This window comes from Lactuca saligna, chromosome 5, assembly GCF_052625555.1.
Source record: "Lactuca saligna cultivar CGN05327 chromosome 5, ASM5262555v1, whole genome shotgun sequence".
Taxonomy (NCBI): domain Eukaryota; kingdom Viridiplantae; phylum Streptophyta; class Magnoliopsida; order Asterales; family Asteraceae; genus Lactuca; species Lactuca saligna.
Window position 1 is genome coordinate 196890656 of NC_136421.1, and position 72089 is coordinate 196962744.

Sequence of the window (72089 nt, forward strand, 5' to 3'; positions counted from 1 at the left end):
GAACCTGATCAATAATCGTAGCTTTCAAAAGCCGCTGTCAACTCTGATCTTATCAGATACGCGTGTCCTTTAGATAAGGGATCATATATTCCTCCATTTTAGATATCGTATAGACTGAGACATGGATTTTAATTATTCTCTGTATATTGTTTCCCAACATCCGATTTATGAAGACTGACAACAAACTACAATTGAACACATCAACTTAGTCCCGACTTGGCCATGTGCTTAGGTGTCATCACTAAATCATTGATGGGCCCACAAATATTGCTTTTATCCCACTTTAGGTAAAAGGAATGGATAAACTTTGACTCAAATGCTTGCTTTCTCTTACTCATCAAATCACACAAAACAATCTGTTTTATAACACCAAGTTACTAGTGCGTTTACATATTATCAATGTGCAACCGAATTGTAATTACAACTCACACATCTCGGTTTCAAGAATATACAATATTATCGTCTTACAATCACTCGTGATAAAAACCATGAATTGATTCAAGTGAGTGTGGGTTTAATCCAATACTCTAATCTTATCAAAGCACTCATGAACTCTGCAGCAAACTTGTGCTATGTCTAAACACTCTAGACAATCTACAGACAAATTCATGACAGTCTTGCTTCATACTTACTTCCAATGTATGACCGACTGTGGAGGTTCGAATAACCCAGTTATTCTGGAAGTCAAAACATGCAAAGTGAAACACAACAATGATACTTAGTCCTATATGGCCTCAAAACTTTTTAGGGTAAATAAAACACCTTTTTATCTAAACACCATATTGATTACTCATTATTGATTGTTTAGTGTTTCATATAATCAACTTGACCCTTGAATTTCAACAATAGTTTTCCCATGCACCAGGCTTGCACACTATGTTTCCTATGGTCCATGCTTTGTGAAATAGATCAATTGAAAACTTTTCCAATGATGCTCATTTCATAATTCCTAATCCTCATTATTAGTGTAAGAATACAAAATTCTTGCCAATATCAGAATACGTTAGATTCTAACATTTTATGCAACGATCCTTTCGTAATGTCATAGCACGAAGTCACCAATACTTGGCTAATGAAATTACAAGGTTCACTATCAAAAATTGTTACAAAACAATACTATAGATGTGATGTCTCTCACTCAAAGTACATTCCTTTGAACATCCTTTTTGCATAAAATTTTCTAATCTATATATAAATTCTTAATTTCCAACTTCCAAATATGGAAACATTCCATATTTTCCATATGACAATAGAATCTTATCTATTCATAAAAATGTCGATATAATTCATCCAATACTATACTTCCAACTACTCACAAGCGACCAATCCTTAGCGAATTTTGGATCGTTCTTTGATAGTTGTTTATTTATTTTAGTCAAAACCGTTTCTAGTCCCTTTTCCCTCTTAATGTGCTAGGCATTTGGAAAATTTTAGAATGGTCAAATATTATAGTATATGCAATCGATCCTATACCCGATGCATAATGTCTCACATAAAGACGTGATACTTTATCATCCTTCTGCCATAATATTTTATGTGCTATGTTCTCACAATTAGAACTATGAAGATGGATGTCGTAATCATAATCGAATTTTGAGAATGCACTATGTATCCTTGACTAAATTTATTAATATTTCTCGATCTAAGCTTTAGATTTTTTGAAATGAAGTATAATATTCTCTCCCTTAATTATAGCAAAACAACTTTTCAACCCTTGCAACTTAGCAAATTGAATCTTTGTTTTTCTATAATTAATATTGCTAACTTGGAATACTTAAAATAATAATCATGCTCCCATTAACACAATTATTATTTCCTTATTAGCATAACACCTATGCTCCCACTAGATTTGACATGTATTCAGGAAAACAATTGAACTTCCAGAAGATAATGTTTATTGAATTCCTTAAGTTTATATTTCTAATACCTGATGCTTTGATAAACCTTTATCTAAGCTTCTTAAACTCACACACCTTGTCTTAGAAAGCTCACATGTGTGTCTAAACAAATTCAGAACTTATGTTACTAAGTCCCAAATGTTCAAACTAATTGCCAAATCTCACAATTCGAACTATGAAGAGGGATGCCGTAATCATAATCGAAATTAAGAATACAATTTACACAACTGCTATCTCCTTAATATCTCTATTAGTGAAAGCATTTCCTCACAATCATTTTTATGAAGGAGGAAAACCTTATGTCACTTACATTTTATAGTGTATGTGTTCCTATCCATATGAATTTTGCTAAAACCAAGGTTTGCGACAAATTCAAGCTCATATGAATTGAACTTGTTCAATTTTGATTCCTTGCCTCATGGTAGCATGAGTTCCCACCATGTCTTCCAAGAAACTCACCCTTACATATCAATTTACTTTCCATTGATCAAGGTGCATTGTCTTTATGCATTCAAATGAGAACTCATAAAACTTATATGCATAATTAAGTCAACTGGAATGGCACAGAAATAAGAGTATGCCGGGTTATAAACCTCAAGTCACGTGCTAATGATGATCAACTAGGTTTAATCTTAATTTGTTCCTGAACCTTTTCAAGACCATTAAGAAATTCCCACTGACCTCTTAACATATAAGATTCTATTGTCAAGAAACATTCCTTGACAAAACTAATATTCAAGGGTTAGTGTAGTTCATATCAAGACAAAACACTTTACATAATTGGTTCTAGTTGGTCTTTGTCTTATCCAAGACATCACAACTTACCAATTTCAAATTTACAATAATAATAAACTTTCAAACTCCACATTTGATAAGTGTTATAAACCTACTAAAAACATGTCACTCAATTCACAATCTTGGAGTATAAATTTAAGACTCGATATTGGAACGAAGTATGATTGACTTCTTGATTTAACCATTTCCACAATTCTTGATTCCTCTTCTTAGACATACAAATGCACTAAGACTCACTTAGAGTATCAATCGTGATATGGTTCTCAATCATTAAGATGATCATAAAACATAATAAAAGGTACTCTCCTTTCTTCTTAGAATAGAGAAACTTTTATCATTCTGCATACTTGATTCTTCTTATTCGTTCTACTATTCATTGAAACTCTTCCAATCAACTCAGAATTACACTTATTATTATAAGTATAATCATATTTACTAAACTTCAGTAAATCATGACGAATATCTTTATCATTCTTGTGGTGAACTTGATCAATGCACAACCAAGTCTACTTGATCTCCTAGTCCTTCACTTGACACTTTGTCAAAGAATTAGTCTAATTTCCAAATATGAAAGTTTTTCATTCATCATACAATACATGTTGCATGATTCCAAGTTTTTGTCCAATTGAAACTTGGGCGATGAGAATCTTTCCTTATTTGGTAAATTCTCGACATTTCCACAAATAGCAAAAACAAGAATCATATCCAAATCAACATTGCTAAAATACAAACATCCCTTTTCACACATGCCATTGCAAGGATAAATAAATAAGATAAAACTTAAAATTTATTTTATTGCGGAAAAACTTGTCCTTACAATGCAATTCAACTGAAAACTATGCTATTACACATTCCTAAGCAATTTATTCTAACTCTAAAGTAGCAACTCAAAAATCTGATCTTTGAATCTATGCGATTGAAATCCATTTCTTCATGATCAGATTTAGTACACTTCTTTCTTAAGCTTCCTTTCTTTTCTTCGATCCTGCAAAACATCAAAATGTAGTATTATCACATCATGTATTATGAATCTAGAATACGAACTTAAAAGGAGCTAGATACTGGATTTTACCTAAAGTAGAGCCATACGTCTTGACTCTCCCATCTCTTAGATTTTTCAGGTAAATAGGTCACCTTCCCTTCCAATGCCCATTCTCTTTGCAATAAAAGCTAATTGATCCTTTTGGAACAACACACGACACTACTTCAAACCTTCCCGTTCTCTTATGGTCAAACATTTTGATCATGGCATGCCTTTCGTTGCCATTACCTATTTCCATGGAGTTTTGGAAGGCAGATTTACCAATCAACTTTGCTTCTCCAGTGCGCCAAATCATTGCTGATTCAACAACAATAAGCAAATAGGTGAGATCGAAGAGGGACATGTCATGCTCCATCATATAATACTCTCTAACAAACTTACTATATGATTCAGGAAGTGACTTTAGAACCCAGTCTACAACCTGCTCCTTGGGGATGACAGCACCCAACATATCCAACCGGTCAATGTGTGACTTCATCTCTAAGACGTGTGCACACACAAACTTTCCATCTTCGTGCTTACTTGCCAATAAGGCTTGAGTGAGCTTGAACTTTTCAAGCCTTTGAACTTGTGTGTTAGGGAGAACAATAGGAGGAGGTGGAGGAAGTGAAGCATGACCTCGAGTACCTCGATCGTATCACGGAATGTCATCTTCATTTGGAAAGCTTGTTCGATGGAATTTGGGAAGACCATTTTAAGATTCAAACATCTACAAAACCGAGAGAAAATTCAAGATAATTGATAAGTATCCTTGATGTAACACCCAAATGAAACATCAAGGCTAGGATCCAACACAATACTCTACAACCTAGAAGGGGGATGTTGTAATCTAGTTGCAAAATATTTGAAGGTAGGTAAATGACAATTTACCAATTTCCACCATGAAAAACAAAAATGAAGTTTAAGTTTTAAATGAATTGAAACTCCTAGATCTTTTGAGATTCATTGAACTTTTCAATGGCATGTTTAACCTCGATTATGCCCTTCAAGTTTGTGAATGGGATGCTGAGGATCACAAACAAGGTGTGAATAACCATACGAATCTACGTGGTGCACTTAATGCTACTATCACCTAATCAATGTGCCGGTTAGCCACACACGCTCCGTTGATCTTCGATAAACATCGAGTCCTTTCGCCACCAATGCCAAACCCAAATTAGTGTGTCGGTTAACCACACACGCTCCACTAATGTCTCGGGAAGGGTACAAAGTGTCATTCCATGGATTAGCATACAATTTCACATTTTGCCTAATTAACTATGATTTGGGAATTTGAAAAACATTTAGTTACTTTGTACTTCATTATACTTATAATGGAAGGTTTTGTCCTATCCTACCGGTTCGGCTAACAACCCTCCACTTTTTTTCTTTGAATTTACCACCTTCTTTGTCCTATCCTATACTATGGAGCTCTTTGGAATTATTCACTTCTTTGATAATTTGATCTTGATTTCTTTGAATTTACCACCTTCTTTGATTTTTGGTATCTTCACTTTTTTTCTGTAGAATTTTGATCTTTTGATCTTTACTTTGATTGCTCCAAAATTCTTCAAAATTTTCTTGTAATTCTCTCTCTTTTTTTTCACATGTAACTCACTTTTTTTCACTCAAAACCTACATGCTTAAGCAGGGGTGCTCAACTTCAACCTTTATTGGTTCAAGATAAAAATTTCCTGGATACATTTCTGGTACACGATGCTAAACAAATTGCATCACTCAAACTAAGTGAGGTTGTATTTTTGTCCCATGATTTCACTAGAATAAGGGAGGCCACAAATGCATTATAACGTATAAGCTTAACTAAAAATTTGAGTCTTCAAAGAATCATCGAACATAATACTAGCATGAACCTAAATTGCTTTTACCAACATTTCTAGTTTATCCCTAGAAATTTTTATGTAAAATTTTCTAAATTTTCAAAATTTAACTAAAATTTTAACTAATGTAACCACCCCTATCCCACACTTAATTTATGCAATGTCCCCATTGCATATTGCGCATGATAAAAAAACATAAAATTAAAGAGAGAATTGGAACAAACTCCCCTGGGATAGTAGTCACGAGGTTGATATTCTTCATGTAAAGCTCCAACTTTAGCTGACTTTGGCATGGGAACAACGCATCCATGCCTTGGGCGTCAAATCTCGTGTGGTTGACAAATCTAAATATGTGGGAAAAAGCATCTTGGAATCGCCTAGAAATGGTCTTAAAAAATATAGCCAATTGCCACCTTGAATTGAATCAAATCGTCGACTCAAAGATAAAAGAATGAGAAACTCGTCGAGTTTTATGTGGAGACTCGTCGAGTTGAATCGTCATATAGGCATAAATCGTGAATTTTCACTGGAACTCGTCGAGTTATGAAGTTAGTCCTTAATAAGACACCCAAATGTAATATTAATGCTAGCATCCAACACAATATTCTATAACTTAGAAGAGGGATGCCATAATCCAAGCTATAAAATATTTGAAGGTAGGTGAATGAAGATTCACTAATTTCTACCATGAAAAACGAAATAAATTATTACGTTTTAATTAGTTTTTTTGAAACTCCTAGATTCTTTTGAGATTCATTGAACTTTTCAATGTCATGTTTGAATCTTGAGTGTTCCCTTTAAGTTTTGTGACTGGGATGCCGAGGATCACAAAACAAGGTGTGAAGTAACCATGCAAATTACTTGGTACTCTTAATGTTTATCACCTAACCGATGTGATGGTTAACCACATGCGCTCCACTGATCTATGATAAACCTTAAGCCACCCTTTGCCTACCTTGTTAAGTCCAGGTTACTGTACCGTGTAACCACACACGCTCCACTAACGGATTAAGCAAAGTGCAAAGTGTAATTTCATGGGTTAGCACTATATTCACATTTTCCTAAAGTAACTAAGATTGAGAATTTATTAAAACATTTAGTTAATTTACAATCATCATACTTTTAATGAGGATTAAATTCATTGTCCTACCCGTTCGGCTAACGACCCTCCACAAGTCAAGGATGTGGTGAGTGAGAGTGGACATGTTTTGTGAATGAGGTCTACTAATGGTAAAACGAATTGTTCTTTTATATATATATATATATATATATATATATATATATATATATATATATATATATATATATATATATATATATATATATATATATAACTTATAATATTATAAAGTATAAGGGTTGAATTTCAACTATTAATATTCTAGGGGTTAGAACTTAAAGTTCTCTAAAGTGACTTTGCATGTTCCAAAACTTGAGGACATGTTTTGTAACTTTCAAAACTTTTCAACTTCATAACTTATGAGTTAATGGTTTATTAAAATGAAAGACTTTTCATTTTTTGTAACCTATGTTTTTATTAATGGATTTTAAAAGAAAGACTTTTGGTAATCCATAACTTGAGAACAAATTATGGATTCCATTAAAACGCATCAAGATCAAGAATTAAACTAACAAACTATTTTCAAATAATTCCTATGATCTTCTAAACCGATAAGTTCATGAACATTCATATCAACAATTTCAAGAATCATAAATAACACATACAAAACTTGAAATTTTGATAATAGTCATTGTAATTGGATTAGCATAACCATTACACCATCTAAAGTAAGTTTTATAAGACCAAAACAGTTTAGGGTAATGTTTCTAGTCCATTTCCAGCAGCAAAACTCGAAAACCTGCATTCATGGCCTCCTACTCGTCGAGTGCAAGATCATACTCGATGAGTAGGATGAATTAACACATGGACTCATCGAGTCCCCTCATGGACTTGGCGAGTTCACTCAACAGATTGCAGTTTTTTGAGTTTTTTCATCAAGTTTGCATCAAGTATCAAGAAAACAAGCCTAGGCTCTGATACCACTGATGGGATTTGAGCATTCTAACACTCCTAAGGTGCACATGCAACCCTAGAAATCTTGGATCTATGTTTTACTAAGATACATGAAAATTTGATTTTCCAAGGTTCTTTACCTAACTAGCATGACATGGGGAACTTTGAAACATAATAGCTAGTAGAAGAACATACATTTTTGTTTCTTGGATTCCTTGAGAACCTTGTGAGCCTAACACCTCAAGTGTAATGCCTAAAATGTCTCATACAACACCACAACCCTTGGAATAACTTTGAGAGAAGTTTACTAACATTCAAAATCGGCTAGCCCTCTTGTTCTTTTCTTAGTGGCCTATTTTGCTAGCCATGGAGCTTCTTATATAGTGTGCCACATGTAGGGTTACTTCATGTAAACCCTAATGTGCATGATTTTTCATATTCCATGATCCGTGGGTTATAACCTCCATGGAATATCCATGGAGCACCTTATAGGTTTTATCCCACTACATTAAACCATGGATCATTAGCCCACTATACAAGAATGGATGATTTACACAATCAACCCCATATATTTATTTAGTCTCCTTTTGATCACTTAATTAATACCAAATTAATTCTTGGTCAATACTAATTAAATATTATTATTAATATATTAGAACTTATAATATATTAATAAACCTTAAGTGTCCTTTCTCTCATTTAGTCTATCCAAGTGTTGGAATGCCATGCAACCCAAATGGACCATGCCAACCGGGTAAAGTACATTCCAGAAATAGTTATGAACCTAGACACCTAATCCAACAACATTTACACATTCATCTCTGTAATTAACATTTTACATCATTAAAATCATCAAGGAAGGTGATCATTATCACCTCTCAAGGTTTTGCACTAGAGATCCTAGCAAGGATCAAAGGTTTTTCTTGTAAACCATTATATCACATTGTCTACCATTTCAGATTTGTTTTACCTCAAACATCATAGACTCTCATACAAATTGGTTGATTGTTGATTGTTCATCTTTTGATCAAAACAACTATGTAGCATACACTAAGTAAATAGTAAGGATAGATTCAATCTCACAAGAAAAAAAAATCATAGGCTAAGGAATCACAAATCAAGCAACTTTACCACACTATTCCTAAAAGATTCTTTAGCTTATCACTAACTAGGATGCAATTCTATCAGCTCATAGTATAGATGTATCTGCAATGCACCACTCATAATATAAATTACAGAATTTTGGGAAACTACTGCTCGAGCGCTGGTAGATTATACACAATGCTTCTCTGGTTTTTACCCCTATAGAAATCTTCATTCCTTGTTAAGTTCTTCAAAATTTTCAGATCCTTATTTTGATTTTGGAATCACCCAAAGGTTCATCCAAATCCCTCAAACTAGGGCTCTGATACTAAATTGTAACACCTTAAAATTTAGACCAAATTTTCACTAAAATAAGAGTTTCAGAACCCAGTTATCAATTACATAATTATCCCAAATTTGTAGTTCACCAAAATCAGAGTTTCAGAACCAAGTTATCAATTACATAATAATCCCAAAACAACCAGTATCATAAATATCAAAGTTCATAAACATGTCCCAGTAGTAAATCTCCCAGCACATGTGTACAATTAGACCTTTGCCTTCCCGCGGTCCTCGGAAGTTGCTGCCACATATAAATCAACAACTGTAAGCACGAAGCTTAGTGAGTTCCCCAAGATACTACATATAACATATCACACGTAAAAGCTATGGGTTATTAACAACCCTGATGACTATCAGCAATCCCAATGAGCTAACATCACACCCGATGGATTATCAACAACCCTGGTTGGCTATCAGCAGCCTCAGTTACATATTAGTAACATAACATAACCATAACAGCTAGACCCAACTGGTCATCATAAATACAAATATCCTAGCATACAAGTAAGAGTAAGTGTGGAGACTCACCTGATACTGACGATACAAAAACCTAGCACCTGAAATGCCGTATCTAGACTCTGCCTAGTCAACAAAATAATTAATGCTAATTAATAATTAAGCTCCAAAAGCTCACTTGCAAGTCCAAATCCCTTGGCTAAGCATACTAAGGGCAAAAGAACCTTTTTCCCTTATCATGATCCAAAAACCCTAAATCTTAACCAAGGGTCAAAGTCAACAAAAGTCAACGGGGCCAGTGAACTCAATCTTGAACCCCTGTTTAGCTTTCTCTTTAGCCTATGAGGTTTGATGACAGACCGTGGTAACTTCAGAAGCTGAAGAGGAGATGACCTTAGAAGATTCTATTAGAAGTAGGAAAGCCTGAGCACAGCTCACGATATAAAGGAGAGTCTCTCTAGATTCCTGACACCGAAGGAGTGCTTTCAGATTGCAAAACTGTGCTTTGAGTTCTGCACTCAACTACTAGTCTAGTCTAGTAGTCGTCTTTTTCTATTAGTTGCGATGCAAACAGGCCCATAATGACCGGCGAGTCGGAACATGTATGAATATAACCACGCGGAGCGCCGTACCGGCCTATCGAACGAAGCGAAGAAAGAGATCATTGAGCCTATTTAGCTGAGCGGAACCCTTTTCAAATAATATATATATATATATATATATATATATATATATATATATATATATATATATATATATATATATATATATATATAAAATAATAAGCTAAGGGGGCTGGGAATCGCAAGAATGCTCAACGAATTCACTGAGCGTACCAATCTTTATAATGGGCGTACTCCGAAGCCAACTTTCATTGAGGAAGGATCAAGGTACACTGCGTGTAGCCACAAGTATGCTTAACGTACTTCATCTGCCTCTACTTCCACCAAGTTAGTGTCGTAATCCTTTAAGACAACTAACCCAACCACAAATCTGACTAATCTAAGATGTCTTAATCCATAAAGTCGCTGGCTTTATGCCTTTGCATGGCTAGGAAAGACCCAATGCAACAATATTTAGCTTCTAATGCACTCTAAGCTACTTTACTCATGCATGAACCAAAGGGAATGATCAAGGAACCATTTTTATGAATCTAAAGGTCCTAAAATGCATGAAAGGACAATTACAATTCCCTGGAGTGCTCCAAACTCATAAAGGTGCAATCTTGTGGACAAAAGTTCATAGAACTTCAACCATGAAGATCATAGAAAGGCTTGCCAATGTATAAATTTTATACTTGAAAATGATTCTTAAAGAGGAGAGGTTTCTAGTTCTACAAGCTTGCTAGCACCCACTCCTTCCACTCAAGCTTCATTCTTCCAATACAAGCACTAAGAAGACTTAAAAACTTGCAAAAGCTCTCACAAGCAACATAACTCGGGATTAGGGTTATAGAGAGGGTTTGGAGGCTGATAAGGATGCTCAAAATGAAAACATAAAGTTCTTTAAATAGGGGAAACCCTTAGAATTAGGGTTTAACATTTGGGGTGGTACGTCCAATGTACCACACGTACGCACAACATACTAGTTGGCCATCCATGATCATGTGCACTGCATGAGTACGCGGCGTACTCATACGTATACCCTACATATGACCAATTATAATAGCCTTTTTCTTTAAGTGACCAAATGTGCCACTTTGGATAAAGATTCAAGAGATAATTAAATATACCTGATTTTGGGATGTTACACCTTAATCGGGGATATGAGCATTTCCTCGCTCAATAAGGTGATTCTCTAACCCAAACCTTTAACAGATTTAACTCTTTGGTAAATGATATGCGCAGGTTGGAAATTGTCAAGCATTCTTTTCAGTTGGTTCTGAAGTTTCTTGATTCCCTTGGAAAAAGCTGGAAACATCACGTTGATGTTCTTAAAAATTATGAGAAAATTAATCTCATGGATCTCAACTTGCTATTTTGAAATATGAGAAATTACAATGAGACCAAACCTCTTCATAAAGAAATCATGAGAGACTCAAGCAAAAAAATTATATAGCTTTGGTTTCTCTAAAGAAATCAATGAAGCTTATAAATGACTCAGGTAACTCGGATCAGGGTGAAGCGAGTAGTGAAGAAATTTCTGATGAGCTTATTGCCAGTACTGCACTTATCATCAAACGTTATGAAGAAAGCAAATCAAATGGAGTCCGAAGAGCTCAGCTTAGGGGAGGCAATTCAGCAAGGAGATCCACTTCAGAGAAGAGAAACTCAGGTAACTGTTTTAACTACGGAAGGCCTGACCATTTTGCCAAGGACTACAAAAGATAAGAAAGAAGCTCAAAGCCCAAAGAATCATGAAGTCTTGTACAAGAAGCTGTTGGCCCACATAAAGAAGGAGAACATCTCTTTGCCAAAACCTTTCATTGTAAAACAAGAGAATTGTGAAGAGTAGGTGGAATATAAGGAAACAAATGAAGATGAGGGGCTAAATGATAAGGGTCTTATTGCTCTTATCAGTGACTCCCTTGGTGGTGATCTTAACATCTGTGATGCTGATATCACTCAAGCTGTCCAAGAATTAAGTCAGAAACCATAGCATACTTGGTACCTTGATAGTGGATTCTCTAGAAACATGTGTAACATACACGTTTTAAAATCGTGTTTTGTAACGAATAAAACTCTGAAATATTATGTAAAATTGAGTGTTGAGTTCTAACAGATGGTTTTTACTAGAAATGAAGTAAAAACTATGTTTAGAATCACTCAGAAAATAGATTCCAATTAAAAGCCAAATAGTGAAATTTAGCGAAAATATGAAATTTTAAATAAGTAAAATTTTATTATTTGATGATGTAGAGAATCTCGTTAGAAATTTGTAGGCGAAAACCTCGTTAAAATCCGAGTTATAACGAAGAAGTTATGACCAACCGAAGATCCGCAACAAAACCCGCACGGCGCCGAATGACGTAAAAAGTGAGTTTTTGATAAAATACTTTTTAGCCTTATTAATATAAATGAAAGTCGTAGTATTTGTTAAACCAAGAAATTCGATAAAAAGAACGCCAAAATCTGACTTTGTATGAGGAAGTTATGATTTTTCGAAGTTTCAACTTAGCAGTAGACAGCTAAAAACTCGAATTTTAGAGCGAGCGATATTTTACCGATACATCCTAAACGAGAATCGAAGGTCTCATCATATGTAGTACAACGGTAAAAAGTCTGACGAAAACGGATGTCGGATGAAGAAGTTATGAATTTTTTACGGATTTTCCTGTCCCGGTCTGTTAAAAATAATAATATTAAAATTAAAGTCAAAATTAGCTAACAATGTCTAAACGAAAGTTGTAGAGCGTAATTCTAGCTACGCGTGCATATAAAGAACGTTAAAAACGGAGCTCGTATGCAAAAGTTATGGATTTTAGAAGTTCGGGCACGAAAATCGGAAATATTCGCATGAATAGTAACCGGCCACGTCACCTCGCACGAAGTAGGTGCATCACCGGAGACGTGGCCCGGACCGAACGACCTCATTGCATTCTTCCGGAAGTTCGACGCGTGCCGCTCTGCTATTCGACTGAAGTGTGAGCCTATCGAATTCCGACGCGCCTCGCCCTCGTGTCCGAGCCTCACCCCTCCACGTCCCTCGCCTTCGCCACCGATGCTCGCACGAAGAAACCACGTCCGAGCCACCGAGCTGCTTCCGGACCGAACTTCACAGGTGCGACGTGGACTCCTCCCAGCCGTAGACTTCCGAACCTCGGCCCTATATAAAGAGGACCTGCGAACTTTGCCGACTAACTTTGAAAATTTGACACTTTTAGCCCCTCTTTCCATATTTTCTTCATATTAAATTTCCTCAAAGCCCCGAAATCAATTTTAGCACCCGAAACATGTCCCAAGACCCCCGAGAAGCCCGGGAAATTTTATCTTTTCGGTTTTGAAGCCCTAGCTTCGCAGAGCCCGGTTTTCAAACAAACTCCCGGTTTTCAACATAAAAAGGCATATTTAAAGCCGAAGTGCTGTCCAAATTACTATTTTAACCCCCGGTTAACTTATGGTGAGTTCAATATATAAGAACAATTGTATGTTATATGTTATATGTTCTATGTGCTTTTCAGTATTATCATTCTGAGTTATTTTCTCGTGTTATTCGCTATGTTTATAGCAATTGTAATACCTTTGACCATGTGATCAGTGAAAGGACTTAGATTCACATTGGTACTGGTACGTAGCCTCTGGCCATGTAGACCATGTCTCCGTAAGAGAATGACTTCTATTCCATGGCATTGGCAAATGGTTAGACAGGACTATAAGCCTGAAATCTAACAAGATGTTAATCAGAAATTGCATGTCTTCTATGCCAATTGGGCCAAAGCTTTATTGATGTATATCAATAATTGAAAAGAATATCTTTGAATAATGTCTTTGATTGATATGAACGCTTGTCACATGATCTCACATACTTCTTGTTGTTTCTCTTTGCTTTTGCCACATTGAAGTATATATATATGGCATAACATTATATTGTATATTTTTTTGAACTCACTAAGCGTCACCGCTTACCCTATCAATGTTTAACAATTGCAGGTGATAAATAAATAGTATGTTTACATACTATTGAAAGATGTAGAATAGTTTGTAATAGTACTTTTGTACTACTTTTTATGTTTGTATAAATTACAATATCCTGGGTAGTTATGTAATATATATATATATATATATATATATATATATAACACTTTGTCATAGAAGGTTTGTATCCAATAGTTTGTAAATACTTTATATCAATGCAAAATATTGCTTTTATGAATATGCAAATAGCATGTTTTGGAGTAATGATAATGTGAAATATGAAAGTTTGGGTCTTTCAAAAATACGAAAGTTGGGGCCTTTCAACATGACTGGTCTTAAATCCCTCTAAACATGTTGTATGGAGAAAGATGGTCTGATGGTGGGTTTTGGTAACAATAATGAAGAAGCTATCACTGGCATTGGAACATTTTATTGCATGGCGTTCAAGCTGAAGAATGTGTTCTATGTCAAGGGTCTAAAAGGCAATCTTATCTTTATCACTCAACTTTGTGATGCTGCTTACAAGGTTCTCTTTTATTGCACTCTTATTTATAGTCTGAATTCCTGATGGACTCGCCGATTTGCCTCACTGACTCGCCAATTCAGTGCCACTTGTCAGCTTTCTGGTGGCAAAACGTGTGTGGCCTAAATTGTGCCACATCACCCCTTTTGCAGCAGCACCCTGCCGACTTCTAAACCCTGTAACTTTCTCATACGAGCTTTGTGTTTGACGGTCTTTATATCCACGCATATTTAAAAACAAGATCTACAACTTTCATTTTGACTCTGTCGGCTAATTCTCAACCGATCTTAAATTTAACAGTAGGAGGAGATTAGACTGTTAAATGTCCGCGTAAAATTCATAACTTCTACATACAGACTCTGTTTTCATCTGTATTTTTATCGTTAATTTCATATTACTGAGATCTTCAACTCTCATTTAGGTCGCCTAGGCCAAAAACCGCTCGAACTAAAATTCGAGTTTTGGGTCGTGCTCTGCTATGCCAAATCTTATAAAATTCATAACCTCCTCATACAAAGTTAGATTTGAGTGTTCTTTTTATAGACACTCTCGGTTTAATGTATACTAAAAATTTTTGTTTTGATCACTAGGGCTAAAAAGTCCTTTATCAAAAATTAACTATTTACGTCTCGCGGTGCTATTCCGGTTTTGCCGAAAAACTTCGACGCACCATAACTTCTTCGTTATAACTCGGATATTGACTTTCTTTATATGTATGGAACCCTTGAGACACATTATAGAACTTGGTTAAGATTATTTATTCTCAATACTCTTTTGTCGAAAAGTCGTTTTCGACCCCTATTATCTCTAAATTGACTAGTCTGGATCTAAGGGTGTTACAATTATCTCCTCCTTAGGATGATTACATCCCAGAATCATCAACGAAACAGGGCTCATATGATGACTCCATCCGTTATCTCTTCATCCTAAGTAATAACCGTAATTTTTATGTTTCTTCAAAAGAGTATCTAACTCTAAGACTTCTTGACTGTAGGCGGTGCCCAATCTTGGACCCGCTCTCTATCTCATGTTAGAATTCCAATCATGATCTTCATGTCACGATATCGATCTTTATTAGAGACTAATTCTTTAACAAACTTGAGATAAGTTTCTTCCTTCTATTATCATAATAGGCTGATGAGTCATGTTCTAATGACCTCTCATCCTATGATGCATTACTTGGAATCAGGTCTTTTAGAGTTAAATTCTAGAACAAACTATACCTTCCTTCATGTTCTAATCACATCTTAAAAGGTAGCATTTCTAGCTACAAGCAACTATCATGATACCTCTACCGATCGCTTTGATTATCTATTATTTCAATCTTCCGGCTTAAGTTAGATGCTACATCAAACTTGGCTCTCTGACCCACGTAACATACTCATCGTGGTCGAAATCAATTCGATATGACCACTAGGTTCGGAATACCAATCATCTTCTTAGTCATTACCGAAACGATGGTAACGATACACTTGAATAAAATGGTATCAATTACTAGCTTCTTGGTAACCTTATGACTTTCCCTGATCCAAGTGTGAGTCTTGTGCTTCCGGTAGTATAGGCCTCTACTACCATTCAAACCTACTCATACTCATCCCAAGTATTGTCTCGTAGTTTTCCAAATCACCATACAAGAAAATCACATAGCAACTTAACACACCAGATAACAAAAAAACGGTTTTATATTATTCCTTGAAATGATTACATAGGTGTTCAAGTTCACCCTAAACTATGCCTCTAATAGGTTACACCATGCGATACTATCCTCACGGCTATTGCATAACCTGATGAAATCCTCATCCTCGATTCCTCGTGTTGTTTTCTGCTTCATCGAGAATCATGTGGAACGCCCTTGGCCTTGGTGGTGGGTTAGGCCTTGCTGCTTCATTCCTCTTTGGGCAATTCTTTGAAAGATGCCCCCCCTTCTTTACATTCATAACACACACCCTCTTGTTGGGTGTACACTCATTGGCAGAATGCCCAGACTTTCCACACTTGAAACATGTCACCTCATCGCCACATTTTCCAAAGTGTTTCTTCTTGCATTTATTACACCATCTTGCTTCACCTTCTTATCCTCCAAACTTTGGGAATTTTCTCTCCTTGTTGGACCTTGAAGAACCTTCATGCTTCCTTTTCTCTCCAACTTCAGCTCTCTCCAGACCCTTCTCTGTTATCTGGGTCTCCACATTCTTAGCAGCCCAGATGGTGACTTTCAGAGTGGTTGCTTGCTTGACCATTGGACCAAAGTCTGTTGGTAATCCGTGGGCAAACTTGTTGACCTTGGAGAGCTCAGCTGGAACTAGATAAGGAACGAGCTTCATCTTCTCCGTAAAACTTGCAGCATACTCGATGACACTCATCCTCCCCTTCTTCAGATTCTGGAATTCATTGTTGATCTCCAGAAGATCCTGCTCAGAGCAGTAGTGCATCTTTAATTACACTAGGAAATATTCACAACTCATCATGCTTGCTTCTCCCTTGGGCATCGTGTTAGCTAGTAGCTTCCACCAGTTTAGTAATCCAGACTTTAACAGAGGGACCACAAGGGCGGTCTTCTGTTTGTTGCTACACTCGCAACTCTCAAACACTGTCTTCATCTCGGAGATCCAGTCCATAACTTCCACCAGTGGTGGGCTTCTAGAAATATTCGGAGGTTTGGATGCCATGAAATCCCTATACTTGCATCCACGCCCATCATTTCCTCCATCCTGATTGTTTCGTCTAACTATCAGTGGGTTGGCTTGACCAATCGTCCAACTGTAGTTCCCTCTTTCTGACTGCCCATCATTCAGCCCGGGCTGTTCAATAGGCATCGTAAGTTCCTCTCGATTTTGTTGAAGTAAACACCTTGTTTCCTCCGTTTGACAATCCAACATCATTTGGATCATCGCTTGTACCCCGGCCAGTGTGATTGGCTCAAGTGCAGTTACTACAACATATATTTGTTCAATCACAGAGGGTTGTTGATTCCTATTTCCATTTGTGTTCCCGACACCACTTCGGATTCTTGCCATTTCGATCTATACACCAAATCAGACGGTCGGTGTGTAATGATAAGAATTAAGATAGGAAAGATTTTATCTATGATTGACGTATAAATCCCCTTATCTCTCCGAAAAGTTATATGCCACTTCTAATACCATAATTAAACGTTTAGAAACCTGAACACATAAAGTTTCCAGATCCGGTCGGCAATAGACCATAGATCCGATCATATAATGCATATCATAAATCATTTAGCACATAAAAGTATGTTAGATATTTTTCTCTAAATAAGCTAGCGCTTGTGTCTATTCATGTGTATTACCTAAGACACACTCCTCACAATCATTTCTTAGCATTCTAAGTTTAAGTCTAGTAATAAATCCATATTCCTAGTTCGCTTAAACTAATGCTCTGATACCAACTATGACATCCCCATTTTCACGACAAGAAAATACCGATTTTATTTATGCTTTATAAAAATCAGAGTACCTCTTTTAATAAAAATGTTGCAGAATTTGTTCCCATTAAAACATGATAAATACGTTATCAAGGCATTTCCGAAGAAAAGTATTTTTATTCATTTTAAAAAATTTGGGATGTCATTGTCAATACAGAAACATAAGCATAAATAGAACTTACATTCATTATCATTAGTGATTTATATCCCAGTGTAATGTGACTTCATATCAACACCTGTGATATAAATAAACTGAGTGGGTCAGGTATGGAAACATGGTGAGTACATAGGGTTTTCAACCAACAATAATATAATTATTATGTTTAATCTTCAAACAATTAATCAACCCAATTACCCATCCCAATTATCTTCTTTACACTTAAGGATCTACCGTAAGAATCAGCTACTCCTCGTTCATTTATTCCTAAGGATTATCCTAAGGAATAGGTATGAAGTCCATGGTTACCAAGGTTTATAGATTACAACTAGTGAACACGTAGTCCAAAACATCTAGTAAACACTTAGTTCACAAATATCTAGTGAACACACTTAGTTAAAAAATGCCTAGTGAACACACTCAGTTCAAAATATCTAGTGAACACACTCAGTTCAAAATACCTAGTGAACACACACTTAGTTCAAAAATATCTAGTGACCACACTCATTTCAAAAATACATAGTGAACACACTCAGTTCAAAATACCTAATGAGTACCTAGTTCAAAAACACCTACAAGTTACGAGCCTGCTAGCGTTCTACTGGACTGTCTAGTATCGTCTGTGGTCGTCATCTATACTCTACTAGATGACTGGATCACTGTCAACATTGATGTCTTTCATCGTGTTATCACACAACAACTATTTCATCTACCCATGTTTTACCCAACACATTTTGTAGATATAAAATACATATACAGTTTAAATCATTTAAAACATGTATAAAAATCTTTCATCCAGCATAGAGAGCAAGTATTCAGACAATATGCACATATAACATGTAATTTATATTAAAATACTTCATATCTATGTGTAAGATAAAAGGAACTATGCACTCACCTGAGAAGGTGGTGACTCGGCACTCGAACAACACTTCATTACTCTCAACACAATTTTCCTCGGACAAAACCTAGTATCATTACCATTAGAGTTTAGTCGAATATTCACCGAGACTAATTAATAGTCTGGCTATTATTACTATTATATAAGCATTAAACAATAATTATCTAACCCATAATAATACCCCAAGTACTTATTATAAGTTTCTAATAACGTTACTATACTTATATAAAAGCTATATTAAAAATAGCATAGGCGTAACTCACTTACAACAGGTTTTATAGAAAACCGGGCTTTGCTTGGAGTAGCGTTGCCGAGCCGAAAGACCCTTTTTCTCAAGACTCCGGTAGCCTCAGGGCTTCCTTCGGGTGCTAGGGGTTTACCTAGACTTTAGGGGGTTAAGGAGCTTAGAGAGAGAGTATAAAGAGAGAAAGAAGAGGGTTGAGGGGTGAGGAAATGAGGAAACCCGGCACTCTTATTTATAGGCTAAATTCCTGACGGACTCGCCGATTCGGTTCACTAACTCGTTGAGTCGGTGCCACTTGTCAGCTTTCTGGTGGCAAAATGTGTGTGGCCTACATTGTGCCACGTCACCCTTTTTGCAGCAGCATCTTGCCGACTTCTAAGTTTCGTAACTTTCGCATACGAGCTTCGTTTTTGATTTTATTTATATCCACACATAGATAAAAACAAGATCTACAACTTTCATTCTGACTCCATCGGCTAATTCTCGACCGATCTTAAATTTAACAGTAGGAGGAGATTAGACTGTTAAATGTCCGCGTAAAATTCATAACTTCTACATATGGACTCCGTTTTCATCTGTATTTATATCATTGATTTCATATTAATGAGATCTTCAACTCTCATTTATGTCGTGTACGCGAAAATTGCTTGAACTAAAATTCGAGTTTTGGACCGTGCACTACTATGCCAAATCTTAGAAAATTCATAATTTCCTCATGCAAAGTCAGATTTTGGCATTCTTTTTATGGACGCTATCGGTTTAACGTATACTACAACTTTTTTTTTTTTATCACTAAGGCTAAAAATTTCTTTATCAAAAATTCACTATTTACGTCTCCCGGTGTCGTGCCGGTTTTGCCGTAAAACTTCGACGGACCATAACTTCTTCGTTATAACTTGGATTCCGACATTCTTTATATGTACAGAACCCTTGAGACATATTCTACATCATGGTTAATATTATTTATTCTAAATACTCTTTTGTCGAAAAAGTTGTTTTCGACCCCTATTATCTCTAAATTGACTAGCCCGGATCTACGGGCGTTACACTAAAAGTGTTATTTTGGGCACATATATCTTCCTTCCTTGAAAACCTATTTTAGTTGTAGTGGGATGAAGTGAATCTAGGTGACGCAACACGTCTAATTTCCATAGACGTTGTCATTGCTACAACGATTCCCATCTGAGATCCATAAACCTCTACAATAAGACAGTGCTCCTCAGCGCTTCTATCATGGATCACAATGCATGGAACCTTCGAGTTTTGTCTTGGTGACTCTGATAATTCGAAGGTTACAAAGATTGGTTCGTGTTCTTCTATTATTCTTGGTGAACATGAGGCTTGGAATTAATCTACAATACTTCAACTATTAAAGGCATTTTCTCTCTTTGGTTCTATGAATCGTGTTTTAGTTTGATATATTTGATCTTGTTTGCTTATTCTTTTATAGACTGTGTTGAGGGACATATATCTCGAAAAAAAAAGGAAGTTCATTTATGGTCCTTCAGCTTAAAAGATTTTATGAATTGGGTCTTTATCCTATTTTTGAAAAAGCTACACAAAGATTTATTATTTTATCTTGTTTTTATTATTATATTATTTATTATTTTTTCTTGTACCCTTTTTAAAGATTTAACGGTGGAATTTCATAAGCCAAGTATGTAACTATTGACAAACCATTGTACGTAGAATCATGCTGTTGTATGTGCCTAAATCTCTCTTAGTATCTCATCAGCGACACCATCTATTGAGATGATATTGAGTCACCCCCTCATGCTGATTGTCCAGCATCGTCTAAACTTTCAAAGTGGGTTTGCCTAGTTAAATTAAAAATTATAGAAGGGCGTGGGTGTTTACTTTTGGTTAATCGTCTCTTACATAACTCTATCCTTGGAAGCATGCTTGCCATATGCACCAAGTCTCATGTTCTACTAAAACATCGAGAAAAACCAAGAGGCTTACCTTGATTGCATAGTCATCAGTGTAAGAGATACTTGTTTGGTCCTTAAATGACAAAGGGTTATTCATGTCCTTGACCTATAGTTTGAGGTTTAACATGGTACCATTAAATGAACTGACGGTGAACTTCAAAGTTCTAGATTGTAACTCAATTTATGATAGGAAAGTTGAACCACTTCTTGTTGAAGAGCTGCCATTGTTTATGATTCATGTTGATTCCATCTCGGCATGATGGAAACACTCTATGAGTCTATATGATTCATCTGTTCATTGGCTTCAAGAATGTATATAGCATAATGTAAAGCATCAATTTGTTCATTCAGACGTTTATTATCAAAAAATAAATCGTTTCTTTTGGAATAAGTCATTTCACATTTGTCTTTAAGAATGATACATTCATCTTGTGACATTACAATTTCATGTTCTAAAGACCCTATTTTAAGCTTCCTATCCTCGAAACGTAACTTAAGATGACTCAGTTCTCTTTCCATCTTCTCACTGACTTCAATGGCAGACTCGTAGGCTTTATAGATGATGTTTATATCTGATTGGATTTGGTTTAGAAATGGTTTACAAAGAGATAAATCAAAATTGTTATCAGTAAACATAGATTTTACATGTTGAATGTTGCTTCGACCCGGTGGATCATTAGTAGCCACGTAGCAGTAGTTTGGCTCAACATCTTCATCATCTCCTTCTAATCCAGATGACCAGTAGCCTTTATCGCATTTGATTGTTTGTCTAACCATAAGACACATGTTTCTACCAGCACTCACATCATCTTCATCTCCAGATGACCAATATCCTTCGACATCTCTTGATACAGTGGTAACGGATACTTTCTCACTAGCAACCATTTACTGGGCTCGACGTGCATAGTATGCAGAGTCCTTGATTTTGGATTTTTTGGTCCTTAAGCCAAGAAGTCTTTGGCATGGTGATTTGAATGACCACACTTGTGGCAAATGATCTTTGGTTTGTCTAACTTCGAAATCTCGTGGGATTCCGAGGGATGTTTTGGTGTAGAGAATTTGGGTTTATAAGCAGGTGGATTTTCTGACGGTTTGGGAAATTTTGGGGATTACTTTGATAAGGAGCTTGAAAATAGTTGTGATATGGTTTGTGAGTGGGGTTGAAAGGTCACTTATATTTTATGGAAAGTAAAGAAAACTCTTTTTGAAAGCGAAGTTCGGAGTCCATTACTTCAGGGTCGAGGTCCTCATTAAACAAATAGTTTGAACAAGCAGGAGCAGGTAAAGTAGGTGGAGTGGGTTGAACAAGTGGGATAGTTGGGATAACAACTTTGAATAGTTCCGAAATAGATGGGTTTGAAATGTGAGGATCAAAGGAACTAACAAGAGCAAGAGGACCTCCAGAGAGTTCTCTCAATGTTTGAGCAACATTTGATTCATGTCCTCGAAGTTCATCAAACAGTTGGTAAAGCTTTAGCTTTTTTAGAGATCCATTACTCTGAAAACATGATTTCACATATCCCCATCCTTTACTAAGACTATTGATGAACTTGAGATTGTATTCCGGTGGAGTTCGGACAATCGCATAGTTGTCATGTTGTTGACGACGATTCAGTATCTATTGGAGGCTAAGGAGGCAACTGACTCATCGGGAGTGGTAGTGAAAGTATCGAACTCATTCATAACTGAGGTCAACCGCTTATCCTTCATATTTTTTGATCCCTCGAACAGGTCTTGGAGAGTGTCCCAAATCTGTTTAGCAGATTTGCGTAGTTTAATGTGCTCAAAGAGAAAAAGAGGAACACCAAACACCATCTCTAAAAATGCAACTTGATTTGCATGCAGTTTCTCTATGTCGAAGGCAGTGAGAGGTGCCTGACGCTGTTCTTCTTGGCCCAAAAGAGTTGCGACAACATCTCTTACGGTTTGTCTGAATGGAACATGTGGACCTTCATTCATGAATCTCCAAATTTATTCACATTTTTCCTTACCAAGCAAGAACCTTTCCATTTTGACTTTTTTGTGATCATACTCTTCAACAACTAACAGGCAGGATAAGGGCAACCCACACTATTTTCTATTTGCATTGAATACATTTGTTGAGAATTAGGAGCATCCATTGAAGTTAAGATATTAGAACAAAAGTGATATATATAATAAATTTTACCATGAACACATAAATGATTGAAATACCAAGGTAATTTAAAATCAACTATAATCTGATCTTATGGATTCAAGGAACAGCCAATCAAGCTTTGATACCAATTGTGAGAACAAGTAATCAATGCGCAAGGACAAGGTTTGAAAACTCAAACCTTGAGTTAATCTTTAAGATCAATGTCTACTCTTAATTAACAGTTCTAGTCAAATCTGGAAAAACTAGTTAAGACATGAAGAGAAGATTCAACAAAGTACTCAAGTATTAAACGAAGTAACCAGGAGTAAAATATGCAAAGACAATTAAGGAACAAGAACAATGTTTGTGAAATCTTGACTTGAGTAAAAAGTGAAAGAGAAGTTAAGAGAATTTTGCTATCTTTGGAGTAACAATGCTTGTGTTTCTTGTTATTCAATCACTCCTTAAATAGACTAAGGAGGAGCATATTACAAATTGGAAAACAATCCTAGGAGGCTAGGACTAGATAATAATCAGTTACTGACAAACTAATTATCTAAAAGATACACAAAAGAAAGTCCTACAAAACGTTACATCAATAATAATACAAGAAACAATAAATGCTTGAGCAAACTGTAGATCTCGGAACTGCCTTTCATCTTGGAAAGATCCCCATCTCGTACTCCATCTCTATCTTGGACTTTAGTAATCTTGGACTTAGCTAACTTCGGATCTTCATTACTTGTGATTGCTAGAGGTTCACTTTCAGGTTCCAACAATCCCTTCCATTCAAGCTTGCTCAAACATGAAGAAAATGGGACAAAAACCTAGATAGCAAGACTAAGCAATAAAGGCTAAGAACCACCAAGGGGATTAGGGTTAGGGTTTAGGCTAAGAACCACCAAGGGAATTAGGGTTAGGGTTACGATGATGATGAAGTTTCCTTGCTATATCCACAACTAGAGCACCTCCGATTTATAATGATCAAATAAGACTACTAATTGAACAAATCAATTTAGTATGGGCCAGACTTAACACTTAAATGTCATCGTCAATGTAACAATTGACAAAATTAGATCAATTATCTCTCTTACGATCAAACATTCTTACGTTTAAGCACATATGTACAAGACTTAATGTAATATATTTAAGTCATTACGATGCAAATAAAGTTTATATACTTTGAGATGCATCCTTGATATCACATAAATCTTCAACATGTGTAAATCATCGTAAAACAAACACAAACGTTAGTAATTATATATAAGTAATATTTGGATATATATGATTTGAGAATATATATATATATATATATATATATATATATATATATATATATAGTATTATTATGTATAGATGAAACGCTAAACAAAGAATACACGTGATTACAAAACCACAGATATAAAGAACTGAACCCTCAATCTTTAACTGAGAGGCACATATCGATCACCGCTAGACCTAATGCCCTTGCCGTCAATTTTAATGAAGCAAAGCACTTTTTTAACAAATGAATTTTTATTAAGAAAATGAGCAAAGAAGCTGGTAAAAGAAAAAACCAATTACAAATAAATTGCATAAACTAGATTTTGGAGCCAAGAATTCTAGTCATGTAGAAGTTTATGATTCATATTAATAAATTAAGTAAATGAATAATTATCAATTCAAAACTAGTTTCCTTTCTGTAGTCATTGTTGCCGAACACCAAGTCATCACGTAGATAGCTTCCAATTTCGATTTTCTTCAATTCGACATTCATAAAGAATCAAGTCTCTCTGTTTCTCTCTCTCTCTCTCTCTCTCTCTCACACACACACACACACACACACACCGACCGAAATGAACCTGGCATGATAAGATCAAACAACAAACTAGTAGCATTCCAAGTCCTAACAAATACTTTACACTTCAAAAAAAATTATTAAAGTCTCCGGAAAAGCTTGAACATAGAGGTCATAAAACCGAAGAAACTTCCACCCCCTTCTGTCAAGGTTTTAGTTGGTAATCGATCCAACAAAACCCTGAAAGAATAATAATTCCCTTCTGACATATTAATCCCACCTTGTAGTCCCATTCCTATCTATTAAAATAAAATCATTTGAACATTTTCTCATAATATTTACCGTAAATTTATTCGAACTATCCAAAGCCCTTATTAATTTGTTACATCAACCACTAAGTTGAAAATCTCAAAGTAAAAGTAAAATTCCCACTAGTTGTATATTCTTGGTACCACCTCTCACTTCAAGTCTTCAATTCCATGTCTATGTCAACCCGACCATCCTTTTATAAAACGATATTTCTCTCTTTCTAAGTAGATTAACCTTAGGAACTGTTCTTTTAATAGTAACGTTGACACACCATCTCTTATTGTACCAATCAACTAATTCATTTACCATTAGGGGACATCAAGAGTCTAACGGCCCTTTGTGAAAACAAATTGCTTAATTCCCGCAACACAAGATTCTATTAACCGATAACTTTGCAATGACTGTATATTGAACATAATTAGACTAATGAGACATAAATCTTTCAACAACATAACACAAGAGAATCTTAGGGAACCAAAGTGATAAAAAGGAATTGCATTCCCTTGGTATCTCAACAAACACATAAAATTCTCACACAAGCTCCATAATATCACCTTTTATGATCTCTTAATACTTTTTCATAAAGCTAAAAGTGAAACCGTCTAGATCCAATGTTTTCTTTTACTTGTATATGCCTAAATCACATCTTTCATTTCTTGAATAGTGAAAACCGACTCCAAAGGGGAAGCTTGAGCTGAAGATATGCATTTCTACATGGTGCTTTCATTTTTAATCAGAACACCTATAAATTTTTTGAATTTTTGTTAAAAAAAATAACAAAAAGGCGCTTCTTAGTAATTTGACTTGTATTGTAATAGCTAGAATTATGTTTATCCTCTCCTATAACTTTATATTGGTTTGTAACCCTCCACAATGGTTATCGTTGAAAACAATGATTTCTTTTAAAAGAAAAAATGAAAAATTTTATCGTGATTTTTGGAATGTTACAATATGCATTCTTTGGTATGGCGGGGTTAAACAACGACCTGAATATACTTGGAGCATCTCTGATATTTAACGACATTTTGCAGGGTAAAGCATCAAACATTCGATACCTTGTGAATGGACATCAATATAATTATGGGTATTACCTTGATGATGTGATATATCTAGAATACGCTACGTTTGTCAAGTCGTAGTCATATCCGGTCGATAAAAAACGAAAATTATTCAAGTTAGTACAAGAATCCACAAGGAAGGATGTGAAACAGACGTTTGGGTCCTAAAATAGAAGTCACAAATAATCAAACATCCGACACGGACATGGGATAAGACAAAATTGACGAAGGTGTTGACAACTTGTGTTATTTTACATAACATGATAATAGAAAAAGAAGGTATAGCAATTTGTATGTATAGTCTAGACGACATAGTTCATCCACATGCAGTAATACAAGTCGATAGTTCGTCATACTTCACACGACCATTGAAAATACAAAGTAATAAAACGCATCACAATCTACGTTACGGTTTGACCGAAGACATATGACAAATGCAATCCTAACAACATAATGACGACAATGACAAGGAGAATGAGTCCGACAAGGACAAGGACGACAATGACGACAAGTAGCATATTCTATGTTTTTTTTATGTGTTTTTAGTAATTTAGGTTTTAAATTTAATGTTTTGAAGTAAGTTAGGATTTAGCTTTGTGCATTTTTAGTTAACATAATGTGTTTTTAGTTAATATTTATGTATTATTTTTGTTTAGTAATTACTTTTTTAATTTATTCTAATGTAAAAAAAAAAAAGATAAATACAAAAAGTGGTAATTATTTTCAATGGTTCGTGGTTTGATGGTAGACAAACTAACGTCATATAAATGATAATACTTTTCTAATTGGTTGGTTGTGACCATATCCCTTGACCTAATTAAACATTCCAAGAAATCAAAGGTGAATTAACGTTGATTTCTAATTTAAATGAATGTTTAAGAAATCCATATTATATAATTATACAATAACAAGAACTTCTAAATCAAAAATTACCAAAATTTTAAAGGTTTAATTGAAACAAAATCATCAAAGTGTGTATGGAAAAAAGGATTTATATAAACCATTAAATTGTCAAACAATGACTTCAATCAACCATCAATTGTTCTCGTGCCACCTAAATTGATAACCAACTTCACCATCGACAAAAACAACTTCAATCAACAAAAACAAAACTTCAATCTATCATTAATAAAAGACAAAACTTCAAAAATGTCCTTGTGGTTTTCGAAAATATCAAGTTTTGTCCTTAAGATCAAAAAACCTCACGGATCGTCCCTGTGGTTTCAAAACTTTTAACATTTGGTCCTTCCGGCTAACTCCGTTACCATTTAGCCGTTAAGTCAGGGGCAATTTTGTCATTTCACTACACAGGGACCATTTATGAGGTTTTTAATTACTTTTTTTTAAATAAATAAATATATAATATTTATATGCAAGGGGTCTCACCTTTCCCCTCTCTCTCTCTCTCTCTCTATCTCTTTCTCTCTCGTGCTCTTATCTCACTGCACTTAATTCTCTACCCAAAAGAAGATCACGAAAATGCGACGAAGGTGAAGCATGAAAGTAAAGAGCATCGTCGGAGAAGATAGCCTATGGGAAAATCAGAACCCGAACCACATCAAGCACCATCAGTTTGTGAGTTAATTTTGATCTTCACAGATTTGTGCTTCAGCCATGAAGAACGTTGGCTAGGAACCACATAAGCACCACCGACAACCATGGTGAAGCAACGACTGTATCTAGACTGCTCCCCTTCTCTATCTCACTCACTCTCTCTCACTCTCTCTCTCTCTCTCTCTCTCTCTCATCAACCCACTATGGCACCATTTCTGCTCAATAAGATCAATTTGCAAGTAGAGGAGATCGAGACTGATTTGGAGGTCGAAAGATTTTCTGGGTATGCATTCATCGCTTCTAGATTTGATGGAGGTCCCATTGCTCTTTCACTTTTCTATTTTGCTTCCAAATACTTAAATCTACATTTGCAATATGGGTTTGCTAGAAGTTCTTGGTGTTCTCTCTATCTGATGAAGTTTTACAAAGGTACTAGGTGGTCGAGATCCCGATTTGATGAGCATGGAAAAGAATTAGGTAGAAGCTCACCTGGTCGCCGGTAAGGTGGAGTCTCACTACTGTTTGGATCTTAACCATCTGTATATTGTTTCCCAGATGTACCATAAGCTTGGACCTCTGTACTTTGTTCTCCACTGTCTTTTTCGACACTAGAAAAAGGCAAGAACATTTGAAACATGAACACAAAGAAGATGAACACAACCGAGATGAAGGTGCCCGGTGGTGTTGGAGGTTTGGGTTGTCCCCAAGAGGGAAGAAGTTAGAGGGAAAGAGAGTGGTGGTGGTGTTGTTTATGCTTGAGTTGGTACCACCGAGATGAAGTAGAGAAGGCTTGGCCTTTGGCTGGTCAACATGTAAAAGGGTGAAGGCACAGAAGGGTGTTGGGTTTTTTTGTTCCATCGGTTAGAGAGAGAGAGAGAGAGAGAGAGAGAGAGAGGGGAGGGTGTGACCCCTTGCATATTAAATATTATATATTTATTTATTTAAAGACAAAGTAATTAAAAACGTCATAAATGGTCCCTGTGTAGTGAAATGACAAAATTGCCCCAATGATGATCCGTAAGGTTTTTTGATCTTAAGGACTAAACTTGAAATTTTCAAAAATCACAGGGACCATTTTTGAAGTTTTGTCTTAATAAAAACAACTTCATGCTTAAACTCGAGCACTGAAGTACATTAATCTGCTACCTAAATTGATAAACATGGCTTCAATTAACCATTAATAGTTCTTAAATTATCGACAAATTTGTTATCACTCAACTTTCATAGATTGTGTCGTGGAATTCAAATCAACAGTAGCAAATGAGCTTTGTTAGCGTTGCAAAATCTATCACTAATCAAAATCAATTGAACTTACCTTATGGGAAAAAACGATCAACAATCGATGAAAAATTCAGCGTTTCTTGTTCTAAACTTTGTTCTTCAATGCATTGTTTTGAATCGTTTTTCATCTGACCAACTAAGAGCCGACATCCGTATAGTACCATTAAAAAAAAAAAAAAACTATTCAACAACTAAACTAACTTTATTATACATTAATTTAATTAGATTTGAATAATTTAAATTATTATTATATCCCTCATGCAATATTATAATGCCAATTGCCAAATACATCTCTCTCTCTCTCTCTCTCTCTCTCTCTCTCTCTCTCTCTCTCTCTCTCTCTCTCTCTCTCTCTCTCTCTCTCTCTCTCTCTCTCTCTCATACACACACAATTGGACAATTTTGCGGTGTTGTCTTGTTTACTTGGATTATTTTAACTTACATAACCAAAAAACAAGTTCAAACTCAAAACAAAGTATCATAAACTAATGATTTTAATCAGGGATCCAAATACTCTAGGGAAATTTATACGTGAAACATCTCGAAATTGTAGTAGAGAACAATTACATCAAGATTCAAGAACACAAATATAATTCACTAGAACACAATCTATGATTCAAATTCTACATACGAATAATTTATTATATAAATATTCTTTCATCAATCTCTAAACGACATAAACATACATACAAATCTATATACCCAAACAAGAAAAATGACCCACAAACATTCATGACCAATAAACTTTGCAAAATCAAGAAAAGTTCAAGATTTTTAAGATAGAAATCACCTCTTTTTTCTTCGGTTTTGGGTAGAAGGTTTGTTTTTTACAGGCTTACCAAACATGGTGCAGATGGCTCCACACCCAGAGAGCCTTGGTGAAGGTGGGTCAATTGTGGGTGCAACATCCATGGTTTTATAGGGTCTTGGCTCTACTCTTTGTGGCTCTTTTTTCTCCTTTTCTTCTTCTTCTTTTGGCTTAAAAAGCTCTCCTGATAACAACTTATCATCCCATACTAGCCCTGATGAACCTGATCTTTTATATGACACATCTGACCTTGCTAATCCAGCCATCTATGATCTATCTATCGGGGTTTTGATCTTGAGAGAGAGAGAGAGAGAGAGAGAGAGAGAGTCAAGGGCACAAATATGGCTGTGTTTACTTGTTTTATGGAGAGGGGGAGGGGGTAGAAGACAAATGAAGCATAAAGAGAGGGTAATTACGGTCAGAAGATGGCATCGACAAGAGGTGTGAAATTACAAAAATGTCCTTAGTATTCTTGGGATTTTAGAATTTAATAAGCAAAGTTGCGTCATGAAGGCGGTTTTCAAAGTTGCCAGTTGCCTGTTGCCACCTAAAGTCAAACCAGAACGGCGAAGAAATAGTACACTGTCATTTAATAATAAGACAATTTTTCATAAATAACCCATGTGTTTTCTAAAATATGGCACGTTGAGGATTTTTTTAACAAACACTTGAGATATGCCTATGTAGTTTCCAAAAAATTATAGGGTTGGTAATATTTCCTAACACCTTTTGGAATTTTCTGTTTAAATCGACTATAAATTTTTCTTTTTGCCCTTAAACTAAGGTTGATGAAACATATAAATATACTTAAGGGACCATTTCTGAAAATTCTAAATAAAACCTCGTCCTCTACCACCATCGGTATCATTTTCATATGAAACCACCCGACCATCACCTCACATATTCTTGTCTACCTATGTGAAGTTGTTTCATCTTAAAAAAACGGGGGAGGGGATAAGGAGACTCTAGGAGATCACCAAAGTTTAGAGATAATGACGAGAGCTAAATAGGTGAAAATGGGAGGCACTCTAGAAGGCAACCACCACCCGAGGAAACCGTCGGAGATAGGTTGAGATCCAAAGCGAAACTTGGTGGGGAAATCAAAACTTGGTGGAGAAACTAAATCAGAACAAAAGAGTAAATCAAAGTTCTAAGTAAATTTAAAAAAATGTCCCTTAATGTTTATTATATTTTTTAGATTTGATCAAAAAGAACATATTAATCATTTAAAAATAATAACAACTCAAAAGTCGGGTAAAAGACCAACCATATAGTTTTTAAAAACCTAGTGAGAAAATTTAAATCATTGCTGAAATGTTGTCTAACAATAATGTGCATCAAACTCAAGGTTTTTTTTTATTTTCGGTTATATTATGCAAATCACTTTTGTCTTATGATATGTTCGACAACGAGTTTTTATAAGTTGCTAGATTTATATTTTATGTTTTATATTATTTTATACATTCTCAAAAATCTTACAACTAGTTTTAAATATTTTTTTACACAAATTTCAGTTTACAGCTAGTTTTTTCAAACAACATTGATAGATACAGTATTAACACAATAACTTATTCTCATAAGGTTGCGGATATAAAAGATGGTAGATGTAGATAGTCGTATTTGTATCCAAAGATATATAGACTATTTATATAAGTCATCTTTACTAAACTAAAGAAAATATAAGTAGAAAATGGTTAAAAAGGTATATATATATATATATATATATATATATATATATATATATATATATATATATATATATATATATATATATATATATATATATATATATATATATATATATACGAAAAGCTTTTTATATTAAGCTTTGTTCGTGTTCCTCACGCATAGTTTTGTTTTGGCGCGTCTCAGTTTCTCCTTTTCCATATTGTGCGCGTGGGGATGGAAATTTTCATAAATAAGAATTCAACCTTCTTCCAAATGAGTCATCTGCTCTTCATTATCTTAAGGAAGACACGTTTCATGCAAAAGGACACTACTTTCTCTTCTTTCACCATTCCCAACACATACCTAGAGATCATCGTCTCCTTCCCTTCTCCCTCTGCCTCTACTTCTCTATTTCTTTTCTCCTGCTGTTCCTCTCTTTAGAAAGCGATTCAGACATTCAAATTGACTGGACTCTTAAAATTGTTCAACTTCTCTTCTCTTTCTATTCCTCAGGTATTAAAACCTTATACGATCTTCAATTTCTATTTCCTTTATTCTATTTCATGTTCGTTTATCTATGATTTCTATTTGTGCAACAATGTTGAGAAATCATCCTTCAATATGGCTAAAAAAGAGGAGGTGAATAAGAGGTATGTATAAACAATACACCATCGTCTCTCTCTCTCTCTCTCTCTCTCTCTCTCTCTCTCTCTCTCTCTCTCTCTCTCTAACTTCATTCCATGGTTATCCGTCATCTTTATCTTCTTGCATCAGATTGAACTTCACCTATTCTGACAATTTTTTTCTTTTTATTTTGTTTATTTCATCTCGTTTTTATCGATTCCTGATTTGGTGGTCATGTTGATGGGAAAAAAGCGCATGAAATTGATGGAGGGTTCACGAAGTTTGCGTTAAGGCTAATGTTTCTCTCCTTACGAGAACTTTGATATCATCAGTTTAATGGATTGGCCTCCATCTTCTTCTCTCCATTGAAAAACCGGCGAATTCTTCTAGGTTGAGGTAAACTCTCAAATGGAACCAACTTCTTGTTTGATGTAATCGATTTGGATGTTTTAAATCATGCGGTTCTCACTTGATTTTATTTGTTTCTGGTTTCGTTTTTTCCTGGGGATTGTGGTGAATGCGACGATAGGTTTTCTATGCTCCGATGGGGTAAAACTTAGGTATGCTGCAAGCAGTCTATGAAATTGAGGCATGTGATTATCAATACTTTACTTGTGAAGTTGTATTTTACGGATTATTGTGGATTTTATTTGAATTTGAAAACTGAGTAAGAAAGCTTCATAATGAGATGTGTACTGAAATCAATAGATTCAAAGGTGTGAAAGCATCTTCTCACCTCCCGTTCTTACTTATGTCAAACGGAGGTAAAAAAGAGGCAAGGCAGGTGCCCTCAATTAACTGGTAATTTGAATTGCCTTCATTATAGGGACTCTGCAGATTGAGAATTTTCAGAATTGCCTCCATTATAGAGACTCTGCAGATTGGAAGAAAATTAGTCTCTATTAGGAAACATAATAATTAATACATCAAAGTTGTCTTCTCCTGAAGGCGATGTAATATTGAGAATTTTCAGAACTAGCTTTTGCTCGTCGACTTAGGTTTTAATTTTCAACTGAACTTATGTAATAACTTATCCCACTCGCATTGTAACCTTTTCAATTGAATCCAATATGGAGTTTTTTAAGCATAGTTAGAACAAGCATTTGGTGGAGGTTTGAGGCTACGAACAAAGGTAATCCCGTTTTTTTTCCATAATCTTTGTAATTCGAGTGAAATGATATATTGATTTGGGATTTTAGCTAAATAATTTACTGAAATATGGGGCTTATCAAGTTTATTTACCAATGATATCCAGAAAGCTCTAGCGTGATAGCTGCTTGAGTACTTTTTAAATCTTAATCTTGTCATCTGAATGTGGCTGGCTGGTTGAACTTTATTACATATGTTAATGCCAATTTGAGCTCATAATCAGGTTTGTGGAGTTCAATTTCGTCATTTTTTTTAAGTATTATAATTTGATTCTGATTGCGGATTTGTTTATATATTATATAATATGATCTGTTGATTGTATTCTGATTGTCATTGTGAAGATAAAATGCCATGGGAGTAGAACCATGTTGTAGCAAATGTAGAAGAGGGTAAGTAAAGTTCAAATATCTTTATGAATTCATCTTCCATTACATAAATTTTTTCTTCTTCACACCTGTAAATATGGTTTTAGTGTCGATAAAGGCAAATTAATCATTTTAACATTATTATGCCAGTGACAACTTCCTAAAATTGAAAGGTATATTAAAATTTTAGTTCTTTTAGGTCAAATAGTCAAATTTTGAGAAACAGTCGAGAAGTTAAGTTACATTAAGAAAACTCAAACTTCTTAATGATAAGAACACCCCCTTTATTATTTTGAAATTTATGTAGGTCAAAAAATTTCTAACTTATATAAGATTATCAATCCATGTCTGACATTTTCAATCCATTTCAACTTAATGGTTTTGCTTGCTTGTGCAGTTCTTTCTTTTCGATATATAATTGTTATAAGGATATTGAAGACACGAACTACTAGGGTGAAATTGTAGGGAATGGATGTCTCAGCTCATTTACCGGTTTTTTGAATTTAAACCATTGTGTCAAATTTCCATACATTGTGTCAAATTTCCTATTCTTGGGCCGTGCTTAGCACGGCTTGTAAACATCCCTAGTATATATATATATATAATCTTTTGACACACATTAGTTTATCATATGATTAAAACCGAAAGGTAAATCAAAAAATTGTTAGCGGGCCATTTATTTATTAGGAAATTGAGTAATCTAACATTTTTTTGTTGTATTTAAAAAATATAATATTTCTTTATCTATCTTTTTTGTTAAACAAAATGACCACTTGATCTGGAATGGGTTATTCCGGTCCCGATTCCAAAATAAGTTAAACGAGTAGTAATTTTGGCTCGATATTCTGGTTCCTATAAATATCATTTAACCCGTTTCGGACTACACTTCAATATCTTTTGTTTTAGATTAAACTTCGATATCCCATTCTGGACAACTCTACAACTGGAAATGTCTTTTGATAGTAGTGAAGAAATACGGTTTTTATTTGTAAGTTTCAAATTTGATTCTAATTAACTGCATTTTTTTATTGTACGTTAAAAAATATTTAGTTTACGTAATTATAGAGTTTTCTGTAAACTTTAATCTTGTTAAGACAATCTAGGATGACATAGACTTATGTGTCTATACTACATGATATATCCTAATCAAAAACCCTATTTTTTTGCTAGTCTGGAACGTGTTCGGAATCCGAAAATCAAGTCCGAAATACGAAAATATTGTCTGAAATACAATGAACTAGGTCCGGAATTTTGGTCAGGAAGTTATGGTCTGGAATACCGTACCCGATTTTCGAATTCCTGAACATACATACAAAAATCATAATTTCGGAAATCCTAATTCCAGAATACAACCAAAAATCCTAATTCCACTCTGAAACATACATACAAAAATCCCTAACTAATAATTCTTTTGATTGTAGCACGATAGAACATATGCAGTGATTGTTACTACAACATGCAGACCTGAAATTGGGCGGGAAATCATGGTGCGCTTTCAAAACCGACCAGTTTATGTGGCGTTGTTTAGGCAATCATGTTTTGGTGATTACGTGCACATATCGATGGGTACCGAATGTCACCCTTTACTATGTCACTATCTAATGTGCAAGGAAGATACTACTTTTGATCCAGTTGACCTAGAAGAGATTCTATTTCCGGTTGGCGACTTTTGGGTTTGCTTTGATAGGAAAGCATTCTGCTTGGTCACCAACGTGCGGTTTGAGGATTATTTCCATCCTAGTTCTGGTTTTGCAGCATTCAGAAAACGTGTGTTTCCATTTCTGTCACTTTCACGTTCAATAAGTATGGATGACCTTGCAAACGTGTTCAATAACTCACTTCATCAATTAAGCAATGAAGATGTGTTGAGAGTCTCCCTGTTGTATATGCTAGAGCAAGCATTTTTAGAGAAATACTTGCGATAACAAGTTACTAATGAATGTATGACACTCGTCTCTAATTTACAAGATTTTAACATGTATAACAATTTTTTACCCACATTATATCAAAATGATACATATACTTATTAAGTGTAATTTTTTGACATTATTACCCAAATTCGGCAAGAATCGACAATAGTCATACATATACTTTGCAGGGATTTATCTATGCATTTAAGGTATGTAAACTATGTTTAATAAGAGTTTTTAAACAAGTAGTGTAACTTTGTTAACTTGGTAAGTTGTTTGTCATCTTAGTTTTGTAGATTTAGATTTTATGAGACATTTCCTAACAATAGTATTGTTGGTTCCCTTATACCGGGTCTTATCCCTTGGGCAGCTACATACCTTACGATGAGGCATTTGCATGCACTTGATTGTGAACATATTCTCAATGTTACTAATGTATGTATTTTAGTCCATCTTATAATTTTAAAGTTAATATGACATACATAAGATATGATTAACCGATATATATATATATATATATATATATATATATATATATATATATATATATATATATATATATATATATATATATTGTTTTTTTATGCAACGTCTGTGACAACCCTATATTTTCCAAAAGCATTGTAACGTTCAAAAGTCAAATACAACTAAATTAACCTTGAAAATAAAGTATTCAAATATCTAAGTTGAGATGTATCAGATATTAGATAACGTGTCAAGGTTTCCGAAAACATAAAAAACGCTCAAAACCGGGTTATATTGAAGAAATTACAACCACTCGTATATTTACGACACGCCGTTAAAACATTATTTGACGTAAAAAGAAAAATCTCAATAATATGCATCCTAGCCTTAAGTATCTAAACAAAAATCGTAGATCCCGTCGAAAGGTAAGCGTGCATAAAAAGATCGTCCAAATTGGACCTCTTATGAAGAAGTTACGAATTTTCAAAGTTTCGTAACGGTAGTAGAGGGCTAAAAACTCGAATTGAAGATCGAGTGTAAATTAGCTAACGCAATCTAAATGAGAGTTGAAGATCTCCGCAATAGGAGCAAATTGATAAAAAGACAAACGGAAATCGACGCCGAATAAAGAACCTATAAATCTTTAACGAACTTTAGGAGGCCCGGCCTATTTAAACTTATGCCATTAAAAATAAAGTCAAAACTAGCCGACAGAGTCTAAAGGAAAGTTGTAGAGCATAATCTCACTTACACATGGATATAAAGAACACGAAAAACGGAGCTCGTACGCGAAAGTTACGGAATTTAGAAGAGGACAGGCCAGATTACGCCCCGTGTACTCTGGGAGTACGCCCCGCGTACTAGACCCAGAGTCGAGTCCCATCGGCCCGCCCACTCTACGCTTAGCTAGCCAGGATTCGTAAGCCATGACGCATTGTTACGCCCCGCGTAACCGAGGTACACCCCGCGTACTGTCTACGCCCCGCGTACTTCGGAGGTACGCGCCGTGTACGAGGGTTTCCAGCCCTATAAATAGAAGGCATAAGCTCGAGTGTTTTGCACACCATTCACAAGTCCTCAGTCATTCTCTCATACTTCTAAGCTCCAGAGACCCTCCCCTCACCTCGGTTTCCGCACTCGAGCCCCCGACGAAAGATTTACGCTGCAGAGATCCCCGAAGATCCCGACGACGCAACTATCCGCGATCGAAGTTCTACTTAACTCTAGCCTCTCTCTTCAAACTTAACGAGTGAGTTCATACCCCTACTTTTTAATTCTTTTCATGTTTTAGGGGGGAGGGGGGAATACAAGTACATTACACGTTAAAGTATCGTTTTATAAACATAAACGAAATTTCTATCGTCGAATATCGATACAAACAACTTATGTATACAAGAGTTATTATGTCACTAAGTTATTTCTAGTAAATAGAACATACTATCGGAAAAACTATAATGGGTATAGTTAACAAGTCAGTCCTACATTTTACATATACATCTTGAAAAACGAAACACTTTCAAAAGAAGTAAGGTCATTTCATTGTAAATCTACTTATACTAGGCATTGTGAGATATTCAAACTTCAACGTACATTTTTGTATGCATTTCAAGTCCTGTATTAGATACCATAATCTCTTGGAGGGAGAGCGTGATACTTGTGTATAGATCTATACGGGATTGACAATCCCGCACCTAAACTACTAGCTATAGTTAAGCCGGCAGGTCTGGGGTGACAAATGTCATAACACTGCAACACCTGAAGAATGTTGTTACAGGCCGTCAGTGTCAATAGCATGGTTATAAAACTCACATAAAAGTATAAAACAAGATTGATTTACGAGATTCATAGGTGCATTGCAACTTTCTACATTAGTTTTCATACAAAGTTGTTTTAATCATTCAAGTATAAAAGATACCAACACATTCCAACTTTGGAAACTTTTTTGAATCGCTTACAAGAAAATATTGGATTTTCTGAAAACCTCGTTTACCAATTTACTACCAAAAAGAATATACTTTTCAACTCGAAACACTCATGAACTCACCAACTTAATTGTTGACACTTTTCAAAATCACTTGTATTTCTCAGGAAATCAGTGATACAGGTAACTACCAGCTTTTGGGAGAAGGAACACTAAGGATGTTCTTATTATTGAACATTTAACATCATATTGTAATATTCTTTTGATAACATGTATAACGCAACAATATACGTTTTCATTTTATATATATGATGGTTGTGTTACTTTCTTTACAATATTCAATCGTTATGATACTACGTGAAGTCATCCACCCCCGAATGTTTCCGCCATTCTGGTTTGGGGGTGTGACAACGTCCCCCTAACGAGTTGGTGCAGCCTACTGCGTATGAGCTTGCTACTAGGTGGTGAATTAAGAGTGTCCAGTGGATAGATGTTGCATATTACGCTAATGTTTAAGTTATGGTTTTCTTTGTTAATGTTTTAAACAATTGTCTTTTGAAGATGTAACAAAAACAAGTTATCCAATATTATGATATCGTACATACATCACTATGGATTTTTTAAATCAACAATATCATAAATTTGGCTACCTTTTTTACTAGTATGTCTACTCTTAGATTGAATATTATTTTTTCCACTTGACTTGGTGCTACTTGAAGATTCATTTTTTTACTGTGGGAAATGGAGCGTTACAATTTCTACTTGTATGACCGATCATTTGGCAATGGCTACATTTTTTCTGAATCGGACCTTCACCTTGGGATGGGATACAGTTATGGTTTTTAGGTCATCCGACTTGTTTTTTTTCCATCAATGGTGGCAAAACAACCATGACTTCATCTGATTCTTTGCATTCTGATGGAACTGGCACAGGAAACACAACCTTTGTATATGCTGAACGATCTGTTTCCATTGTGAAGTACGATGATATCATGAACTATAGTGTTGATATCTCAGTTCCTTGAATACGGCCATAGCATGAGTACAAGGTATACCCGACAATTGCCATTTCCCACACAAACAGTAACGACTTTTCAAATTTACTATACCATTCTTTATTTGGTCAGTCGCCTCATATCTGCTTTGATCAATTTGGTATACCCGAAAACCAGATGATTTGTTGATCCTGCTATCGATGACCTTCTCAGCATACTCAGTGACATCTTTTTTTCTTTCAGCTATAACAAACATTTATGTATATGTCTTCATGCACAATAAATGACACTACAGTTATGATTGACTATTACGATATAGGGAAACACTTACCTCGAGCATTACGTCGATGACACCATCATTGTTGTATAGTTACTCGAAAGAAGTCGATCAACATTGTTATTGGTAGTTTCCTTGCATCTCTTGATATTGCATTGACGGACTCGACACTGTTTGATGTCATAATATTGTACTGAATCACAGGGAAACACGACCTTGACCATCTATCGTTACTGATTTTGTCTATCCATGTATGGAAATCATCGTTTAGTGCACGACGTAGTCTACTCAAGCTTTCCATGAAATCAAACTCTCGGTATGCCTTTGCAGCCTCCCAAAACAAAATCTATGTTCTCTCTTGCTTGCCGATCTTTTCTCTCATATTCATCAATAAATGGCTACAGAAGAGTTTGTGATTTGCATTTGGGAACATGGTTTTAATGGCCATTTCAATTGAATTGGATCTATCTAATATAATAGCCAAAGATGGCATGTCCCCGATACATTATTTGAGTCTTGATAAAAACCAAATCCATGACTCTCTACTTTCAGTTTCCCAACACGAAATGGAATAGGAAGGATTTCGTTATTACCATCCATGCCTACTGCTAGGAACTGATGGGTTTTGTACATAAGAACATTCCTAAGTGCGCATACAAACCCTAATGCTCGGATCTAGATTTCTCTATTAGACATGCTTTGAATCCAAGACTTCTAATGGCTAATTAGGTATAAGAACAACACAAAATCAGATTTAGAATCATACCTTGAAACACTTGTTTGATCTTCTTGTTCTTGGAGCTTTAGAGTCACAATTGTCACTCCTCTAATGGCTTACAAACACCAACTAGCAAAGAGGATGATTTGAGAGAGAGGAGAGAGGAGGGAATTCAGCCAGGGGTTCTCTACTTTAGATCAAGTACCGAATTCCCTTTGCCATAGGGTCTATTTATACTTGTAGACTCCTTAAGGGTTACAACTCAAACCCTAGTTGGATAACTATTACTCAAAGCAATCCAAATCCTTCCCAAGATAATGCCTTGGACGATTTTGAGGCTTATCCTAGCCTAGAAATCGTCCAACCCCTATCCAATAAGGATTTACAGTCTAAAGTTTAACTATCAAACAATTGACAGTTTATACCCTCTTATTTAATTAATCTCCTTAAGTCACCAAATTAATACTAATTAATCTATGACTTATATTAATCAAATAACTATATTATTATTCCTTATATTATTCTCATAATATATTAATAATATTTATTCTCTCATAATAAATCATCCTACCAAGTTGCTATGGTGAAGGCAACCCAAAAGGACCATGCACAATCGAGTCAAATACTTGCCTAATATAGTTGCAGCTTTAGACACTATTCCAATAGGAACATGGTGCCCAAGTATTTTCCTTTAAGGTATGTGTCATCAATGATAATAATAGGATGCAAACATCTTTGATACACTCAAACTTAAAAAGTAATTAAAGTTAAATTTAAGTAAACACATTCGTATGGACATTAAATATAAAGAAGTGGGTATATAATATATATTACCGTGCAACCTATAGTCATGAAAAAGTATTCAAATTTGTTTTCATGACTCATCTTTATATATATAACCATCTTTAGATTCTTCTTATCCAAGTTGTAACAGTATATAGGTAGTCTAAGAATAATTTCTTCAGGGTCCCTCTCAATAGATTTAGAGCATACATGTAGCGCTCGTGTTTCTAGGCTTGTCATTAATAGCAATATAATAGTCTAGGTTAACCTTTGTAACCGATTTTGAAATAATAAGAATGTATTATTTGAGTATTATGTGTTTTATGCTTAATTGCTTAATTATGTGGCTTAAATGAATTAAGAATAAAAATATGAGTTAAAATGAAATGTTAGATAAGCCCGATATCGATACATGAAGACGTAGTGGTCGTGACGAGGTTTCCGGATACATAAAGAATGTCGAAATCCAAGTTATAACGAAGAAGTTATGACATGTCGAAGTTTCGCGACAAAACCGGTACAGCACAGCGCAACGTAAATAGTGAATTTACGATAGAGCGATATCTAGCCTTAGAGATCTAAACGAAAGTCGTAGAATATGTTAAACCGAGAGCGTGCATAAAAATAACGTCAAATCTGACTTCGTATAAGGAAGTTATGATTTTTCTAAGTTTTAGCTTAGCAGTATGCAACCCGAAACTTGAATTTGAGATCGAGTGATTTCTAGCCAAAACTTTCTAAATGAGAATCGAAGATATCATCGATAGTAGTGCAACGGAAGAAAGACAGACGAAAACGTACGCCGAATGAAGAAGTTATAAATTTCTAACAGAGTTTTCCTGTTCCGGCCTACTAAAAATAATATAATAAAAATAAAGTCAAAATTAGCCAACGGAGTCTATATGAAAGTCGTAGAGCGTAGTCTCACCTACGTGTGGATATAAAGAATGTTGAAAACAGAGCTCGTATGAGGAAGATATGAATTTCTGAAGTTTTTAAATAATTAAAATTTATAAATAAAATTATTTATTCGGATAATACCCGAATTCATGACGCGCCGATCCTATCCACCCAGTACGCCCAACGTACATGTCGAAAGCGGATTACTCCCATCGTAACCCAGAGTTCAACCCTTATAAATACGATGCGACCCCCATCCGAAATGGTTGCTAATTTTCCATTCTTCCACCCTTTTCCTTCTTCTATTTGGCAAGTTTTACCCTCGATGCCCCGATACTAACCCGACTCCCGAAGCAAGTCCCAAAGCCTCGAAGATCCCAAGAAAAATAGTTTTTGGGTCAAAACTATGTCCGCATGAAGCCGGTTTTGGAGAAAACATCCCGGTTTCGTCAGAAAAGATTATTTTAATAGACGAGGTGTTGTTCGATCATCTTCTTATCAAGTGATTGCATAGTCTCTTTCAAATACACAATTTTATACTAGTAATCGATTGAATGTATTAAGTATATGATTTATGTGAGTGTATTATAGTTACCTTCTAACATATAGATCTACATGATTCTCTATGAAATATTTGTTATGTATATATGTATTATCTGTTATTTGGAATGAGTATTGAAAGAACATGCTATACAGGTTTTAAGTTATGTATAAAATACGTATATTTTATCTACTAATATGTTGGGTAGATGTCACACCCTGAAAACCGAAGGCGGAAACATTTTCGTGGCGGACTCCACGTTGAGTATCAAATCCAATGTACATAGTAACACAGTAAACACAAAACATTACATTACATAGAATTGTTTACATCTGTTTGAAAGAAAAGTTACACAAGCGTTATATACATATATCATATGAACAAAAACAAAGACGAGTCTTCTAGCGCTCCGTCTTCTCCAAAAGGTAGCGGTGTACCTGTCTAATGTTGACCTGAGAATACAAGCAGTTTGAAAATCAGCATAAAGCTGGTGAGTTCATAAGATGTTTGTTTTCTAAAAATGTACAAGTTCCCTTTGGTTTTCCGAAAAGTTTGTTATTCAAGAAAATCCCAAATTTTCTTATGTAAAAACAGTTTAGTTATCATTTCGTTACTTAATTCTTTTACGAGTTGTTACGTTATTCCAGGAAAATCCTATATTTTCCTAAGTGTTTAGCTGTCTCTTCGATACTTAATTCGTAGTTTAGATTTCGATGTACTAGTAGTTACCATACTTATAGTATTAGTTAAGTATTCTGATATCTTAGTTATCCTACATTCGATTGTTGATTATCTGTTGTACTTAGAGGTATTTTCGAGTATTTGGATTCACTTAGAAGCGTACATTAACAGTGTTTTCGAAGTTCTGGTGATTTCCAAAAGGGTACCTTAGACGTATTATCGAAGCTCTACCGACAGTCGATGTCCAGAGGCGTACTGTGAAATAAATTTCGAAACTCTGGTGACACCCAAGGTGTACACTAGTTGTATATTCGAATTCTTGGCGTCATCCATAGGCGTGCATTCGTATTCGTATTCGTATACCTATTCCTATTCCTATTCCTATTCGTATTCGTATTTGTATTCGTATTCGCTTTCGTATTCGTATTCATATTTGTATTCGTATTCGTATTCGTTCTATCCTATTAGTTATATTCGTATTCGTATATCTATTCTAATCCTATTCGTATTCGTATTCGTATTCGTTCTATTCTATTAGTTATATTCGTATTCGTTCTATCCTATTAGTTATATTCGTATTCGTATTCGTATTTGTATTCATATTCGTATTCGTATTCGTACTATTCTATTAGTATTGAACTTAGTTTATGATTAGTATGATTCCTTATACAAAACATAATATGAAACTTAGGTTATAACATATATTAAAGGAATCTATATTTAGTTTGACAATTCACTCTGCAATTCGAACAAATGGTTAGTATGATTTTTGGTACTGAAAGTATACAAAATATGAAACATTTGAATAGAAAGTAATAAGTTTAAGTACAAGATTTCCTTGTAATTTTGCTTGTATTCCCCCCTGAAAACATTTGAAAAACATTTGAAAAAGGGTAGGGGTATGAACTCACCGGTTGAGGAACGCGTCGGTTTGGATCCTAAACGTCAGTTCTGGGTTTGCAAACGCACAAGAGTCCTATGTATTATAAAAAGATACACATTTGTATCTAATTAGGACTTGAATAATTTATTTGTTAGGGACAATCACTTCTAATCGCGAAAACACTTCATTACAAGCGTTTGGAGGGACCCAGGTGGCATTTGAGGACACATATGGCTTGGATAATGTGTTTACTCTTCGAGAGTAAACCCCCTTATGGAGTTTTCGGCCCTAAGACCATCTCCATATGAGTTCACGGCTGTGAACTCATGGGTGTGGGTTTTATGGTGCTAAATGGCCTTATAGGACTTGGGAAAATTTTCTAGGATCAATTCTAGGGCATAGGAATGGATTTACACCACTTATGGACCATTTAATGGAGTTTACGGCAGTAAACTTGGAGTTTACGGCCGTAAACTCCCCCTCACACTAACTCATTGATGTTTTATTGGTCCATAATTAATCATATGTGATTCTAAATAATTCTACAAGCCTTGTATGGAATTAAGGGTGTCTTTTGACATACGTTTAGGAGTTTACGGCCCATGACCCCCTCTCATGGTCGTGAACTCCTTAGGGGGATGATTTATTTATGATTTAGGCTTCTAATTTTTTCATGGTTGCTTCTAGATTTTTGTTCAAGGCTTAGAAGGTGTATAAATGATAATTTAACACCTTAGAAGGAGTTTACTCCCCTTAGAGATGAGTTTACGGCCCAAGCATGTTATTGGGCAGTAAACTCATGTTTACTCCTCTAAATTGATGTTCAAGGTGTTCCAAGTCTAGTTCCATAATTTTACAAGTCATATCTAAGACTCAATGGTGTTTTGGAAGGGTTTAAAGGCATAAAAACCCCCTTTATGTGTGTTTACGGCCCAAGCATGCTCCAGGGCTGTAAACACATAAACATGGTCCTAAATCATAGATAAATCACGAATTTGAAGGCTAAGGATGATATACTAGGAGTTGGGGAAGATACCTTGATAATTAGAAGCCTTAAATTGATGATTTTGGACCCTTAAACTTGATTTGAGGAGAGAGGTTAGAAAGAGAGAGTAGAGAGAGAGAGAGAGAGAGCAATCTTAAACCTCTTTAAATAGGTTCCAAAATTTGAACACAGTGAAATTCTACCCGATACCAACATTAAACGGGGCTTTTGGTCGCACCCGATTAAGCTATCGTAATCCGGCGGGATAGAATTTAGAAAATTTCAATTTAATGATTTTGGGCGATTATCATGAGTTTCTAAAGGATTTGAGCACTTATAAGATTAAAACAAACTTATAAGTTTAAATAACTTAGCCAAAAATGGAAATCGGAACGAACCGCTATAGTCGGGTTTTACGGACAAAATGGGTTTCGGCGATGGACAACTTCGGGTTGTCACAGTAGAACATGGGTAGATAGTTGGTGTGTGATGAAATAAATTAATGAGAGGCCTCGTCATTGTTGTTGTTGTTAATCTAGTCATCTAGCGGAGTATGGATGACAACCACAGACTCTTTCTAGACAGTTCCGTGGAACCCTAGCAGGTTCATAACTTGTAGGTGTTGTGAGCTTGATGTTCACCAGTGTACTCTATCCCCCTCATGGTTGCCTTTAGGACATTTATTGTTGAGTAAACCCCTTTGCAGTAATGTCCATCCTGATGAAAATCCTAGATTAGGTCCCTTGAGATAGATGTTGTTTTAAGGATGTAAATTGAGGATAACGGGAATGGGTAATCGGGTTATTGTTGATTGTTGAATTAAATATAATTATTTATTGTGGGTTGAAAACCCTATATGCTCACCAGACTCCTAGGCGTGACCCACTCAGTTTATTTGTATTACAGGTAGTGGCACGAGGACATAAGATGGATGAATCATCAAGTTATTTTGTTTATAAGCCTGTACATGTATATAACTGTTGTATGGCATGTAATATGTCATTTATGCCTTTTGGTCTGTATCGGAACATGACATCCCGAGTTTTGATTATATAATGAAAATACATTTCTTTATGAAATTCTTTGGTAAATATTATTTTATCATATTTTGCTTTTGGGAACAAATTCCGCAACACTTTTAAATCAAAAGGATTTACTCTGAAATTATTTTAAAAGCATAAATGAAAACGGTCTTTTCTGACCGAGATTTTATGGATGTCACAATACATTTTAGCATTCCATGGTTTCCAGTATAAAACATGTACATAAAGACTTTTATTTAAAGTTTGTTCAATTTGTTTCCCCCGCAACATATTACCGGTACTATAAGTTAATATGCCTTTCAATTAGTGACCTAATACCTTTTTGTTGGCTTGTTGGTGATGGGGACTTAGCTGTGTGTTTGAGCAAGTGTGTTTCTCCGATAGATGAACCATTTGAAATGAATCAATCATATTATGTTTTGTTACCGTAATCATCCCATCACAATTATCCATATAGCAAACAGATTCAAACCTCGATTTTGTAGATTTTTTCACTTTATATCGGAAACCTTCACTAAAACTTTTCAATCCTAAATTAAGCTTAAGTTCTTTGTTGTTGAGGAGTTGTAATAACTTAAGATCAGACTTAAAGTTGTGTTTTGTGGCCACTTTATAAGTTTTTTGAGGTAATTTGGGCAGTGGTAAAGGACCAAGCATACCCCAATGGGGTGGGTTTTATTTCTTCAGAAACGGAAAAATAATAAGGAAACTTTTCCTGTTGTGCTTTTCGGGGTTGTGGTAAGGGATCAGTTTCCTCTTCTTCATCTTCATGATCATCCCTATCAAATTCAGTGTAACTCTGAACTTGTTCCACTAGCTCTCCATGTGGAACTATAGTACTATCATCAACCAATGTCATCAGTTTTGCCTCATCATTCGCAGATTCATCATCATCAACATTAACGTCATCTTGAACAACAACCTTACCTTTAGACCTATAATCATATCCATGTATAAGGTCCTTGTAAGAAGGAACATGGTTGGTTTTCATAGATAATAAGTTACAAATTTGCTAACTTCTAGTATCGAAATAACCATTTCCAAAATGATTTCCCCTGGAAATTGATTAGTACTGCTATCCATAACATTAACAAACAATTATACTGTGTTGGGAGGCATAGTAGTAACAAAACAAAGAAAATATATAACATCACTATCTTTAACAATCTGCATAACTTAATTTGATCCAGGACATTAAAAAGATAGACGGATTTGATTTGTATGTAACCTGGACTTGGAAGCAACCAAGGTAACTAACCCAACAAAGTGGATATCACTGTTTATATCTACACCAAAGCATATGTAATCTCGAGCAAGATATTGTATACATCCGTCGATACGATGTCATTGTCATCCACTAGAACTAGAACTTGAAAAAACTCATATACGTACTCATTTGGGAATCTTTTTTGAAAGTATCGAACACAAAAATATATTAAAAACACAAATGTATTGCATTTTTGGATTAAAAACATAGAAAAACCCTAATTCTATCTCTCCGGAGCGCCACTCCGGAATGTACGACCATTTCGGACGTCAGTCCGAAATCCCCTTTTCCAATCTGGAAGGTATGGAGTGCCAGATTTCAGACCTAATCCCCACCAACCGGCAACCCCTTTGGAATAATATCATAAATACTCCAGAATATCGTGTTCCGGAGCACACCTCCAGAACAAAACATCTGCTTTGGAACACAATATTCCGAACCAAGTGACCATTTTTTCAAAAAGAAAAATAATTATGGGTTATTTTTTAAAAAAGGTCGTTTATAAGGGTTAGATTACTTAATTTCCCTTATTTATTTTGCATTAATCCTTTGTTTAGTCGACATGCCTTTGTATAGCCAGATCACACACATTTTGTATTTATATTATTGAGTTGAGTTGTATGTTTTAATGATCAAGGGAAACATGGTATCTGTGACATCTCTTATTTTTTAGAACAAAAAAAATTACGCTTTAAAATCATAGTAGTTTTGTTTGTGGAAAATCCCAGTGTGATAAACATTTTGTGGAAACTGTTTTCTTATTAAAAATATCTTTGAGTTAAGATGTTATTCAAAATACAAAAACTTTAAAGATGTCATAATCAATACATAATATCGTTATAGCACAAAGACCTATGGTCCTAAAAACTAACGCAAACTATCTCTTAATCACTCAGCATCCTAATAAAGTTCCAGAACCTCTATCCCTATTAGGGATGAAAGTGGATCCAAACCCAACCCGAATGGACCTCGATTCAGAAAACCCAAAAACCGGTTAACGGAATTAGTAGAACCGGAAACCGGACCGGTATATAGGAACCGGTTCTGGGTACGAGACCGGGTAAAGTGGTTCTAGAACCGGAAAACCCAGAAATATCAAAGTGGGTAGGGTGGAATTGGGTAGAGTGAGTATTAAACCGAAAAACCCAGAAATATCGAATTTTTTTGATACTGAATGTTTTGATATCTTATGCGTACAGGCATATAAGTCACTTAATACATATGCAAATAAGCTGTTTTTGGAGTTTAAAACTAAGGCCAAACACCGAACTACATTTTTTAAAAATAATTAGACCAAACAGACTTATAACGAAACGGTTATGACAGTTTAAAATGAACTAAAACCTTGCACAATGTAATAACAGAAACAAAATAGATTTGATATCTCATGTTTAGAGGGTTGTTAGTCACTCAATACATATGAAAATATAGTGTTTCTTGAGTCTCCAACTAAGGCCAAATAGTGATCTATAATTTTAAAAAAAAAATTCCATCCCAAATAGACTTATAACAAAGAAGATATAACAGTTTAAATTCAAGTAAATTTTCAACAACAATGCAGCAACAACCACAAAACAAATTTGATATCTCATGTTTAGAGGACCGTAATTCACTCAATACATATGCAAATAAGATGTTTCTAGAATCTACAACTAAGGGCAAACATTGAACTACAATTTAAAATTAAACATCATCCCAAACAGACTTATAATGAAATGAATATGACAATTTAAGTTGAACTAAAGATTCACCATAATTCCTAGCCATTGTTGTTTTCATTGAATTAATTTTTAACTTCATGTTGTTACCAAAAGAATACAAGCTTAAAAACATGATTCAAGTTGAAATACATGATTCTCGATTTACTTAGCTTCGGGTTTTTTACCCAATTCTGGTTCTTATGTTTAATTTTCCAGAACCCGATAGAACCATACCCGAAATACCCAAAATCCAAATAAGGGTATTATTACAAACCCAAAAACTGGACCGGTTTAGAATGATTCGGTTCAACCGGTTTCGGTTCTGATTTTCTGGTTTTAAATCTCATCCCTAATCCTTGTTACTTTTGATGTATATAAATTGAGTAGGTTAGGTTGGAAAACTTGGTGATACACATAAGGTTTTCAATCCCATAATATTATTATGATAATAACTTATAATTATCAAACATGCAAAACTAATTGTTACCAATAAATATAGATATATCATTTAACTTAGGCATCTATAAAACATTCCTACCCATTCATACCCATTCCAACTAATTCTTACAAAGCCTAGCCCACGATTATCAGGAAGAATCAACTCGCCTGATGAATCTTTTAGAGTAACAGTTTTACTACATAGTTAGGGGCTCCCTTGGCGTATATAAGTCATAAAGGTACTTAATCCATCAAAGTTTTTGATGAATGATTGTGTCCCATTTCATCTACGTCTGTGATTTATAAATCCACACTATCAACGTAATTTACAAAAATTTTATTTTGGCGGAAAAACTTAAACCCTAAGTTCACAGGCAACCTAAAGGACCTATGTTCTCACTATGATTTGCAACAAACAATTGAATATCAAGAACCCTAAAAGTATACTACTATATTTGAAATTCACAAAAAGCTTTTAGGGATTATATAGCTTTTGATTATGGTAGTAAATAGTCAATAATTCCTTCTTGATCAACTTTCAGGAAGCAAACACCGGAAATCTCGTGCCTCTGTTGGTTCACACCCAAAACCCTAATAACTAGAAGAGTTGAGGAGAGAAGTGACTAGAACATCAATTCAGCTCTATGAGAATGAGAGGAAAAGTGAAAAAAAAAAATAAGAGCCATGTAGGGGTTTATATAGTCGAAGGAAACTTGGGCCAAAGCTCGAGTTTTTGGGATAAGGCTCAGATTAATTAATATAATAAACAAGTTGCCTATTCCATGGGGTTCTAGAACTTTGCTATCCAAATTTCATTCACCCCTATCCCATGGGGTTCTAAAACTTTCATGCTTCAACTTTCAATAAATAATCAAACAGTCTCTACACTTTTAATTAATTCAATTAATCCCAAAATTAATTCCAATTAATTTATGATTAACTCAAAGTTAATTATTATTATTTCTTATTAATATATTAATCATATAATATATTAATAAACTATTTATTGTAATTTATTAATCATATAATATCTTAAAACCTTATCCCCTTGTTGAATTTTGATGTAAGAAACCGTTGCCCAAAATCGATTACTTGGGACGCAAGGTAAGGGTTTCATCCATTACCAAATTTTCGAAACTTAGGGTCCAAGAAACCCTAATTTAGAAATCCATGGCCTAGAGGGTCTAATTGCCATAAACCCTCATTTGATCAATTCATCCGTTATAGAATATTCAATAGAAAACAAGCCAAGCTCTGGTGCTGCTGATGGGTTTTATACAAAACACATAAACTTAAACTCTTAAGTGTGTATGCAACCCTAATAAAGATCGATGTTTTCTCTATTGAATCTATAACTATAAACATCAAAAGGAAACCCTAAGAACACTAGGATATTTTCAAAAATACCAAAATAGGGTAAAGGATTACATACCTTGATTATTATTGTTGCAAATAACAAAGACACCTTCTTGTTGATCCTTTGGAAGCAAGCACCACAATTGTCGCGCATCTAATAGAATCACACCCAACACAAGCAAGAGGATGAGAGGAGAAGGGAGAAGAATTTTGTCCAAATCTACTAATGAAGAGGAGTTCTAAATTTATGAAGGGCTTAGGTCCTTTATATAGTTAAGATGGTTTGGTGCCAAAGTTAAGGTTTAAGGAGAAAAGCCTAAATCCTTTTGTTTTGTGACCAAGCAACCCATTCCCGTCATCCAAGAGACGTGGACGAAACTCCTTGGGCTTGACCAAGTGATTTTCATCCACCTCATCTAACTTTCAATAAATAACCATATATACCCTGCACTTTTAATTAATCTAATTAGTCCCAATATTAATTCTAATCAATTTCTAATTAATTATTAATAAAACAATATGATTTCTAATTAGTATATTATTTTCATAATATATTAATAAATCATTTATTTCAATTTCTTACTTAAATAATGAATCAACCTCTTTCTCTCTCTCTCTCTCTCTCTCTCTCTCTCTTTCTCTCTCTCTCTCTCCAAAATATTCTATCTAGTTGCTAGGTTTGAGGGCAACCCAAAAGGACTATGCTAGTATCAATTCAAGTGTATACCAATTATTATTTATGGGCATAGACACGTAATCCAACAATAACTCCATTGTTTTGACTAGTAGTAACTTCCTTTCTCTTGCACTTCTTCTCATCTTCCTTGTAAATATGGACACATGCCAAAATGATGTCCATTTTAGGCACAAAAATTGCAAAGAAAAGGCATGGGTTGCACACTTTGGTTACTTTCAATCATCATAACTAACTGAGATAGCTCAGAAAATTGATCTTCAATGCAAGGAGTGTTCATTTCCAATCCGTACTTTTTTTTTTCAATTTTGGGATTGTAGATTAGAGTACCTGTACGATGAGATCTAGGCATAAAGATTTGTTCAGTTTGCTACCTCTATGAAAATCTTGTTACCTCTATGAAAATCTTGTTATACAAATACTTGTAAAACTAAATTAAAAATAAAATTAGGAGTTTTCGATCTTTTGAAACATTTTAAAGAAACTAGATTTAAACTAAGATTAAAAGAGACAATTCAACAAAAGCAAGAGTTTGATGTAGAATTAATAAGAGAAAGATGGTTGACTTAAGGTTTCCTCACTTCAACATTTGATGAACATATCATTAGAATCCAAGGTGCAATATGTGTTTTAAATCTCTAATTTAGATATAGTAATCCAAGAAGCTTGAGATTACCTACACTTGTTCTTAACTATTAAAATAGTTAGAGAATCTCATAACATATTTTCTTAGTTATACTCACAATTTATATTAAGCATCTAATTAGTGAAAATTAACTAGCATTAAGAACTAAAAAGTCACCAAATCCAAGAGGAGTCAAATGCTTTCACTGCTATGTTGGAGAAAATATTTTTGTGATTGTGTGAAGTGAAAACTAACACAAGGACCAATTGTTGCTTGTTAATGCGAGGACCCATTACTTAATGAAGAAATTAACCAACTAATCACTAGAAATATATTTAAACTCGTGAATAAAAACATACAAGTAGCAAGAAGATGTTAAAACATAAAATAAAACACTCTCATAAAGATTCAAGAACAAGTTCATGGGGTTCTTCAACATTCAACCAAATATTCAAATGATTTCACCAAATTCAACCAAGATTAGCTTATCCTAGCAGGGCTAAACCAATGAAAACAAAAATAATGATAGATTGTACCAAACATGTAGTAAGAATCAAGAGCAAAAGATGATGATTCTGATGTGTTCTTATCCTTCAAAATGCTCCCAGAATCCCATAGAATCCTTCAACTTTCGGATGCGTAAAAGTATGCAAAAGATGCACACCAACCTTCCTTAAATAGCACTCAATAAAGAATTCTGAAAATTCCCCTTCACGTCTGTGCACGGGTGAGACCTGAATTGGGTTCCTTTGAGTTTTGGGCGTCCAAAGCTTTAACCCACTAGCCCAGATTGAGTCCAATAAGCTCATAGCCCATTTTTCTTCAAGTTTTCTTCATTTTAAGCCCAATTTGGCTTCTCCAAATCACTGATATCTCACGTAATCGCCTGATCAATAATCTCTGCATGCACAAAAAGTCTTTCGTCTTCGTTTAAGTAAGAGACCATCTTCTTCAATGCTTCATCCATTAATAACCCACTATATGCATCATCTCCACTAGTTATTAAGCCTATAGTCCTTGTTGTCCTTTAAGTCTAATCGCCTCCTAAAGATCCTGCTTGGCTAGTTTCCTTAAAACTTGCAATTATGTTCACGAAACTAGAAAATACGTGAAATAGTCATAAAATAACAAAAAGGAAAATATGCATGAATATTAGCTAAATTATGAATGATATATGCTAAAATGAACTATAAAAAGAAGTGAATAAAATGAAACTATCAGCAAGGTAACCTAAATTCCATTCCTTGTACAATCCTTTAGTCCAAATGGTTCTCCCCTACCTAGATTTAACTGCGCTATTCTAACCACCAAATTTATAGATTTCCAATCTCGCAACCTTACTACTCAAAACTGTCAACAACCCAAAGTTACAAGAACTAGCATTCCATTACTAGACCATCCTAGTGAACACACACCTATCAAAGTTGAATGAATACTCCCTGAAATCTCAACAAGCTCAATATTCCCAAGCACTTTCAATGAATCCACTATAAGTCTTCGGTGACTTTGTCGGATAACGAAGAACAAAATTTCATCTATTGAAATGAGTACCTAACCAATTCAACGACCTACTTGCACTAGGGCAATTCCCATGTGAACCTGATACTAACCACACTACGAAGGTACGAACTTGACAACTACTGATCTCACACCCACGATCAACCAATTTTTCATTGCATCGTAACAACAAAAGACCCTTACAAATCTTGCATTCAAACCCGGCATGCCCATCTTATAGATTCCTTAAAATCCTTACTAATATGGCTAAAGTTTGTCTATTACTTAAAGCTTGTTCTAACGGTGGTCGATGCCTCCCACATCGAAATCCAAAACCGTATGAATATTCTCAAAATAAAATGGCTAGACCATCATGAGGAGCAATTCTAATTTCTAGGTGAATACTTGGATAAACTACACATAACATCTCACATACAATATGCAGTCACAAACACAAAATAATAAAAGCAAGAAGGAAAGAATACAACACATACCTGCAACATCAACTAGTGGAACTCATATCTCCTTGGCCTGTAGCTGTAATTCTCGGCTCCTTACCACGAGAACAGTCATTTTGTCCTCGTGATCATCAGTAATCCTTATTGTGGCTAAAGCAGGTTCCATCACTGCTCCCCTCATCAACTCCGGGCAGTCGGCCTTTTGTGGCCCACTTAGTTTTAGTGGAAACATAATGGAATCATTCCCTAGGGACAATCCCTACTGAAATGATCAATCCTACCACACATGTAGCAACCCATACCCCTAGATTGACAAAACCTCACCATGCTGCTTCCTATACATGTTGCACTGACCTCGACCTTGCTATCCTCTCACTCGCTAATAAGAAATCTTGAGTCTCTTCACAGGACCTCCAGTTGTCTGCACCTGTTCTAACTTCCACTTCCCGAGGTGCTCCAAATCAATATCCTACTCTCGGGATCTAGCTATCATGTCCTCCAAAGTATGACAAGCTGAAAAGCTAACAAACGACCTGATATCATCTCGCAACATATCATCATACCAAATCTTCTTCATCTCCTCGTCTGCGGTATACTGTAGAACCAAAAGATCCCTCTCCTTAAATTTGGCAGTGATATCTGCCACAGTCTCAGTTGTCTGGTGAAGGTCCTGAAACTCCCTTGCCAATTTCTACACATTGATAGCTAGTGCAAACTCTGTCCTAAGCCGGGTCACAAAATCATTCCAATTCATCGTCTCAATGACCTCGTCTCCAAAAGCAAAGTCTACCTCCTCCCACCAATCTTGCCTTCTGTCTTTCAGAAGACAAGAAGCAAATCTTAACTTTGACCCCTCGGGCCAGAGGCTTGTCCGGAAAGTGTTTAACATATTCGCTAACCACCTCATACTAGAAATGAGGTCCTTCTCCCCAAAGAACTCGGGAGCTCTACAAGCACGGAGCTCATAGAAGGAAAGAGTGCAAGCCCTCACCATAGCCGAAATATTGGTACAGAACATGGCCAAATGCTCATCCAAAATCTCCATAATCCCCTCCTTGACCAAACTGAATATCACATGAGTATGCTCCAAAATACCACGGGTGATCTCCAAAGAGATGAACTCCCACATCTGCTCATCAATCGGCTCAATACCAACACATGAGCCCAAACCAGAACCTAGACCTCCTCCACGTGTGATCATCACCATTATAAAAATCAGCCATACAAGAATCAGGTCATACCCATAAAATTTCCCATCCTACAGGGTTCCTAGAATCTTTGGGAACCTCATTGATTCGAGTATGGGTCATATGCTTTCAGTAGTACGGGCCCAATACTACCTTCCAAACATATTCGTACTTTCATCAAGAATTATCCTAAATCTTCTAAGTCACCTTCTCATATTGGTATTCCAAATACCTACTAAACAGCGCATCCATACCTACTAAAACACTTCCTAGGCTCTCCTAGGTTCTCGACTTCATGTTGCCATCAGCTACTGAATGACTCTCACTTATGTCAGTTAACCACTTCATGAATACCATTACATGAAACAAAGCTCATATAGTCCTTCGACTATGTAACATTCGAGCTCCAATATGTTTATTTTTAACCCTTAATGCTTAATTCATTACATTTTGGTCCATAGCTACTAAGCGTGGCATACTCTATGAGTACGCTTAGCGTACTAGCTCTCTGAATGATCGCGGGTTCACCCACATACGTTGGGTGTAAATGGGAGTACGCTGGGTGTACACAAGGATTAGGCAAACCCTAATTTTTAGGGTTTCTACACTATTTAAGAAACTTATCTTCCTCTTGTACATTCTATTGATCAGCCCCATCACCCTATACCCTAATATCGAAACCCTGAGTGGTTTTGGTGAGTTTTGAGCTTGAAAGTGTGTTTGTTAGTGTTTTATGGTGAAGAAGAAGATGAGGAACACTTGGAGGTTACTTGGGTGTAGCTTGTTCTTGAAGATCTATAGTTATCATCACCTTAACAAGGCATTTGAGATAAAAAAAAAAAAAAAAAGCTCTCATCTTTATGACTCTATGTGCTTACGGTGTTATTTATGCATTTTTTTAGTCTTTTAAGCTAAAGATGAGTTTATGGTCTACTCTAGAAGCCATTGAAGTTAGATCTTAGCTCCATTAAGGTCCCTTGTCTATAAAAATGAAAGATTTATGTAAGATATTGGTCCATTAAAGTGTTAAGAGTCCTTTTAAGCTTCTTTTTGAGTGTTAGGCCCCATTAAGTCATGCATTGGTGTAAAGTTGTCAAGTTTATGTATTACGTCACCATTAAGAATCAGATTTGAGATTTTAGCATGCTGGCTTTACCAATTAAGTGCTTAATGGGTTGGGTTGGTAATCTGGGGAGTACGCTAGGCGTGCCCGGTTGCTACGTTGCACGTATTGGCCCTGGAAGGAGTATGCTAAGTGTACGAGCTGAGTATGCCCTGCGTACTCAGTAGATTAACCTTCATTTTGACTTCATCAATTGGGGCTATATTTTAGGATGTTAGGATTTGGGCCTTGTTGGGCCATTGGACTTCTGAATTTGGGCCATGGATAGACTATGGGCTTTCTTGGGTTTAGGTCCATGATGATTTTTGGGCCCAATTTGGAAGTTGGGCATTATAGGGCCTTGTAATGCCATTTAGAAAATTGGGCCTTTGGAGCAAAGGAGTTGGGCCTTGGTTTTGGGTCAAGTAAGAAAAAGGGTAAATTGATCCTTTATTCTACAGATTGGTCAAGTAGCTTAGATTTTTTATTATGGGTCAAGGTACAATTATTAATTGGATATTATTTGATATTGTTAGCATGGGGATTTTCCGAACCAGCAGACTGAGATTTTTATCTGAGAGATTCTGCAGTTTGAAGTGATTTTCTTCACTATGTTTAGTGGGTCGAAGGCACCAATGCCGACCCATGGTTTGTTATGTTTAGGATGCTAGTTGTTTGTATGACTCTTGTATGTGTTATATTTTTATATGATTGTCGGTCGATGACTGATGATTGTATTGTATGCTATTTATCTTTGTGGTTTTTACGCATGTGTTAATATGTTATTTGTATACCAGACGGGGCCCGATGCATGGCAGACCCCATTATATGTTTTATATGCATGGTATGTGGTATTTTGGGTAACTCACTAAGCTTTGTACTTACGGTTTTCTTGTGCTTTAATTACTTCCAGTTCAAAGGGAAAGAGCTCGGGATGATTGCAGTACGCACACCACATCGTTCTGCCTTTTATATTACTATGATGTATTTGGTTGTCATTGATACAATTTAATTCACCATAGTTTCTATGATGTTGTTTTTTATACTAGTTTTATTACTTTAAAAATCAAAATTTTTATTCTTAGTTTTGGGGGACGTTACAGACTGACAAGCTCAACTCTACAACGGTTGGACTCAGACAAGAGTTGCGCAATAGGGTCAAATCCATCACTCTGAGATTATTCAACATGTGTAGCATGTAACTTAACGTATTCACTTAATGGTTAACTCACATCAACAAGAATCTCACATAATCACAAAGCAAGCAACATTTGTGAAGTAATTCTCCAAGCCACAACCAATCATAGGTCATACCAAGCTAGTATTTCCTACTCTTACTGTCGGTTGCCTTATGCATGTAAATTATACACAATGCATGATCAAATAGACTGTCGAATAAATGACTCTACCCTAGGACCAAAACCATTCAAGGAACAGGAAATAAGGCTAAATCAATCATTCTAGGGCTATATGATTCTATTCTTATACAGTTTTTAAAGCATACACTTAGCAATCACTTCTTCCAATATAGATTCCAAACCTAACATAGCATCCAATTAATCCTAGGCTACAAGGCATCACATATCAAGCCAATCTATCATGAAATTCCTGAAAGTATCCTTAGCCTTGTCCTAGCATGCAAGCATTCATATCATATACACATCAAAATGTATGGGTATTGTAACGCCCGTAGATCCGGGCTAGTCAATTTAGAGGCAATAAGTGTCGAAAATGAATTTTCGTCAAAATATTATTTAGTATAAATAATCTTAACCAAGTTTTAGTATATGTTACAAGGTTTCCGTACATATAAAGACCGCTGAAATCCGAGTTATAACGAAGAAGTTATGACCCATCGAAGTTTCGCGACGAAACCGGCACAATACCGGGAAACGTAAATAGTGAATTTATGATAGAGCGAGATTTAGCCTTAGCGATCTAAACGAAAGTTGTAAAGTACGTCTCCACCTACGCGTGGATATAAATAATGTCAAAAACGGAGTTCGTATGAACGGGTTACAAATTATAATAGCATATTTACGTATTAAAATAAAGAATACATCATATATACGTACACATATATATATATATATATGTATATATATATACATATGTATATATCATTAGAAAGGTATCACTGATGCGGTCATTATAAGACTAATGTTGAGTTCTTTTGACATTAGTTTAGTACAAATATCGTTAAATCTATTTAAAATAGTACTATAAAGGGGTGTTTAGTTGTTTATATAACTAAAAAGTCATTAAGTAATTATGGAGGGTAGTTTTTGAAAATTTAATTAGTATAAATAAGAGCCTTGGGCTCTCATATTTCTTGCACCATTCTCTTGATTCAAGAGTCTTTCTCTCCTTATCCCCCGAGCATTTCGGTCCCTCGTGATTCGACTTCTCTTTCTGTAGTTTTTTGTATAGTAAAGTGAGCGTTGAAGCACTGCACGAATCTTTCTTAGAAAGATTTAGCGATGAAGTTCTGCCCCTGCATAGCCCGACTCCTAGCTAAAATCTCATTGTAAGTAAGTTATGCTTACCCTATTTTAAATATAGTTTATATTTAAAATTAGTATTGTTATTATAAATTTATAATAAATATTTGAGCTATTATTATGACTTATATAAGTGTCGTTATAATATCTTTTTAACTACTCGCGGTACAGAGAATCTGGTTTAAAGGGTCGCATAGGGTTGTTGGATTTCAGAAGTGTTATACGCCAAAATGGTCCTGCCCTCCGGTGTTTTATGTATGGCCCCTGTCTATACATAGTGGTTGGAAAGTATTGTTTAAACGCTTATATAATAATAATAATAATAATAAGACTAATAATTAGTCACGGTAAATATTAGACTAAAATCTAGTGGTAATAATACTAGATTTCGTCGAAGGAAATTATTTTAAAGTAAACGAAGCGATATCCGAGTACCGAGTCACCACCTTCTCAAGTAAGTGCATAGTTACTTTCATCTTACACATAGATATGGAGTATTTAATATAAATTACGTGTTATGAGTGCATATTTACTTTCATCTTACACATAGATATGAAGTATTTAATATTAATTACATGTTATGAGTGCATAGTTACTTTCATCTTACACATAGATATGAAGCATTTTATATAAACTACATGCTATGTGTGTATATTATCTGAATACTTGTTGTCTATGCTGGATGAATGTTTTTTTATACATGTTTTAAATGATTTGAATTGTATATATATTTCAAATATACAAGTATGTTGGGTATGAGATGGGTAGATGAATGATGAGAGATAAAAGATTATGTGAGTAAACATTAGCAGCTATAGACTTAGTGCCTAACAAATAACATCGGCAACTATGGACTTAGTGCCTATTGGACAAACACTGGTAGCTATGGACTTAGAACCTGTTAGGAATTGGTAGCTATGGACTTAGTACCTATTAGATAAACATTGATAGTTGGACTTAGTACCTATTAGATAAACACTGGTAGCTATGGATTTAGTACCCAGCAGCTATGGAATTAGTGCTTTACGAACGAGCATCGGCAGCTATGGATTTAGTGTCAGTCCTATAACTCTGGAAGCAAAGGGCTTCAGAAAGAACGAATGCGAGATAGATGACTCTTAGGATAGATCCTTAAGAGTAAAGAAGATAATGGGGATGGGTAATTGGGTCGATTATTTGATTGTTTAAACATAATAATTATATTATTGTGGGTTGAAAACCCTATGTACTCACCAGGTTTCCCAAGCTGACCCACTAAGTTTATTTATATTACAGGTGTTGAGATGAAGTCACATTACATAGAGAGATTAAAGAGATGTAGATAACTAGTGTAAATAAATGTAAGTTATGTTCATGCTTATGTTTCTGTATTAACGATGGCATCCCAAATGTTTTAAAACGAATTAAAAATACTTTTCTTCGGAAATGCTTTGATAATGTATTTATCATGTTTTACTGGGAACAAATTTCGCAACATTTTTATTAAAAGAGGTACTCTGATTTTTATAAAGCATAAACAAAATCGGTCTTTTGTGGCCGTGAAAATGGGGATGTCACAGGTATTCTAGCAATCACTTATTTGAGCTCGGCTGGTTGCACGCGTCAGACCCCATTTTTCTTTATATAAAAAAAATCTTTTTAGAAACTTATTTTCTTTCAAAATATAATCAATTCCTTAGTTCGAGTTCAATCACACCCGAGAGTGGGCTCGAATCCTTCAAACCAAGGCTTCGATACCAACTTGTAATGTCCCAAAAATTCATAGTAAAATGTTCATTTAAAAAAAAACATACAAACAAGTTGTTCCAAAACCGATCAAAGCAAATATATTATTTAAATATTGTAAATTACCAATGCAGAAAACTCTGTTGGATGTGGTATAGTCATGTCGGGCCCTTCTCTTTCATATGGGAAGTACCTGAAACCACAAACATAAAACCATAAGCACAAAGCTTAGTGAGTTCCCCAAAATACCATATACCATACATACAATAGAGATTGCTATGTACCAACCATAGTCTTTCCATTATGCTATGAGTTGTATCAAGGTCTTTCTTTGCCATGTTAGGGGCCAAAACCATAGGTCTTACAGACAAGTTCCAAGAGCCACCTCCTGGTCTTCCATGAAAGTATCACAAAAACAATTATCATACTACATATAATTGCCAAGGTCCAAATCCTAGTCTTGCATATAATTTGTTGGGAGCCATATCCAAGTCTTTCATACAAATTCCAGGGGTCACCCCCTGTTCTTCCTACATAACATAAACCAGTGGACCAACATTGGTGACTTTGACCCCCGAGTACGGTGAATAGACTCACCTGAATCACAAAGCTGACTAAAACCCCGCGTAACGTCACACCCATCACAACCAATAACTCTTGCCACCAAAATATGGGTGTTAAACACTTCCTAATAATCTACACAAGGCAATCCCTAAGTCTACCTTCTAAAAATAGAGATTGACCAAAAGTCAACTCAAGACAAAATTCAACTGTCAAAGTCAAAGTTAACTACCCATAATATCAAATATTCATCCTCAAGTCGTGACCAACCTTGGGTCATGACGTGAGAGTTTACTCAGTCCAATGTGAGCAACCTTCTCTCACATCATTAGCTCTAAGAAGCTTAATAGAAAACGGGGTCATTTAACCCTCACATCGTGATACCCTATGTGTCACATCGTGATCACATTCTGAAGTCAAAATCCAACCATTTAAGTCTTTAATCCTTTAAGCCTTTTGCTCGAACTTTCTATAAGGTCTTATAACTCCATAATACACTTAAAAGTTGATGCTTTATGGACAAGGTTCTAAACCCAACCATTCACTAGATCTAACTCCAAGACACTCTAAAGACCCTTCTAACCCATAAAGTTGCCAACTTTATGGTTTCCATTCATTGAAACTTGCTCAACCAAGGGGAAAAGTAGGACAAAACTTAGATCTAGCCACAAACAACAGTAAAGGTGGAAGCTTTGACACTTACAAGGGTCCATAAATAATGTGAGGTGATGATGATGATGATAATTTTTTGCGAGCCTCTTCAAAAGTTCACCTTCTTCTTTTTCTCTTCTTCTTCAAACCAAGAAATGCTCCAAAATGGCCATGAATCAAGCAAAGGTTAGAGGCTAGGGTTTTCTACGGTGAAAGAGGGTTTGGAGGTTGATAATGAACCCTAAAATGGGTTTAAAGGAACATAAATACGAAGGAAACTCTAGAAGATTCTGGGTTTGGGTTGCATCAATTCTCACGTTGTGAGCCTCTATTCCTCACGCCGTGAGACCAGCCCCGAACAAAACTTTTCATATTATCCCATCTCACAACGTGACCACTCAAAGGTCACATCGTGAGGCTCCATTTCTTCCAAAATTAGACCTTTTGACTCCTTAAAACCCTAAATCGACCCATCCCAGAAAACGGGTGTTACATGTGGTTATTCAAACAGAAATTTAATGTCGATGAGACTCTTTCTCGCTACAAGGCTCGTCTTGTAGCAAACGTCTGCATTCAATAATCGAGAATTGATTGTGATGTGACTTTTAGTCTAGTTGTCAAATCGAATACCATTTGCATAGTTCTTAGTCTTGCGGTCTCTAGATACTAACTCATGCACCTGCTAGATGTGAAGAGTGTATTTCTTCATTGCTCTTTATATGAGACTATTTACATGCGCCATCCAAAGAGTTTTTATATTCACTAGTTCCCATTTTGTTTTTTACAGTGCTCTTTTTACGGTCTCAAACAGGCTCCAAGAGTCTGGTATCACATATTTGTAGAGCACGCATCTTGCATCGGCTTCACTCACAGTCGTTCTGACCCCCTCCATGTTCATGTATCGCTATGCTCAACATAAAACATTTCTACTCTATACATAGATGATATCATCTTGAGTGGCTCATCTCCTAGCGTTCTTCAGCAAATCACTGGTCTTCTAGGTCATGAATTTTCCATGAATGATTTGGGTTCGTTGAACTATTTTCTTAAGATATCTACCACCTGCAGCACCTCCATTTAACTCAAGAAAAGTGTGTTACAAATATTCTCACGCTTCCGAACATGATGAACTACAACTGTGTCTAAACCTTCTAAATTAGTTTAATCTTAAAAATTAGAAATTATTTTTAAACAATATAGTTTTATTCTTACAACATCCATAAATAAACAAATAATATAATTGGATAAGGGCTGAATATTTTAAATCTAAAATAATTTAACTTCATACTTTTCACACAACCAAAAATAAAATATATTCTAATTTATAAAACGGTTTTATAATAAAATAATACAATAAAATACTAGTCCTACCAATATACTATTTTTTGTTTTTTATGGCTTTGGTATAAGAATAGAATGATTATGTTATAAAAAGATTAAAAAGTTATATTTATTGATTCGAAACCAAATTATTATGCAACATTACGATATTGACCAAACTTAAGAAATAATCTTTGTGGATCTAATTCGAAAAAAAAATGGCATATAACATGGACCAAATCAACATATCGTCTATTAGAAAGTTGATTATTTCTGTTTTATAAACATATACTCAAAATATAGTTTGGAATACTTGCCTAAAAGGTAATTTACATTCTATTACACACAAGAATAAATACAACACGAGTATTAGCTAATACAATACATTAATATTCCACTGCATTTTGAAGCGTGGGATAAACTCTCGAGGGAAGGCTTTTTGTGAAGATTTGGATATATTGATACAATGATGAACCATGAATCTGGATGTCGCTAGTAGCAACTTGGTCACGGACAATGTAAATATTAATCTCAATATTGTTTTTGTTCGCTAATGTTGGACCTTATTCTAAGAGATAAATAGCACTTCTGTGGACACAATATATAATGGTGACTTTAAAAATCAAAGAAAGAAGCTGTCAAAGAAGATTTTGAAACTAACATATATAGGCAACAACACAATATTCAGCCTCAATATTAGAATAGGAGATTGTGGATTGTCGTTTAGACGACCATTATATAAGGTACAGTTAAGTGAGGATAATGAGAACGAAAACTCTTGTGTTGGGATGGATACTCATAGAAATATAAGAGGGTGTTTGGATAGGGTAAAAAGAGAAAATTTATAGTTTATTGTTTATTTCCAGTGCTTTAAACTAAGTTTAAGTGTTTGAATAGGAAACATTAAAAATCAATTTACTGAAGTGGGAATAAACTAAATAAACTACTTTTAAAGGATAAACTAAATAAACTACTTTTAAAAAACTTTCCTTATAGTTTATTCTTAATCCAAACACTTTTACAAAAATGGTTTTCTCACTCCGTTATAAACTAATAAGGTATAAGCTAATAAGCTATAAGTTTATTTCTCCAAATAGTGAGTGTAACGTAGGCACCTAAATACATGCAAATGAGAGTATCGATGCTTAAAATTAATGAGACAAGTAAAACGTATGGTAGTTTGAATGGACATGGAGGGTAGGTTGTTGAGTAGGTATGGGGGTATATAAAGAGCCTCAATTAATATTACGAGGGCATGTGTGAAATATGATAGTGCAAAAATATCATTAATTGGGTGATTTTCCATTTTGGTGGTGGAGGTATGGGGGCATGAGAATTGAAATTGAATGCCACTTTTTGTTAAATTGGTCTTGAAAGAGGTTACATCGAGTTACCCCATGATCACATTGATAGGTTTTAATATAAAATTTAAACTGTTAGTGAACATATGAGCGGAAATGAAGATTTGAAAAAAGATTCTCATTTTGTTAATGAGCGGATAAACCCATAAAAATGTAAACGGTGATTAAGGAAATAAGACATGCTATTTAATGCCACCAACACTAGGAGCAGGCGATATCCAAAAATTAGATTGAATAATATCAAATGATGCATTAACACTTCAAGTATAAATAGAACATAGAAACCCAACACACTTTCCCAATTTAAAACACGACAAATATAGTTGTATTTTTGAGTTTATTACAAGAAAGATAACCACTAGAAATTAGAAAATGTAAATTGTGATCGTGGGGATGACTAAAACGCTAATACCATGCAAGTTGATTAGCATACACGAGAGAAACTTGCGAAGATTTGGTAAGTTGGATATAGATCCTAACAGCAATCACATTGGAGGAGGGTTTTGCAAGTCTAAAAGTCATTTATTATTATTATTATTATTATTATTATTATTATTATTATTATTATTATTATTCAAGAAAATTACAAATTTAGCCAAATGAACTAATTATTTTGTCGAAAATAACCAAAAAAAAAAAAAAACCAAAATTGCATTTTTAGCCATTAAAATCGCGGATGGGTATAATCCATCTACGATTTCGCCATGCCATCTGGGAACGTACAAGTGGCTAAAACACAGACGTGCTTTAGCCACTTGTACGTTTGCAGATGTTTTTTTTTTTTTGTATATATACCCCTTTTCCAGCCTAAAATCGCAGTTGGACTGTCTATCTGCGATTTCCTCTCTATTCACCTGCAATTTAGTGGTTTTTTTTGTTTTTTGTTTTTTTATTTTGACTGCGAAATTGATAGGGTTTGACTACGAAACAACCTTATTATATATAAACTTTTTCAAAAAATTGTCATTTTTGTTGTAATTTATTTGGAAAATTTGTTAAAAGATATGTTATTGTTTTTATTTTTATCGTATAGAAAAAGAAAAGTATAAGTTTGTTTGTAAGTGTAAATAGCGTAGCAGTTGCGATGGTCAACAATCACGGCCACAAAATGTTGTTTCCAATCTCATCCCATTTGAGTTACGGCTCGTCGAACGACCTCACTTGTTTTTTACTTAATTCTTAATCTAATTATTAGTTAAACCTTTCTCGTCGTTTAAAATTAATCTCTAATGAACTTTTAACTTTATTGTTAATTTGGACTATTATTTTGTGTTAATTGAATATGTTATAAATGTTGGAACTTTATATATAAAGGAATTGTAAGTTGGCAATTTCCTTTGTATCCCACATTGGTGGGAGGAAGAAACTTTTGTGGGTTTATAAGCTTATTCCCTTGGTAAGCCTTCAAAGGCTTTAGTGGATCAAAGGAATGGGCCAAGCCCATGCGCGCACCTAGCACTAGCCGACGCATCGGTCGCTAGGAGCTGGGGAGCTTTTATTTTTGACGAGTTCGGGTCAATCCGGTTTGACCGATACGGTCAAATGGTTGACTGTCGTTGACTTCGTGGAGGCCAAGTTAGGGTATTCTAGAAGGATCAGGAAACGGCTTGCTTGGAGAGCAAGCTGTTGCCCTAGGGTTTCTAGGGCCGGCCTATGGGGGCCCGTTTGATGCCTTCTAGGGTTACGATACCTATAAATACAGCTCCCTAGGAGCCGTATGGATACTCTCGAAATCTGAAAGCTTCCTCCCTCTCTCTGCGTTTTTTCCCTAGTTTCCAAGTAGTCGGTTTTTGTGTTTATCGATTTCCAGTGTTGTTGGACTATCGATAAAGCTACATTAAATCCTGGGGTTTTACTCTGTTGCTTACAGCCAGTACAAGCGAAGTAAAAACCTTTAAGGACAGGAGTCTAATCCGTGCAGTTGTTTCAAGATCAAGATCAGCAATCAACAGGTCGGTTTTACTTTTCGGTCTTGTTTAATTCGTCCAATAACAGGACAGTCTTCTTCTACCTTTCTTATAATCGGATCTAATCGAGAATGATAGATCTGGTTTCTTGACGAAACTCGGTAAATATAATAATAATAATTGGATCTATTATTCGCAACTAATCGACATATAATTCTCAATATTATTTGTCGGTTTCCTTGCGCGTCTATTAGTTTGTTATTTACAACAATCTTAAAGGTTTTTTATTTTATTGTGATCCATCAACAGACGAATGGACTCTACTGCAAGCCTCCATTTCATGAACCAAGAGTTTGCCAAACTTGACCAATGCGATGGTCAGAACTACACTCGTTGGGCCGAAAAGGTCAAGTTCATGCTTCATGTCTTGAAGATCTCCTTTTTGTTGGACCCAAAACTGGCACCAATTCCTGATGATCCAATTCCAAAGGAAGGGGAATCTGTGGACCCAGCGGTCATTACAGAATTGGAAAAACAAAGGATTCTGCGTAGAGAATCCGAGGAATTGTGTGTGGGTCACATCAAGAATTCTCTATCTGATCGGCTCTATGATCTTTACTCGTCGGTCAAAGATCCTAAAGAGCTATGGAGTGCATTCGAACTCAAGTATAAGGCACATGAAGAAGGTACTAATAAGTACCTTGTGTCCAAGTACCTTGAGTTTCAAATGGTTGATGACAAACCAATTATGGAGCAAGTGCATGAACTCCAAGTCATGGTCAACAAGTTGAACGCACTCACCATCTCTCTTCCAGAACTCTTTCAGGTTGGTGCGATCATCGCAAAACTGCCACCCTCGTGAGGTTGATCATGGTGAGGACACGTCATATGCCAGAGGGTGTCGGGGCTAGTGATGAGGAGATCCGACAGATCATTCATGAGGAGGTGGTTGCGGTCATCAGGGCAGAGATACCAGAGATGTTCGGGTCTATTAAGACCGCCCTGATTGAGACTTTCGACGAGCGTTATGCTGCTCTTTCTGAGGCTGCTGTTGCGGCGGCCACCGCAGCTGTTGTTGTTGCTAGGCTGTAGGGTGGTGACGCGTTGCTGTTCCGGGAGTTCAGCAACACCAAACCACCAGATTTTGATGGGACCCAGGACCCGGTGGCGGCTATGAGATGGATTTCTTACATAGAGGAGTGTTTCTTCACTTGCACATCTCCTGAGCATTTGAGAGTACGGTTCGCGCTGAACCAGCTTCGCTTGGGAGCGAAGGGCTGGTGGAAGTTTGTGACAGCACACTTTTCGCCTGCTGAGCTTGCGGCAGTGACCTGGGAGAGGTTTACTGCCATGTTCCGAGATGAGTACGTTCCCCAGGTGGAGAGGGAGCATTTGGCCCAGGATTTTCTGACCCTCAAGCCGGAACTGAGTCCGTTACGGTGATTACCAGGATGTTTCACGAGAGGGCGATGTTTTGCCCTGAGCACGTGTCCACTGAGCAGGCACGTATGAGCCGGTATTTGAGTATCTTGAGGCGAGACATTCCGGAGTTCGTGGCGAACTCCTCATACCGGACATTTGATGAGATTCAGGCAAATACCCGGAAGAGGGAGATCGAGCTGGAGACTTAGGCTAGGGAGGAGGCTGAGTCTCAGGGGAGGGATCGGCGACTGGCACAATTCCAGCCGACAGCCAAGCGGGCCAAGCCCGCTGATCCCAAATCAGGGAGCCAGAAGGGCTGCACTTGTGGATAGTGCGGCAAGGGTCATGATGGAGCGTGTAGAGCTGGGTCTTCCTACAAATGTGGCAAGGAGGGGCATATGGCCAAGGACTACCCCAAGGGGTTTGCAGTATGTTTTCACTGCAACCAGACCGGACACCGGAAGGCGGAATGTCCACAGTTGCGGGGATCAGCCCAGGGAGCACTTCAGGGATCTGCCCCTACCGCCATCAGAGCTACTGGGAGTCGGCCAGTGAAGGCCGAGGCACCGAGGGCACGTGGGAGAGCGTTTCAGTTGACCGCGGAGGAGGTCCGCGCAGCGCCCGATGTCGTGGTTGGTATGTATTCTTTCGTGTATTTATTGTAATGTTGAAATCTTATGCTTATATTATGTTATGCGTAGGTACTTTTCTTGTGAATTCTGTACCTACCTTGGTATTATTTGACTCGGGTGCGAGTCAGTCTTTTGTATATTTGGCTTTTAGTCATCACATCAGTGTTAGTCGCGAGGCACTGAGTCGGCCTCTGAGAGTTTCCATAGCTGACGAGAAGACGATATATGCCACGGAGGTGATCCGTGGGTGTGTATCGAGATTTTCAGCGTTGAGTTCCCGATTGATTTGGTTCCTATTGCCATGGGGGATGTTTGTGTCATTGTGGGCATGGACTGGTTGAGCAGGTTCGGTGCGGTTATCGACTGCGAGCGATAGCTAGTGACCATACGAGACCCTAGTGGGGGAGTTCTTACAGTGTACGGCGAGGGTAACCGTTCTAGATCAGCGTTTTGTTCGGCCGCTAGGGTGAGACAGTGTCTACAGTAGGGCTGTAAGGGTTTTGTGGCGTACGTATCGGATTCGCGGGTTGATTCCACGAGGCCGAGGTCAGTGGAGGAGGTTCGTATAGTGCGAGAGTTCTTGGATGTCTTTCCAGAAGAGTTGTCGGGTGTGCCTCCCGTGAGGCAAGTAGAGTTCGGTATTGATTTGGTCCCGGGGGCCGCTCCTATCGCTAAGGTGCCTTATCGTCTTGCACCTCCAGAAATGCAAGAGTTATCCTCGCAGCTTCAGGAGCTGTTGGGGAAATGGTTTATTCGACCGAGCAGCTTGCCGTGGGGAGCGCCTATTATGTTTTTCAAGAAGAAGGATGGTTCACACCGGATGTGCATTGATTACCAGGAGTTGAACAAGCTGACGGTCAAGAACCGTTACCCGTTGCCGAGGATCGACGATTTGTTCGACCAGTTGCAGGGAGCATCTTGGTTCTCCAAGATCGATTTGAGGTCTGGATACCATCAGGTGAGGGTACGAGATGAGGACGTCCAGAAGACAGCGTTTAGGATGCGTTATGGGCATTATGAGTTTGTGGTGATGCCTTTCGGACTCACCAATGCTTCGGCAGTGTTCATGGATCTCATGAACCGGGTGTGTAGGCCAATGTTGGATCGGTCGGTGATTGTATTTATTGATGACATTTTGGTATATTCGAGATCTAGAGAGCAGCATGAGGAGCATTTGAGGGAGATCCTCGGAGTTCTGAGATCGGAGAGGCTTAATGCCAAATTCTCCAAGTGTGATTTCTGGTTGCGAGAGGTCCAATTCCTAGGACATCTTGTTAACCAGGATGGGATATTGGTCGATCCGGCCAAAGTGGAGGCAGTGATGAGCTGGGAGGTGCCGAGGTCACCCTCCGAAATCAGGAGTTTTTTAAGGCTGGACGGTTATTATCGGAGATTTATCAGGGACTTCTCTAAGATCGTCGTGCCACTCACTAGGTTGACCCGGAAGGGTGTCGCTTTTTCATGGGGCCCCGAGCAGCAGGCCTCCTTTGAGACGCTTCGCCAAAGGTTATGCAAGGCCCCGGTGTTAGCCCTCCCGGAGGGAATGGAGGACTTTGTTGTATACTGTGATGCATCGATCTTGGGGTTGGGAGCGGTGCTGATGCAAAGAGGGCATGTGATAGCGTATGCATCGAGGCAGTTGAAGCCTTATGAGACGAGGTATCCCACCCATGACCTAGAGTTGGGGGCAGTGGTGTTCGCTCTCAAGATTTGGCGCCACTATTTATATGGCGTTCGGTGTACGATATACACGGACCATAAGAGTCTGAAGTATTTGATGGATTAGCCCAACCTAAATATGCGGCAGAGGAGGTGGTTGGATGTGGTTAAGGATTACGATTGTGAGATCCTATACCATCCGGGCAAGGCTAATGTGGTAGCCGACGCCCTGATCGCAGGGCGGAGAGCGCCCCATTGCGAGATGTATGTTTATGATTGACCGTGATGACTCCGGTGTTGGACACCATTCGAGGAGCACAGGCTGAGGCAGTGAGATCGGAAAACCAGAAGAGAGAGCGAGTTGTTGGGTTGGTATCGGAGTTCGTTACCGATGGTCGGGGGCTTATGACTTTTCAGTGGCGTATTTGGGTACCGTTTGTGGGAGGTACGCGTGTCATTTTGATGGAAGAGGCTCATCGGTCGAAATTCTCGATCCATCCTGGGGCCACTAAGATGTATTTGGATTTGAGGAGGGAGTATTGGTGGCTCTGTATGAAGAGGGATGTTGCGTGGTTCGTTGAGAGGTGCTTAACCTGCCGTAAGGTTAAGGCCGAACATCAGAGACCGCATGGTAAATTGCAGCCGTTGGAGGTTCCCAAATGGAAGTGGGAACAGATCACCATGGATTTCATCACCAAATTGCCAAGGACTGCTCGGGGAGTTGATGCAATTTGGGTGATTGTGGACAGGTTGACGAAGAGCGCTCACTTCCTTGCTATTAGCGAGAGTTCTTCCGCAGAGAAGTTAGCAGAGATATATGTGAGGGAAGTGGTATCTCGGCATGGGGTCTCAGACCAGGATGTGCGTTTCACTTCCAGATTCTGGAAGAAGTTTCATGAGGAGTTGGGTACTAGGCTGCATTTTAGTACCGCATATCACCCCCAGACAGACGGACAGAGTGAGCGGACGATTCAGACACTCGAAGACATGCTCCGAGCATGTGTATTGGATTTCGGGGGAAGTTGGGATACGTATTTGCCTCTGGCCGAGTTTTCTTACAACAACAGCCATCATTCGAGCATCGGTATGCCACCCTTTGAGCTGTTGTACGGGAGGAGGTGTCGGACCCCCATTTGCTGGGGAGAAGTCGGGCAGCGCGTTATGGGCAACACTGAGATAGTGCTTCAGACGACAGAGCAGATCCAACAGGTCAGACAGAGGTTACTGACTGCTCAGAGTCGACAGAAGAGTTATGCGGACAAACGCCGGTCCGAACTTGAGTTCCAGGTCGGTGATTTTGTGCTCCTGAAGGTCTCTCCTTAGAAGGGAGTGATCCGATTCAGGAAGAGGGGCAAGTTGGGGCCCCGATATATCGGACCATTTCGGGTAGTCGCGAGGGTAGGCAGGGTAGCCTATCGTTTGGATTTGCCAGCAGAGTTGGGGCAGATTCACGACACTTTCCATGTGTCGCAATTGCGGAAGTGTATAGCCGATGAGTCAGCAGTGGTTCCATTAGAGGATATTCAGGTGGATGCGAGCCTGAATTATGCTGAGAGACCAGTGGCCATCAGAGATCGGAAAATCAAAGTTTTGAGGAACAAGGAGGTACCTTTGGTTTTGGTTTAGTGGCAGCATCGGAAGGGGTCCGAGATGATGTGGGAACCGGAGCATGAGATGTGAGAGCAGCATCCGGAGTTATTTGCAGAGTGAGACTTCGAGGGCGAAGTCTAGTTCTAGTGGGGGAGAATTGTAACAGCCCGAAATTTCCAGGTATTTATTATTGGCTTATTTTTGGAAATTGTGAGTGGACTCGGCGAGCTGGAGCTCAAACTCGCCGATTAGGATCGCAGTTTTGGGCAGGGGTTCGCGTCTGGACTCGGCGAGTCCAAGAGTGGACTCAGCGAGTGCACGCTGTGTAATGAAACCCTAATTCCCGGGGTTTGAGACCTATTTAAAGGGCCTTATGGCCGTCATTTGTGCTCACCAATCCATA

At 36.3% G+C, this 72089-nt stretch overlaps 1 protein-coding gene and 1 long non-coding RNA gene across 3 annotated transcripts; one reads left to right on the forward strand and one right to left on the reverse strand.

The window, feature by feature from the left end:
- Window positions 1-30103: 30103 nt before the first annotated feature.
- On the reverse strand, window positions 30104-30391 carry LOC145046121 (uncharacterized protein At1g15400-like). The gene has a single exon (XM_078994404.1). The coding sequence runs from the start codon at window positions 30389-30391 to the stop codon at window positions 30104-30106; it is 288 nt and encodes a 95-aa protein (XP_078850530.1).
- Window positions 30392-31999: 1608 nt separating this feature from the next.
- On the forward strand, window positions 32000-34771 carry LOC144997282 (uncharacterized). Of its 2 annotated transcripts, XR_013659762.1 has the most exons (7): window positions 32000-32306; window positions 32400-32443; window positions 32670-32813; window positions 32947-33549; window positions 33673-33789; window positions 33908-33955; window positions 34329-34771. It is a non-coding gene; the product is annotated as an uncharacterized LOC144997282 (long non-coding RNA). The 2 variants fall into 2 exon arrangements; XR_013659761.1 differs by having other exon boundaries at window positions 32000-32443; window positions 34329-34769.
- The last annotated feature ends 37318 nt before the right edge of the window (window positions 34772-72089 follow it).

What these genes read in the sequence shown, in the direction of transcription:
- LOC145046121 (XM_078994404.1), bottom strand. Translation starts at nt 30,391, where the DNA reads ATGGCTGGATTAGCAAGGTCAGATGTGTCATATAAAAGATCAGGTTCA.